Source organism: Phodopus roborovskii, unplaced genomic scaffold, assembly GCF_943737965.1.
Source record: "Phodopus roborovskii unplaced genomic scaffold, PHOROB, whole genome shotgun sequence".
NCBI lineage: Eukaryota > Metazoa > Chordata > Mammalia > Rodentia > Cricetidae > Phodopus > Phodopus roborovskii.
The window spans coordinates 309,584-381,030 of record NW_026126647.1 but is presented as its reverse complement, the minus strand read 5'-3'; the positions used below and the strand labels follow the sequence as shown (position 1 = coordinate 381,030).

The 71,447-nt window shown below is 44.4% G+C and overlaps 2 protein-coding genes across 4 annotated transcripts; one reads left to right on the top strand and one right to left on the bottom strand.

Annotated features, from left to right (window-relative positions):
• Positions 1 to 21,631: 21,631 nt before the first annotated feature.
• LOC127213582 (uncharacterized) lies at positions 21,632 to 23,747 on the bottom strand. Its single transcript, XM_051174026.1, has 4 exons — positions 23,729 to 23,747; positions 23,186 to 23,585; positions 22,774 to 23,137; positions 21,632 to 22,014 (listed from the first exon to the last, which is right to left on the bottom strand). Exons 1-4 carry the CDS (start codon positions 23,745 to 23,747, stop codon positions 21,700 to 21,702), a joined length of 1,098 nt encoding a protein of 365 aa, XP_051029983.1. The 3' UTR covers positions 21,632 to 21,699.
• On the top strand, positions 22,979 to 50,305 carry Klf3 (KLF transcription factor 3). 3 transcript variants are annotated; one of them, XM_051174024.1, is made up of 7 exons: positions 22,982 to 23,067; positions 29,961 to 30,040; positions 34,991 to 35,086; positions 39,671 to 40,154; positions 40,597 to 40,747; positions 44,847 to 45,007; positions 46,608 to 50,305. In XM_051174024.1, exons 3-7 carry the CDS (start codon positions 35,030 to 35,032, stop codon positions 46,787 to 46,789), a joined length of 1,035 nt encoding a protein of 344 aa, XP_051029981.1. In that variant the 5' UTR covers positions 22,982 to 23,067; positions 29,961 to 30,040; positions 34,991 to 35,029; the 3' UTR covers positions 46,790 to 50,305. The 3 variants fall into 3 exon arrangements, with proteins under 3 accessions (XP_051029980.1, XP_051029981.1, XP_051029982.1); XM_051174023.1 differs by lacking the exon at positions 29,961 to 30,040 and having other exon boundaries at positions 22,979 to 23,067; XM_051174025.1 differs by lacking the exons at positions 22,982 to 23,067; positions 29,961 to 30,040 and adding an exon at positions 31,503 to 31,580.
• Positions 50,306 to 71,447: the final 21,142 nt, after the last annotated feature.

Genomic DNA, 71,447 nt, shown 5'->3' with positions numbered 1-71,447 from the left:
ATGGCCTTCAAGAAGTGTGGCCTTGACCTTAACATCAGTGAGGTCAGTGAGGTGATGACACTTTAGGCTCTGCTTTTGAACGATGCCTATTTGATTCACACTGGGTGTATTTGTCACTTTTCTACTGCTGTGATAAACCACCATCACCAGGGCAACTTAGAGAACGGAGGGCTTACTTGGGTTACAGACGGATGAGAGTCCGTCACGGTCACGGCAGGGAAACATTACAGCAGGCAGGGATTCCCTGGATGCTGAGGGAAGAAGCGGAGGGCTCACCTCTCTGCACACAAGCAGGAAGCAGAGTGAGAAAACTGGAATTGCACATGGCCTTCACAACATCAAAGCCCTCCTCCAGTGACACACTTCATCCAGTAAAGCCACACCTCCCGACCTCCCCACCTCCCCACCTCCCGACCTCCCCACCTCCCCACCTCCCGACCTCCCCACCTCCCCACCTCCCGACCTCCCCCAACCTCCCTACCTCCCAACCTTCCGCAATACCAACCTCCGGACCTCCCCCAACCTCCCAACCTCCCGACCTCCGGCAATCCCAACCTCCCAAGTTCCCAACCATACAACCTCACAACCTCACAACCATACAACCTCACAACCTCCCGACCTCCCCCAACCTCCCGACCTCCCCCAACCTCCCAACCTCCCAACCTCCCGACCTCCCAACCTTCCGCAATCCCAACCTCCCAACCTCCCAACCATACAACCTCACAAACCTCCCAACCTCCAGACCTCCCCCACCCTCCCAACCTCTGGACCTCCCAACTTCCCAACCTCCCGACCATACAACCTCACAACCTCCAGACCTCACAACCTCAGCAGCAGCTAGGGACAATGCATTCAAATGTATGAGACTCTAGGGGCATCTTGTTCACTCCACCGTGTTCTGCTCCAGCCATATCATAAGGCAAACTGCATGTGTCAGCTTCTATAAGTCCCCATAGTTCTTCACACTCCCACAGTTCCAGGGTCCAAAGTCTTTTCTGATACTCAAGGCAATGTCTCAATTGCAACCCATGTAAAATCAAGAAATAACTGCACGCTTGCAACACATAATGGCACAGAATATATATTAGCACCTGAAAAGGGAGGGATGGTAACATAGTGAGGAAATATGGGGACAAAGCTAGACCAAAGTCACTAGCTCCATGTACTGTGTCAAAGGTCTTTAGTGTCTCTACCATGTTAATTTTGGAGCCCGAAACATCCTTCTTCTTCTTCTTCTTCTTCTTCTTCTTCTTCTTCTTCTTCTTCTTCTTCTTCTTCTCCTCCTCCTCTTAGTCTGGTCCCACTCCCAGTGCGCAGTTCTCTTGGGCAGCTATCCCATGGTTCTGGAATCTTCATCATCCTGTGGTCTCCAACATTGCTACACTTGGCTTCCATAGCGTCACACAGAGGTCTTTCAGGGCCTTCATGCAGGGACTACCTTGTCACCCGCCTGGTCTCAGCAGCTCTCTAAAACTGTGGGTGGAGATTCCATAACTCTTCACTTGTGCATCCCTTACAACTCTAAAGCTAGTAGCCTGTGGGTGCCAATGCCATTTTCGGCTGCCAGCTTGGGGTGGGCCCTGCCCCCTTCAATCACATTTTCAGCAGTTTTTATTTATTGTTGCTTTACAGGAGCAGAACGTGCCTTGAGTATTTTCCGTTCACAAGTTGGGAGCTTAATTGGGTGGGATATTGCCCTATTAGTACTCCTCCCTTCCTTCCGAGGTAAATCTGGCCCCTCCTTAATCGCCTCCTCTGTAGCACAACCTTGGCTGCAACCTTGGTGACCCCTTTCTCCTCTAACTGTGGATTTGCATTTCTTTCTGCCTCACTTGCTCTTTCACTACAGACCTGCTGAAGAGTGACTACTAATAACCATGCAGCAGAACCAATGCCAGGATGTCCTGAAGTCTCCCAAGCAAAGAAGTTAGGCCATTATTTTTCAGTTTGACCTCAGAAAAGTTCTTAGGACAAGGGCAGAAAGCAAACACATTTTTTTGCCAACATATCACCAAACAAAAAAAACAAAAAAACAAAAAACAAAAACAAACAAACAAAACAACAACAACAACAACAACAACAAAAAAAACATGCAGCCCAGTTGCTAATATTATTCCCTCTCCTAAGTGGGGCTTCCACAGTCTGCTCATCTATTGCGGTTAAATAAGGATCAGGATAAACAATTAGGCCGAATAGATGTTTATTCAGGGAGAAATAACTTACAACCTAGACAGATGAACACCATCTCTCTCCTCTCCCCTCTCCATGACCCGGCAGCGGCTCCTCCTCAGACCTCCTTCGACCGGTCACTTCGGCCCCTGAATCCACCCCCCAATGGGCGTGGTCAGTGCCACAGAAGGAAACAAAGTGAATATCCCACTACACTCATCTCTCAACATTACTGTCTTCCAGGCTCCTAGGATGGCCCATTAAGCTTTATTTAGAGCATTCAACCCCCTTTCTAGTCTAACAACACAAATCCTTCCACCTCCCCCCCCCCCAAAAAAAAAAAAACAAAGACAAAAAACACATAGTCAGGTCAGTCATAGCAGTAGCCTACTCCCTGGTACCAACTTCTGTATTAGTTGCTTTTCTGTTGCCGCAATAAAACACCCTGACCAAAGAAAGAAACTTCTAGAAGACTTATTTGAGTTTATGTTTGGGGAGGGATAAGAGTCTACCACATGTAAGTGTGACAGCAGACAGGCTTGGTGACTGAGAGAAGAATCTGAGGGCTCGGGTCTCTGACACACGGTGAACAGAAAGAGCAAACTGGGAATGGCACATGGCTTTATAACCTCCAAGTCGTCCTCCATGTCATAATTCTTCCAACAAGGCCACACCTCCTAACCTCTGCAACGAGCACCACTGCCTAGCAGGCACACTGGGAGTTCCCTACGAAGGCTTCCTATCATCCTTTCCTCTCATTTTCTGATTGAGTGGGCACTTGCCTCCCATAACCAGGTCTGCAGCAGGATGCAAACATGTGTATGATCTCGCTTCCCTGGCTTTGGCAATCATCTGCAGTATGTTTATGCACTATAAGTAGAAGACATACTGGAAGAAATTAATTCCTGTTCTGGTAGCCAGTCTTTTCTGGCTTCACTTTGTGTGGATGAAATAGCCCAGCATAAGAAAAGTCTCTTCTCCGGATTCAGGGCAGAGCTTTTAGGAAAAATTAGTGTGTTGTCTTTCCAGTTGCTTCCAGACAACCTGTTTTCACCTTCACATAATCTGGGTAAGACTTGGTGAATTTCTTTGCCCTGAATGGCATGCAAGCAATAATTAAAATTTCAGATAAGTGGGGCCAGTGAGGGGTTCCTAGCCTCGGAGGTGCAGACATCACCATCTGGCTTCTTCTTCAATCAATCCCCGTGTAACTTTGTCTCCCTTTTGGTTTGATATAACAGGACCTTTTGTGTGGGATTTTAATTATAGTTGAGATGAAGTATTTTGTTACATTACCTCTTTGGGAAATGAGGGTCTAAACAATACTATTGCTAACAAAGTTTGTATCTTCAGGAATGTAACTGAAAAATACCAAAGCAAGAGATATGTGACAATGTGTCAATATATACATAGAAACAAGCACTCTCCCAGTGGTAGCACAGACATTCTTTCTGTGGGTGCTGACAAGTAAATTTAAAAGACAATTTATATGTGATTCCTCTTCCAATCATATTACTCTTTTACCTTTTACTAAAAATTTCCAAGAAGAACAAACTGACTCTTAAGCTCCCCATACCACACCCCTCTACTTTTTGGGGCCTTGTGATAACAAGGCTACAAAAAAAAAAAAAAAAAAAAAAAAAAAAAAAAATCCATGCTAGAGGAAATAATATAGAACTGTCTGGAACTGTCTGTTAAATATAAAAGCTGTATCAAAAACCAAACAAAAGATAAGCCCTTGCTCTTATAAGAATATAAAAAATATAAATGGTGGCTACAGGTCTAGTTAGTTGAAAAACTTAAGTTGTAGGAGTATAACATAAAGTTTAAAAGCAAATTCTAAAATATTTTTGGAGTCATGCATTCAGTTTTGAGTTGGAAAAGAAAATTTGATCACCCTTTGAGAAACAATGACACAGGAAAGATTTTCTTCAAAATAGGTTAAGTAAACATTGCCTTCCTTCCCTGGTTTCCACAGACAGTGGAATAGAAAGATTGTTATCTGGAATTGAAATAACATAATCAGCCACATCGTCAGGGAGGGCCTCACACACTGCCTCCAATGCATCCAGGTTATACAACCAGCTTTGTCAGGTCATCTGGACCCTGGACTAGATTAAACCTACTCTCTGTATAGATAGAAGAAAAGAGCTGCCTTAAGAAATGTGGCTAATTATGTCCTTATCCACAGCACACCACTACTACTTAGTAATGGAAAAGCCCTAAAGCCACAGCAAAGGGGGAAAGAAAGTGAGGGGAGATGCTGCCAAAACTTTTTGTCCTGGGAAAAGGTGACAATCCTCAACAAGGCTTGCCCTGTCCCTTTCTGACAAGGAGGCTTCCTCACCATGCCTGGACTTCTTAGCACCGAGTGAAGGAACATGAACTATGTTGTAAAATGTATCCAGGAAGCACACAAACAAACATGGACATTCACTGAATGTGGGAGAAGTCTTTCTTTTATGAATATCCAGTAAGAGAAACCAAAGCTTCCAGTGGGATCTTAGGACTCTGCCATCAATAATTTCTGCACCTTTGGAAGTTTCCATTTGTGGATTAGACAAATTACTGTTTAGTTGTGCTCAGTGAGTTTTCAAACTATTTATTCCTTTTCAAAAGTAGAGACAAAGGGCTTCTAGATAGTTTAGTGGGTGAAGGCACTTGATGCCAAGCCTGATGACCTGAGTTCAATCCCTTGAACTCATACAGTAGAGAGAACTGACTCCCATAAATTACTGCATACCACACACACACACATACCACACACACACACATACACACACACACACACACACACACACACACACACACACAATGTTTTCAAAGACAACATTTTCTTTTTTTTTTTAAGTATATTTTACTGTGATAACATCGTGGTAACTGCGCAGAATTATATATTCATTTGTGCTGAAGAACTAATCGCTCCTTCAAGTCTGGTATTTCTAAAATGAATATTGCTCTCAAAGGCAAATATTCCTAACATTTGTCTTAGTCGGTGTCCTATTGCTGTGACGAGACACCATGACCACATTCTTACAAAGGAGAACATTTATCTGGGGCTGCCTCACAAACTCAGAGGTTTGGTCCATTACCATCATGATGGGAAGCATAGTGTCAAGTAGGTAGACAGTGCTTGCTGGAGGAGCCTGGAGTTCTACATCTGGACTGGCTGGAAGCAAGAAGAGAGAGAGACACTGGGCCTGGCTTGAGCATTTGAAACCTCAGAGCCCATCCCTAGTGACATACTTCCTCCAACAAGGCCACACCTACTCCAGCTAGGGCACACCTTCTCATAGTGCCATTCCCTATGAGCCTACGGGAACCATTTTCATACAAATGATCACAATACTTTTTATAAACCTGACAAATTTGAAGAGCTAGGTTCGATATACAATGCAAAAAGTAATTGAGCTAAAGTGCAGACAGTTCATGCTATAGTTTGAATCTTGAATTTCCCCCTCCCTCAGAGACCCATGTATCAAAGGCTTGGTGTCTAGGTAACAGTAATAGGATGTGGTGGCACCTTTAAAAGGCAGGGCCTAGTGGAAGGTTTTTCAAATTACTGAGATATACCTTTAAAGAGGACTATAGGTCACTCAGGCCCTCCTGGCTCTTTGGCTTCCTAATCCTGTGTAAACAATCCTGGTGTACCACCTTAAGAAAGGGCCCAACTGATATCAGGCTGGGACCTTCAAAACTGAGCAGAAATAAACATTTTTTCATTGTAAGGTGATCATTTCAGACATTTCATGACAGTTCAGAGAGCTAACTAATATAGCTCATGTAAGATTACTGGCGGTCTAAAATACCGATGGATGTCTGGTTTGGTTTTTTGAGAAAACGTCTCACAGTGTAGCACGGGATTGCCTTGGACTCACTGGCTGGGCTAGATAGAACTCACGGCTATCCTCCTGCACTAGCCTCTTAGTGCTGAGGTTACAGGTGTGTACCACTGTATTCTACCTATTAAAACATTCTTTAATAGCTAATAAACTGGAACTGTGAAAAGGCTCAGTACATATAGGCACTTGCTGCCAACCCTTATAGACTCAGATTGATTCCTGGAACCCACACACATAGTGGAGGGAGAAAACCAAGTCTCCAAAGTTGTAAAGTTATCCTTGACACCCCCCCCCACATAGCCACCATGGCATAACACGTGTGTGTGCACACACACACATACATATACATACATAATGCACACACATACATACACACATAACACTCTAAATAAACAATTTTTTTAAAATCTGATCAACTAAATATCATACATGATTATACAATGTATTATTACATAGTTCTAACCCTATCATAACCAGATAACTTTAAATAGACAAAGGCCACTAGAAAATATCCTGTGCCCGGTTCAGATTTATCCATGTTAGTCAGAGTCTTGTAACTGCAACAAATTCCTGAGAAAAACAATATACAGGGACAGATTTATGCTGGCCCACAGCTTCATAGGTTTCGATCCATACAGTTGTCCACTTTGGGTCTGGGTCAAGGCTGAGTCAAGGGTGAAGGAATGACAGAGTTGAGCTGGGTCCCTCAGAGACAGCAGAGGATGGAGAACAAGACAAAGCCCCGGAATGACACACCTCCAGTGACCTACTTCCTCTAACTAGGCCCGGCCTCCACCCAGACTATGCCATCAGATTAGAATTGACCTGTGGGTAAGACTATCCATTGAGTAGGTCAGTGTATCGATGATCCACTCATCTCTCAATGACTGGACTGACCAGCTGGACACTAAGCCTTCACAAAAGCCTTTTAGGGAGACTGCCTATCAAACCATAACTGTCCACATTTCCTTACTTCCAGTTTCCTCTTATTCCCCTTCATCTTCATGCTCCGTAAATACATTATCTCAAGGGACAAATATCAGATCTAACTACGCTGTAAGGGTTCTCATGAGGGAAAAACAAACGGTTCAGTGAATTAAAAATAGAATAAATTCAAAAACATTGAATAGATGCATGCACGGTGTGCTCAGTCTAAGTACACATAATAAAACGTAAAAAAAAAAAAAAAATGAAACGAATTAACTGGGGGAAGAAAAGCATGGCTCAGGGGACTGGCAGCTGGGTGGGGGTTAGGGGTGGGGCAGGGGAACCAAGTCAGGGAGACAAACAGGATGCTGGGAGGTGAGAAATAAGGGTGGGGAGTAGTGGGCAATCTTAAGAGGAACTAACAAGATCGGTTGCTTATAGTTACCCAGAAAACCTTCAGAACAATAACAGACAACAAGCGTAAAAGGAAAACACTGGAGGCTAGAGGCGCTGAAGCTGAGGAGATCCAAGGCAGGTACTCTGGTATACTAGGGGAGCATTGTCACATTCCCGTCCCCAACCACTGACTCCCCATTTGTTGGCCTTGGACTCGCGATTCTGGCAAAGGACCTTAGAGAAGAAGAGTGGACTCAGGAAGTACATGCCTTTAAAAATAGGAACTTGGGCTCTGTTCAGTCTAATTTGCTGGCTCCTCTGGTTTTCAGCTTTTTCTGCTTGGAGAGGTTTTCAAGTAGAAAGATATTTTGAGGAAGAATTCTAGTTTCAAGAAACCAAGCAGGCCCAACCACTCAAGCAGCCACTGAAAAGTGAAAGGTGTCTGCCTGCTCCCAGGGTTCCTCCCTCCCTCTTGCCCCTGTCCAGGTGCCTCTGAGTCCGGGGAGCTTCCCAGGGGCCAGTTTTCCATTTCATTAGACAAAAATGTACCCATTTCTTTCTAGCTATTTTTTTTTCTTTTTTGATAAACACACTTGTTTCTGAAAAGTGTGTTTATTAAAGAAAAACTACATCAGAGTACTGAAATGTAAAGAAAAAAAGTCACCCTCCTGTCAACCCTTCCAATCACTTTCATATTCTGCAGCAAATCTTTCTTTTCAAAGCTGATAAAGACCTCCGACACATGCTGTGTCTTTCCACAGACAAACCAGTAAAACTTCCAAAGCACTTGTTAATGTTCCAAGTTAGGAGACCCAGGTCTAAAAAGCTAAAATACTTCCAAGCACCCGGAAGCCTGTGCAATGTCACTTGCTTTAGATGCAAAGATTTGGGGAGGCCAGGGAGGTAGTCCTTTGGGAACAAAATAAAAAGGAGGAGATGACAAGATCACATGAATACATCAAGCTTATTTCACATTCTGCTGGCTGAATCACTGAGAGAGAAAAACATTTGTGTGAACCCTCAAAAACAAAAAAGATGCAATGTGTATGCATGCATGTACATACAGACAGCCCCTGGTTTATTGGTTTAACCTAATGATTTTATTTATTTACATTAACTACTAGCTTTCTGGACTTTCTGTTCACAATCAGTCATTGTTGGATTAGTTAAACCATAGCCTGTAAGTCATTCTAATAAACTCCCTTTATCATATACATATACATATACATATATGTATGTATACATATATATGTAGAGAGAGAGAGAGATTCATTCTATAAATTCTGTTGTTACTCTAGAGAATACTGACTAATACAGAAGTTGAACTAAAAGTGGTTTTAGAGCAACAGAAGTATAAACATAAACCGTCTAAGTATCTGGAATAGGCTTTTCAATTAGCCAACACCTACAGTGTTACTGAAGAATCTCCAGTTACTGAAGCCTTTCGTGGGAGCTCAGAGAGTACTGAAAGCCCACGGTGTGAACTATATTACAAACTTAAAGAGACAAATGCACGTGATTATCCATATTCAACAATTGTGAGTGATTTAGTGACCTTTTGACAATTTGGGGAAAAATAAGGAAAATGATGATGCTAGTCAGTTGCTCTGGATAAATTGACAAAGGATAGGGTTGAGCTCCATGATGAAATTAATCAACTTATAGCATCTCAGAACAGGGTGAAGGACAAAAACAAACTTGATGATAAAGTTGACCTGCGCCAGAGGAGCATAAACAGTCTAAAGCAGTGGTTCTCAAGCTGTGGGTTACAAGGAGCCTTTCATAGAGGCCGCATATCAGATATCCTGCATATCAGATATTTACATTATAATTTATAATAGTAGCAAAATTACAGTTATGAAGTAGCAACAAGATAATGTTATGGTTGGGGGTCACCACAACATGAGCAACTAACTGTATTAAAGGATCACAGCATTAGGAAGTGGAAAACCACTGGTCCAAAAGTTTCTAAGTGTGCCCTGGAAGGGAACCTTCTTTCCAGCAGCCACTAAGCTCAAGCTGCCAGAAGTCAAGCTGAAGCCCTCTTCATAAGGTTGGCTAAATTACAGCAAAAATTCAAATCCCAACCTTGGAGGGTGTCAGCATTTAAAGTAAGGGCATTCATTGGTAAAAAATGGTGATGGGAGGTGTCATTCTGTAAATATGTTTCTCTTATTGGTTAATGAATAAAGCACTGTTGACCAATAGGAAAGCAAAATAGGAGGGACAAGGAGACAAGGAGGATTCTGGGAGATGTAGGTGGAGAGTCAAGGTGTAGGGACTTGAGGGGAAAAAGATCCAGACCCTCTCTCCAGTAAGATAAGACCATGTGGAAATACTTAGATTGATAGAAATGGGTTTAATATTTAAGACAGAGCTAGCCAATAAGAAATACTAGTAACAAGCCAACAGCTTTATATCTAATATAATGTCTCTGTGTGTTATTTGGGGCTGACATGGCTGTGGGTCCAGGCTGGAGGGAAAAGTGCTAGTAACAGAATGGGATCCTATAACTTGGGGTGGGGTTGTGTGGGAGAACCCTAATGAAGCTGAGAACTTCAAGGGTTTATCATCACTCTGCCTTCAGCCCCACCTCTTTACATATTGCCCTTTCCACCTTTGACTGAGGAAAGTCACCAACAATGACTTTTTCTGAAGGACAGGCCAGGCAAGGCAACACTGTTGTCCAGCAAGGTCCACTAATAGTTGCCACCAGACAAATACCCAGACTTAAGACAAAGCAGGCTCCTAGAGGGGAGAAAGAAAGCGCAGTACATGAGGAGGTACACCACACTACTAAAGAACTTAATGAATTTGCTAATTTATTTGAGTAGAAGTCTAAAGAATATGTGTGGGAATGGATTTTAAGGGTGTGGGATAATAGTGGAAGGAACATAAAACTAATCAGGGTAAGTTTATTGATATGAGCCTACACAGCGGAGAATCTAGGTTTAATAAGGAATCCTGCGCAGTTTAAAAGGATGTCAATTTTGTTTGAAGCATTTGTCAAAAGATGGCCTACTGAAAAGGAATTGGAGATGCCTCATATGCCTTGGCTCAGCAGTGATGAGGGGATTTTAAGACTCTGAAATTGCAATGCTAGAATAGGTAAGCTGTGTAAAACCTAATTTTCCACAATGGGAAGGCCTAAAAGACATGCCCTTCACTCATCCTTTAAGATGTAAATGATGAAAAAAATGCCTTTAATTCCAGAAATCTAGAGGAAAAGGCAGGAGGATCTCTGTGAGTTCTCCAGGCAAGCCTGGTCTACAGAGTGAGTTCTTGGACACCAATGGCTACACAGAAAGACACTGTCTCAAAAAACCAACAAACAACAAGAACAAGATGCCAAATGGTGAGAGGGACACCAAACGCATTTGATGAGCTTTATTGTTGTCCTTTTTCTTGTGGCAGATCTTAGGAGTGGAGATGCTCTTGTTCAGTTGGATGAATTAAATGCAAGGGGTCTAATTGGGACCTGAGGTAGCAGGGGCCAGATGACAGACTTGAATCATAAAAGCAAGGCGATCATAGGTATCATGATGGGCAACACAAAGTATTGTCCATAATGACCTACCTTGTAATGCTCAGCACAGGTCAAGTGAATTTTATGGTGGCATGACTCATACGGACCTTTGTTACTGGCTAATCAATGATGGTATTTCTGGGCATAACATAGATTAAAAAGCTTACTGAATTTTTGTTTGATCTGTATAATTGGAAACATTCTCAAGCAAATGAAAGAAAGACTGCATTGGATCATGACAAAGGAGAATCTCGACCTGTGAGTCAATTTCCTGACTTGAGCCAGTTTGCAGACCCAGAACCCCTTGAATGAAGGCAGTCAGGTTCCCCTGAGGAAGGACCTTGATAAAGCACCTAAAAGTTTCACAGTTAGCCTTTCTCCAGTTCTTCCTCAGAGGGATCTATGGCCTTTTACAAGGGTAACTATGCTGGGGGAAAGGAAGAAATCAGACTTTCCAGGGTCTGTTGGATTGATGTTGATTCTGGAATATCCCAAGAAACATTGTGGTGCTTCAAATAAAACAGGGGCTTATGGGGGCAAGGCAATTAATAGAGTTTTGGCTGAAGGTTGACTTACAGTCAGTCCAGTGGGCCCTGAACTCATCCTCTAGTTATTTTCCCCAGCCCAAGAATATATAATTGGGATAGATATACTAAAAAGTTGCCAAATTCTCACATTGGTTCCATGACCTGTAGATTAAGGGCTATTATGGCTGGAAAGGTTATATAGAACCTTTAGAGTACCTCTGTCAAAGAAAATAGTGAATCAAAAACAGTATCACATCCCTGGAGGAATTGCAGAAATGAGTGCCACCATCAAGGACTTGAAAGATGCAGGAATAGTGGTTTCTACCACATCTCTATTTAACTCTCAAATCTGGCCAGTGCAGAAGACAGATGAATTGTGGAGAATGATAGTTAACCATTGAAAATTCAATCAGGTAGTGGTTTTAATTGCTGCTATACCAGATGTTGTGCCCTTACTTAATAAGCAAATTAATACATCTGGTACATGGTGTGCAGCCATTGATCTAGCAAATGCTTTATTATTCTCAGTACCTGTTTATAAGGACAAAGGGGAGAAATTTGCATTCAGTTGGCAAGGCCAGCAGTATACCTTTACAGTTTTATCTCAAGGATATATTATCTCTGCAGCCCTGTGTCATAACTTAGTTAGAAGAGATAGTTGATTTTCTGTCTCTTCTAGAAAACATCATATTGGATCACTATTCTAACGACATTATACTGACTGGACCAAGTCATCAGGAAGTAGTAACCATTTTGAAATCATTGATAACTCATATGCAAATCAGAGGATGGGAAATAAACCCAATCAAAATTCAAGGGCCTTCTACCTTAGTGGAATTCTTAGGAGTCCAGTGGTATGAGGCATGCAGAAATTATTCCTTCTGAGTTTTGCACCTGGCTCCTCCCACTAAGAAAGAAGCATAGCATTTAGTAGATCTATTTGGGTTCTGGACACAACACATTCCTCACTTGGTTGTGCTCCTCTGGCCCATATACCAAGTGACTTGGAAAGCTACTAGTTTTGTGTGGGCCTGGAACAGGAGAAGGCTATTGTTCAGACTGTTCCACCCCTTGAACCATACACTTTAGGAAATATACTGGTCCCTACTGGTACCCGACGTGTCAGGGGCAGATAGGGATGCTGTTCAGAGTCTCTGGAAGGCCCTTGTAGGTGATTCATAGAGATCCTTGGGATTTTGGAGCAATTCTTTACCATCACCTGTGGACATCTATTCTCCCTTTGACAGGCAGCTCTTAGCCTGCTATTGGGCCTTGGTGGGTACTGAACATTTGACAAAAAGGCTACCAAGTTTTATGCGACTTGAGCTGCCCATCATGAGCTGGGTGTTACCCAACACACCAAGTCATCAAGTAGGATGTGCACAGCCACCATCTATGATCAAATGCAAGTGGTATATAAGTGGTCAGGCCCATATATACAGGTCCCAGAAACACAAGCAAGTCACATGAAGAAGTTGCCAAATGCTATGGGCTTTATTCCCTTTACAATGCCATCTGCTGCCAAGCATCCACCTATAACCTCATGAGGTGTGCTCTATTCAGTTGACTGAGGAAGAGAAGACCAGGGCCTGGTTAACTGGTGGCTATGCCCGTCATGCAGGCACCACCCAGAAGTGAACAGCTACAGCATTACAACCCCTTTTTGGGACAACCCTGAAAGACACTGGTGAAGGGAAATCATCACGGTTTGTTTGGAAGGAGAAATGTTCAGATGTTCTCTGATTCATGGGCCGTAGCCAATGGATTGGCTGGATGGTCAGAGACTTGGAAACAGCACAGTTGGAAATAATGTGATAATGCTGTAATATCTCTGACTAGTACCTCAGCGCTACTTGAAATCTCAATGCTATAGGAACACTTAAGCTACTGACATACTTCATACGAGAAAGTAACCAATAGGCAACCAAACACAGATGATAATGTTCAGCTTGAGCTATCACGACTCAGGGAAAGCAGCTTTAAGGACAGCTCTGGCTAACTGTCACTAGTAGTGTCTTGCCAGGTTTTCCCCTGTAGAATGAGGGCTGGGTCCTCACAGGATCCCATGGCCATAGTTCTGAGTCTCATCATCTTGGTCCCTTACTCCTCATGTCACCGTACCCCATCCTAAGATTCCTACCCACTACCTCAACCCCATATAAGTTCCTGCTTGATACAATAAACAGAGATCCTGCTTTGACAACCTTCCAGCTCAGAGTGAGTCGTCGGCACCCACCATCCCACTCAGCCTTGGGATGAGACTGGCTGGACTAGCCCATCCCGAAGGCCCCCGTGGAGTCATGCTCCAACATCCATTGCTGTCCTCCCTCTGGAATCCTTAGGAGTGTCTCTGCTGCTCTCTAGTTTTCTCTTCCACAGGCATTCCCTGGATCATGCTGTCCTGAGGAGCTGCTTCACCTGTAGATGTTAAACTCACAGGTCTCCCCCCCCCCCAATCTCTGAGAGTTCCAGGTCACTCTCCCTTTCTAGATATTTGGGATATCCAGATGATAATCCCTTGGCTATCTCCCCACATCCTCTTTCGGTTTGAACTCTCCTACTTAGGTTCCAAGATCCAATGATTCAACCGTCTGTGCTATTGTTCTTGACTGAACATTTTCTCCCCTAATTTTGTTCTTTGTTTGTTTGTTTGTTTGATTGATTGTTTTGAGACAGAGCCTCAAGTAGTCCAGGAACTCAATATGTAGCCATTGTTAATCTTTTTGTTTATTTGGTTAGTTTGTTTTGTTTTTCAAAACAGAGTTTCTTTGTGTAGCCCTGACCATCCTGGAACTCACAGTGTAGATTAGGCTGACCTCAAACTCAAAGATCTGCCTGGTTCTGCCTCCCATTGCTGGGATCAAAGGTGCCATCAGCTTGACATGGTAAATCTTAAACTTATAATTTTTTTTTTTTTTTTTTTTTTTTTTTTTTTTTTTTTGCCTCAACACATTTACTTCCAGGAAAACAATTGTGTCCCACCACACCTGGTTGTTTCTGTGTCCCTGCCTTTGAATTGCATGTCCAGTGAAAAGATAATCCAGGGCAATTGTGTGCCCACACTAGAAAAGTTTGCATTCCTGGGTCAGGCAGTGTGAACTTCATCAGAACTCTTGGCCATCAAACCATGTGTAGTACGGCACACCCATAATCCAGGACACAGGAAGTACAGGCAGGAGGACTGAGGACTTGAAACCAGACTGGGATGTGTGCAGCAAGATTCTACCTAAAGCCAAACCAAGCCAAAGCAACTCTTAGCCACCTGATTCAACCTCAATACTTACAACACTTTCTTGGCAATTTTAAACTAGACAGACGGATGGATGGGCAGATGGATGAGTAGGGTATGGTAGAGATGTTTGAAATATTCTCTATGGCACTGCAGTGTTTTAGAGGTGGGTGGCCCTCGATACATTTCCAACTTTGCTTCAAAAAACAGTAGCTTTGTTCTCCTCTAAGGTATGTGGCCCTGTGTTGTTCACAATTCCGCAATCATGTGACACGCTTCTGCTCATGTCTCTTCTGTCATCAGGCGAGGAGGAGAGACTTTCCCGAGCAAGAAACCGAAAGCTTCTAAACTGTAACAGAAAAGAGGAAATCTCAGGGGCATTTATTTTTTGCATTAGAACAACTGCCTGAGATGCAACTGCATGTGATGATAGCACAAAAGAGAAAGCAGGGCTTTGCAGACACGGATCTACCAGCCCCAGAGTCACTTCCAACCTGGGTTATCATCTTGTGGTCATCTTGTTGAGCCTGGTTTATCTTGTGGTCATCTAAGTCATTCATTGATCCACAAATCCCCAAGGAATACCTTTCATTTGCTACACAGTTTTAGGAGCCCGCAAAAGAGGAATGAGTGAAGGTACCCATACCCTCTTCTAAAGAGAAAAAAAAAACATACATTTTTCTAAAAGAGTAAGACAGGGTGGGGGTTGATGGCTCAGTGGTTAGATCACTTGCCACTCAAATAAAAGGACCAGAGTTCAGGCTCCCAGAACCTGCATAAAAATAACTGGGTAGGCGTGGCTGCTTGCCTGCAATTCTAGCCATGGAAGGTAGAGACAGGAGTCGCCATAGCAAGCTGGTTAGTAAGACTGGTAATATAGGTGAGCTCTGGGTTTGTCTGAGATCCTGCCTCAAAAAAACAAGGTGAAAGACAATTGAAGAAGATTTCCCATATCAACACGGATATCTCTCTCTCTCTCTCTCTCTCTCTCTCTCTCTCTCTCTCTCTCTCTCACACACACACACACACACACACACGAAAAGAAGAGGCTGATTTTAGTCGATGACTGTGTTTAAATAGGGCAGTGAAGGGAGAAGAATGGAGTGAGGGAGACGGGGCAGTGGAGAAAGCTGTGGTGGCTGATCGTCACCGTCAGCTGGACTGCATGGAGAGTCACCCAGGAGATCACTGCAGGGCTGTCTACAAGGGTGTCTCCAGACAGGTTTCCCTGGGGAACGAAGACCCCTCAGAATATGGGCAGCAGCACCCCAAGACCTGGGGCCCCGCAGTAGAGAAGAAGGGGAAAGTGAGCTGAACACCAGCGTTTGTCTGTCTGCTTCCTGGCTGCGCATGCGCTGTGACCACACATTTCTGCCACCATAGCTGTAGCTCCTCTCAATGCCATGCTGTCCCTACGCTCAAAGTAGGAGCCAAGTAAACCTTTCCTTCTAGAGTTGCTTCTGTCACGGAAATGAGAAACATAGCTAGTAGGGAACTCATCCCTGAAGAGATAACAACTGAACTAAAAGCCAAATGGTGGAGAAATCAACCATCCACGTGGCGATTTTAAATCCTGGCTTTATCATGCAGACAAGATGGCTGCAGTATGTTTAAGTATCACATCCTCACGTCACAATTTCCGAAGTAGGTCTGGGGGTTTCCTGTTATGAGGAAGAAAAATATTTTCAACAAGGCCCTAGCATACTTGCCTTCCTGTCCCAATGGCCAGAACTAGGTCGCATACCTCCTCTCCAGCCAGGAGGGTGGAGTTGCAGTGAATGACTGGGAGCAATTGTGGCTTTGCACAAGGCAAAGAGGGGTGGCCTGTGCTGAGCCTGAGCTGAGCCTGAGCTACCTGAGCTGAACCAGACCAGCCTGCCGTCAGCAAGGGCTTCTTAGGTAAAGCAAGAGGATCCGGACATTGCATTCCATCCTCAGTGGCTACACAGCAAGTTTGAGGCCAGCTGGGACTACAAGAGACCCTGTCACAAACAAACAAATAACTAAATAAAAGGGGAAGAAAAGAAAAAGAAAGCCAACCCAAACCTTAGGTCTAGGGCTAGAAACAGCTCAGTATAGAGCTCTAAGTTGCCCAGCCAGCAGACAAAGGTTCATTTAGATTCCCCAGCACTGCAAAAAACAAAACAAAACAAAGCCAAGTGATAAACCCCACTCTAGTGCTTGAGAATATTCAGCAAGGGGCACTCCCTCTTGCTCCTCCTCCCACACTCCTCACTATTTCCAAGCACTTGGGTTTAGGGGCCCTTTCCTTTTTTTTCTCTGTGCAGAGGTAGACCCAGGTCCTGTGCATTCTGGGCCACCACTGTACCACAGAACTCAGCCTTGATTTCTTCAGCTCAGAAGATCTTCCCTCCCTCTCAATTCATAAAACAAATGTACTCACTGGACATGCTGTCCCTGCACAGACGGGCTGTGGACCTGTAACATTGCTCAAGAGGCAGTCCCTGTCCTCAGAGCTTCCATTGAGAAATCGTCTCAGTGCACTGACTGAAAGAATGGAAGTGTTACGAGAGGAGGAATGGGTGTGCAAAGCTCTCGCCTAGCACGCAGAAGGCCCTACACAAAACCAACCCTCAGAACCACAAAACAGTAAACAAAGGAAAAAATGATAGTCATCAACAAACCCGTTGATCAAATAATTACTGTTGGCTTAGAATAGAGCTTGATGATAAAGGGCTTCCATGCCCTGGAGTCATGGATCCAATCTCTAACACTGGGGTGGGGGTGGGAGGGTTTGTCCAGAGTAAAGCAGATGGCTCTGTTGGTGAAGTACCTGCAGCACACAAGAAAGGATCTGGGTTTGGATTCCCCAGCATCCATTCTAACATGGCAGCATGTCTACAATCCCAGCATTGAGGAAGTCGAATAGAAGAATGGGGGAGGGGCTTGTTGACCAGCTGGTGTAGGCAATCAACAAGCTGAAGTTGGGAAGCAGAGGCAGGAGGATCAGAGTTCAAAATCATCTCCAACCTTCCTCCTTTCAAAAGGAGGAATAGAGGGGCTGCAGAGCACCTAGCGGGAACACCTTCATTTGTCCAAAGAAGCATGGAAGATGGCAGTAGAAGAGATAGCTACCTCCCAGACACCATCACTTAAGTCTCATCTTATAAACAGTTTAGAGAAATAAGTATGGAGCTAAAAAGTTGGGAGAAAAGACAGGGAGAGTTCTCCACCTACAGCAGCGGTTCTCAACCTTTCCAATGCTGTGACCATTTAATACAGTCCCTCATGTTGTGGTGAACCCCAACCAGAAAACTTTCAATGCTACCTCATAACCGATGTTTGCTACTGTTATGAACTGTAATGTAAATATCTGATACGCAGGATATCTGATATGTGACCCCTGTGAAATGATTGTTCAACCCCCCCCCACCCCCAAAGTGGTCATGACCCACAGGTTGAGAACTACTGACCTAGAGACCCAAGCATGTGAAATGGCTGGGGAAGCAGGGTGAGTGGGATGAAATCAGGGTAGAGTGAGGAGAGAAAACAAGGAAAAGTAGTCTAAGTGGGAGCTAGAGAACTGAGTTGGTTTGAATGAGATACCCCCAGATTCTTGGGCATTTGAACACTTGGTCAGTCCTATGTTGGTGGACGATGTCTACACAGGCTTAGGATGTGCAGCTCTGATGGAGAAAGCCTTACTAGGGGCAGGCTTTCAGATACCAAAGCCTTCTACCGCTGTACTTGCTGCCTGCCATTAAAGATGTGCGCTCCCTGCTCTGCCTTGTAGCCCTGCCTGCCTGCTGATATGCTTCCCTGCTATGATGGTGATGGACTCTCATCCTTCTGGAACTATAACCCTACATAAACTCTTCCTTCTCTAAGTTGTGCTGGTCATGGCCTTTTATTACAGCAACAGAAAATGAACTAAGACTGGTTTATACCAGGGAGTGGGGTATTGAGGACTGGCTGATCATGTGGGGTTTTTTGTTTGTTGGTTTTGTTTTTTGGTTTTTTTTGTTTTTTGTTTTTGTTTTTTTTTTTTTGAAAAGCAGAGTTTACAGAAGGAGCTTGGAAGACAGCAATGCTGTAAGCTTTGGGGCCTGTGGACGACCAGCTCAAGAGGCTTCAGAGGGAAGCAACGACTTTAACCGCAACTGGGCTAGGAGCTGCTCTTGCACAGCCATGGCTGCTTTTTGCCCTTGCCCTAAGAATTTGTCTGAGATTAAATTCAAAACCACTGCTCTGATGGTGGAGGAGATTTCAAGGCAGACTAATATCAACTGTTGCATATTTAATCAGGTCTACAATAAAAAAGAGCAAGCCCTCCCCCCACACACACAAAAAAGAAAAGCTGTGTGCTGGTGGTGCACACCTTTAATCCCAGCACTCGGTGGGGGGGGGGGGGGCAGAGGTAGGCAGATCTCTGTGAGTTTGAGGACAGGCTCCAAAGCAATATAGAGAAAACCTGTCTCGAAAAACCAAAAAAAAAAAAAAAAAAAAAAAAAAAAAAAAAAGAGCAAGCCGGGCAGAAAGAAACACAAATGTAGTTTAAAAAGAAAAAGAGCACTGGGAACTTTAAAAAAATAAATTCTCTACTCCTAGAAAGGAGCAGCAAACAAAGGCTGCAGCATATGTGATTCAAGGGCCCATCACAAACTACTGGACAGTGTGATGCTTGTCCATGTGATGCTTGCAGATGAACTTTCTCATCAGGACCACCAGCTCAAAAATAATGACACAGAGACTTATTATTAATTATGAATGCTCGGTCTTAGCTTAGGCTTGTTCCTGGCTAGTTCTTAAAACTTACATGAACCCATTTCTTATTCATCTACGCGCGTGTGGCTTTTACCTCTCGTCTTGCACGTCGTGTTCCCTCTGTGTCTGGCTGGCGACTCTGCCTTTCTTCTTTCCCAAGACCTCTGTGTCCCCACAAGTCCTCTTCCTGCCTATCTATTGGCCATTCAGCTCTTTATTAAACGAATCACAGTGACGTATCTTCACACAGCGTAAAGGAATATTTTGCAACAGATGCTAGCTTCGTCACGAAGGATATGTAAGTAAAGGGGTTATAGATCTTCCTCCGTGGTTTCAGAGAGCCACTATGGCCAGGCATGTGGCAGAAGAGTTGGTCCTTTTGTGGGGGCCCTGAAGGACTATTGTGTGAAGCTGTGAAAATGAAGCCACAGTAGCAATGTAGACTCCAAGATGTTGGAGATGCCAGAGCTGTGGGAAATCTGCCAAAGAGAGCTGCCCATACTGAGTAGAAGAACCCAAGAGAGAAGCTTGTATTACAGGCAACAAAGCTGGACAGGCAGTGACATCTAACCCCTTTGACATCAGAAAAAGAGGTAGAGAATTTTGGAGTTTGCCCTGCTGGGCTTCACACTTTCTTTGCTCCAGTATTTCCTCCATTCCTCCTGTTTGAAATAGCATATATATTCTGTGCCACTGTCCATCAGCACTATGCAATTTACTTTTGGATTTTACAGGAGGTTACAAACTGAGAGATTGCATTGAGTCTCGGAAGAGAGTTTATTTTAGACTTTTAAAACAGAGTTGAGACTGAAGAACTATGGGGACATATGAATTTGAACTAAAGGCATTTTGCATTGTCGCATGGCCGCAGACTACAGATGCCAGAGAGTGGAATGTGGTAGTTCAAGCATTTGAATACTTAGCCCTCAGCTGCTTTTGCTGTTTTGGGAGGTTCAGGAGCTGCATTGCAATGGGCTTGAATTATAAAAGCCTTCCCCCAACCCCCAGTTAGTTCTCTGCTTGCTGTGTGCTGTTCAAATGTGAGTTCAGAGTTGTTCCAGCTGCCAACTTACCTACTGCCACTTTTCCAGCACGGTGTCGATAAAACGGCAAGCCCCAAATGAACCCTTCCAATCCTTCCTTCTCTAAGTTAGCTTAGAGAAGTAGAGACAGAAAGGTTGAGCTTCATGCTAAACTTGAGTTACCCAAGAAATGGACACATTTAGATTCGCATTTTTTTTGTAGAAAGAACTTTCTTACTCCATTGCTTCCAGTCTCTGCCCACGTGGCTAGCCATACTACGAATGGGAGAGACACTGTTGCATCAGGGAGGACCAGGTTAGTGGCCAAGGAGTAGGCAAGGATGGGATGGAAGAGGGTTTAGTGACTTGCTGGGGAGGGGCAAGAGTCCAGGATGACTTCGGGCATTTCTGACTTGCCCACCTAGAAAGGCTTCCATGTCCTTCACTGAGTTATTCAACAAATGCAAGTTGGATGCTTTTTAACACAGGTTTTGAATTGACCTTTCTGCTAGGAGCCACCCAATATAGAGTGCACACACACACACACACACACACACACACACACACACACACACACACACACACACACCCCAGGACCCATCAAAGCCACCACCTTCTTATCTTGGGTCACTTTTTTGCCCAAAAGATCTACTTTACCCTTCTTTGGTCCCATGTGAATAATGTAAGAGCACTATGGTTATGGGTTTTCAAGTTTTCATCATTCCATGTCCCCTTGAGTTAAAAGAGTTAAAATCTGTATATTTGGAGTGGAGGTGGCGCGGGGGGGGGGGGGGTACCTATCATGAGCCTCCCAAACAATTCCATAGTCATTGCATTGTGTTTCAGCTCATTCAGATCCAAGCCATTCAAGCAGACTGTTAACGGTTAGTGACCAATGAAAAGCAATTAAATGACACAAAAATCAACTTTTTCTTTGCTTATTTTACTCAAACAAACCATCATTTACAGTTTAAAGATTAGTAAAGGACATTTTGATGGTATATGAATCAGTGGACTCTGGGTCTTCTCAGGACACTCAATTTCAATGTTGGAGGTTACCGGGTTCTAGTTTTATTGTGCTGTGTATTTATATTAAAGAACAAGGCTCTATGTAGCACTAAGTTTTAAGTAGTGCCTTGCCTGGATGAGGCATCAAAGAGAGAATGGTGAACTTAAAGGGCCTTTAAAACATCTTGAAGCAATAACAAGCCATAGACTGAAGCCGGCTTGTTTTAAAACATTACACAAAACTAAAACAATTGAACCAATTTGTCCTTTGTTCTTTTTATTGCGTTCCTTATTACATTAATACTGTTTAAAAAGAAACTCAAAGGCATCAGGTTCTAACACTAAGCTGTGCAAAATCGTCCTCTGCACGGGTCTGGTTCAGCCAGAAAAGTGCCTTGAGGCTGCTAGCCTTCGAACATCGTGAAAGGAAAGGGAAAGGTCGCGGGGCAAGCCCCGGGTCAGATTGAGCTCTCGCCCGAGGTGGGAGATCTGCCCGAAGTTTGCTAAGTTTTCTGGCTCTCTGAATGAGCCGCAACTGCCTTAACGCTCCAAGGGCAGGCGGGGCCTTCAAGAGTTGCACGCCTCCGGGGGTCTCTACCTTTCCAAGAAAAGTCCCTCGGGGCTGCTCCGCCCCAGGCCTCCCCTGCAGGGTGGGCGAAAGAACAAGGGCCATCACAAAGTTCCGGAACCCAGAGCGGCAGCGCGCAGGCAGCAGCGCGAGCGCGATCCTGGGCAGCGATCGCGCACTCCGCCGCTGGGACTCGCGTCCTCCGTCGCGACACCCGCTCTCCCGCCCCCCCCCCCGCCCTGCTCTCCGCCCGGGAGGGGTCACCCTTCCCGCGGGAGCCGGTGATTGACAGCCCCGCTCCCCCTCCTCGGCTCGCCCGCGAACCGGGACTGTGTGTTTTGGAAGCCGTGCTGCAAGGGCCGTGAGCCGTGTGACGCCGCCAGCGGCCAGCGCCGCCCTTCCTTCCCCCCGGGGCTCGGGCGGCAGCGAGGCGGCCCGGGCGGGGCGCGGGCTCTGGGAGCAGGGCGCGGGGCGGAGCGCTCCGCCGGGTGGAGGCCTAGGGTGGAGAGCCGGGCGGGGGCTGCTCACGCCCAGCCCCGAGGCCGAGCCGCGCCTCGCGGGACAGGTCGAGCCGGCGGGGCGGCGCCCGGCTCCGGGGAATAATGAGTGTCTGTCAGGCCGGCCCCGGGTGACTGGGCGGGGCGCGGGCGGGGGCGGCGCGGGAGGCGGGGGCGGGGAAGGGCAGGGCGGGGTGCGTGTTTGCCAGTGACTCGCCGACCCCTCCGGCGGCTGCCTCCACCCAAGTGGGTGGGGACCCCTCCCAGCCCGGGCGGCTGCGGCGGCTCCTGCTGCCCCTCCCTGACCCTCCCACCCCGGCTCCCAGCCTCTACTTACCCCGCCAGCCCCGGGGAGGCTCGCAGAGCGAGCGGCGCCGGCGTCATGTGACTGCCCGGAGTTGGTGCCAAGGAGCCAGAGGGGAGCCCGGAGCCGAGCCGCGCAGAGCCGCGGCCCGAGCGCAGTGTGAGCGCCTGCTGAGCCGACCCCACCCGCGCGCCCGTGCGGTCGCTGTCCCTGTCCCCGACGCCGTTCGGCCCTGAGCACTTTGACCTGTCGGCCCGTGGGGTTCCGGGCGTCGGGGAACCGGGCCTGGGTTTCCCGGCCGCTGCGCTTGGCACCGCGCTTGGCAGAGTAAGTCCCCGCGCCCTCACCTTGCCCTCCTGCGACCCGCTCTGCGCCGCATCTGCATGCTTCTCTCTCCCTCCCTCCCTCCCTCTCTCTCTCTCTCTCTCTCTCTCTCTCTCTCTACCTCCCCCCTTTTTTCTCTTGGAGAAAGTGGGGCGCGGAGAATGGGTTCAGGGTGCAGCGAGGGCGCCCTCGGGCTTTTGGGAAAGTGCATCGGAGCCCGGGTGGAGGAACGAGGGGGAGGGGATGGCGGGTGGGATCGTGGGATGAGGGGACCCGGTGGAGCGGGAGCCCGCGGGCGGGGTTCACCTGTGTGGTCCCCGGCCTCCCGCGCTGGGGTCCTTTCCGAGCCCCCAGCTCACCCCGCGTGCGGCCGCGTTGGAGAGAGCCAGGTAGCTGCGAGGCCGCGCGCCTGCTCCTCCCCCTCCCGACCCGAGTCGGGGCTCCCGCCCCCCGCCCGCGCCCCCAGTTGCTGCCCGCCTCAGCAAACTTGGAGCTCAGCCTCCGGCGCCCCTGGCGAAGAACTTGGGGGGGCGATTGGGACTTAAGGAGCTTCTCCTCCTTGGTACCCGGAGCGGACTAGTGCCGGGTCATTTGGCTTGGAGGACCACGGAGGCTTAGAGAGTATAGTTTGCCTTGGATACTTGGGGAGAACCTGCCGCAGTACCTGAAGCAATGGATTGCATCCTGACTAGCTGTGGAGAACGCCTTCGGTGTTAGGAAACCGGAGCTGCGTAGGGACCACAGGACTGTTGTGTGGATCGGGACCCTTGGGATCTGTGTAACATTTCAGAGTGGCAGATAAGAGTTGGAATTGTCACATCCTTGTCTTCAGCAGATAACAGAAACACTTGTGTAAATTTTCCTGCAGGATACAATAGTATTAGTTGAATATGAATGAGACTTTGAATAATTCAGGTTAAATGGACACTAGAGATTATTAGCCTTGACTTTTTCAAAATCAACCCTACATGGAATCGTTCACATTTTAGCTAAGAATTTATTTTTCACTCTTACTGTCCTTGATACTTTATACTCAGGAGAGTCTGGTGAATGGGGGAAAAGTATGAATTGGCATGGGCCGTTTTTTTAAAATAAGAGGATTCTGCTTGTATGGTAATGTTTCTCATCCTAGGGAAGTCTTTGGGGAGGGGGAACTATGTAAGATAAACATTGTAATTTTTGCAAGTTCCGTTGTATTTTTTGAAGACCATCCTTCAGAGTTATTCCTTGGCTTAAACGCGTGTGCTCACCATAGGCTATTAGTAGAAACCTGAAAGATGTTTGATTAATTTAAGCTCCCTAGAGAAAAGCTCCTTTCTCATCAATGGGCCTTGGCTGTAGATCAACACCATTGGTTAAGTCCTGTGAAGGTGCACTGTAGAGATAGATGGTTTAACCGGCTAACAAGGAGAGTCCAAGTGTAAGAATTGAGATGTGAGAATAACAAAGGAAAGTAGCTGCTTGGGTCGCAAAGCCTTGTGCGATAGAAAACTACATAGCTGTGGAGAAAGCTATTGTCTCTTTCCTGTAAAGTTTCTATATTAAAATCCATTCTAGTTGCTATGGGTACAGCAATGCCTTCCCCCTCCCCCATTTTTCTTTTTAACCTGTAGTTATGTCTACATACCAATCCTTAAATCTCAGATAATGGAAACCTGAGTTGAGTTAAACCATCTTGGCTAACAAAGTATAAAGAAAAATACTGTGGATGGTACTTGTTGTAGACTTTGCTACCTTAAGACTACCTAAGGGAAAACAGACATTGATAATAGACTATCTGGTTAAAATTGGTGCTGCAGCTTATGGATTATATATCAGCTTTGGAGTAAATGAGCAGCCAGGAGTTAAAAAAAAATCTCACTCCCAAAAAGGTGATTTTCAGTAGGTTTATATGGAGAACCAGTGTGTAGCTGTGTTCTACATTTGAAAAAGAATAAAATTTTCAAGTGGCTACATAGCCAATGTTTGTGTCTTCCGACTTTAGCTGTGACTACAGGAGACATTAACTTGGTCCTGCTTCAGTTCTGAGGGGTAACCCAGTTGTAACCTGGATCCTTAAAGCAATGCTCTGTCTTGATTTTCCCCAACATGCATGGTGTCTGGCTCAAATTATTATTCCAATGGAGAGGGCTGGGGGCTACTAGCCCTTGGGACCTGGCTGAAAGGGACAAAAGAAATCAGGAGGGAGGCTGGCCCTGGATAATTTGGAAGGTCTCTGCTGTCTGAAGACGATAAAATCACATGTGCACTTGGGATGTTTACAGTGTGGCAGCTCCTATTTGTAAATAGGGCAGGTCCCCTGTATAAAGCTGGTGTTATTATTCACACCCATAGAACAAACACCTCCACCCCCCTGTTGTTGTCTTAAAAAACTCCAGCTGCTCATGAATATAGGGTCAGGGAGGGCCGGCTAAATGTTTCTCTGTGTTCGCTCTCCAGTACTGCCGGCCGGGCTGTTTCCTGTTCTTTGTTTCAAGGCTGGGGTTTGCGTCATACATTCCAAGTGGCATATGTGTGCTCTTTCCTGTTTCAGGCTGTTTTCTGGTCGATCAGTAGCCTAAACCAGGCCATGGTCCCTGCCCCTAAACGTCGTATCCCCACCCAGGAGTTATCATGTCTCTACACTGCAATTGCCTAAGATGCCTGTGTTATGTCATAATGAGAAGTCGGTTAACCTTTTTACATACGCCCCTTGCTCCACTGTTTATTGGGGCAAATCAATACTTTTACCTTTTAAAACATATTCCATCGTTGGATTACGATGTGAGGGAATCCGTGGGCATATTGACACATCTAAAGGAAGTTTTTGTAATTTTCCTGTGAAGATGGGTTTTAAGATAGGCACATTGCCCTGAAGCTGTCAAATTTAGACCAGTATTGACACCCAAGAGTTGAAGACTATGCCAAAGCTTTGGCCTACCCTTGTTCATTTTCACTTGGGCTGCCCAAGGTAGGCCCTGGGGATGGAGAATTTAAATATCTTGGCCACCTGGGCTGAGTTGGAAAGCTACTTATTTTGAAGGAGAAACCTCTAAAAAAAAAAAAAAAAAAAATTATTCAAGCAAAGCATGGCATGTATGGGGGGGAGGGGAGGAATCACAGGGTTATTTCTTTTAAGGATAAAGATTAAACCAGCAAAACTTTTTTTTTTTTTTTTTTTTTTTTTTTTTTAAAGGACAAAGAGTTTACTCTATCCTGGAGTTGATTTCTAGCCCATTTTTGAATAAAAATCTTAAGGAAGAAGAGAGCTAGGTACTGGTTGGTTTTCTTTAATGGTAGTTTGGGAAATTGTAACCAATTTTGAAAACATAAGGATGGTGATCTTTCATAACACCAGTTTTTCTGTCTTGCACTTATGGCTTCATCAGGCTGAATAAACTGTTTAAAACTTACTTTGACATTTTTTTTGCTGTGTTTTCAAACTTGGGGATTTTCTTTAAAACCTAAAGGAATGATCTGCAGGGATGGATGCCTAATGGAATTAATTCAAGAGACACTAACACAGATCAGGCCTGAGCTGCCAGTATTGAGAATAGGTAGAGAATAGGTAGTTCCCTTTAAACACCCCATCCTGATACAGTTACAAAAGGAAAATACAAAGTGATACAAAGTGAAATAATCCGTCTGCCTGCCTCATGTACAAAAGTAACTCTGGCCGAACAGTTGGCTAATGATACCTTAAAAAATCTTGGGAGTCGCAGAAATTCCCAGTACTGGTTTGGTTTCTTTTTCTTCCCCCTTGGAACAAGGCAACTTGAAATGTTAAGTTGATTTGTAGAACAAGAGACCTTTAAGCTGAAAGTTCATAAGTCATCCAAATTGAAGCAGCCTTTTTTTTTTTTTTTTTTTTTTTTTTTTTTTATTCCAAAGTTGCTAACAGCCCAAGTACATTGGGTAGAGAGTCTTGATGAAGTTTTCTCCAGATCATTCTGCTTGGGTGGAGCAGGGAGGTGGCTAATAGGATTGATTAGTGTCTAATGTACTCTACCAGAAGTGCTGCAAGCTTTTAAATGCTGTATTAAATTGTTGAGGGAATTGTAATTTTTTTTGGTAGTCACTATAATTATAAGACATGGGAACAATAGTTTTCATTTCTTCACCTTACAACTCACCATGCCTTATTTAACTTCATTATCTCTAGGTTCTTGCCTTTTCTTGTATTCAAATCTATACTTTTGCTATAAATTGGTAGCCTTCCTCAGCATTTCTTGCTGGTTTTACACACATTTGCATAATAAAAAAAGACATAAGCAACCTTGTCCTTTAAATAGTAGGAATTACATTATTCTGGACACTGGGCTTTCTGAAGTGACTAGTTATCATTGATCCTAGCTATTATGGGCAAAGAAATCCCTGGACTCTTAGAGCAATTAACACCTGGTTTGCTAAGTGATTATTTTCTCTGCCTCTGAGATTGAGTTGGGAGAGGAGGGGATGGTCTGCAGGGTTCTCATTTCAGGCCCCATCTGTCCAGACCCCACTTCTGAGCTTAGGCAGTCATGCCATAGCTTGGAGACAGGAAACCAGACAGAGTCTGCCCTGATAAGGGAGAGTATTGTCTAAAGGAGGTAGCACTGCTCTCCCACCCCACCCCAAAGACTCTTCCTTGAAAATTAGTACAAAAAAAGAGCATTGCTCTGTAGATGATTTGGAAATCGAGATCAGAGGTGTTTTCTCTCAAAGCAAAAAGGGAATATATATGCCTCTCAACTATGTCTACACCGACCGTGGACTGTGACCCTCTTCAGTGTACAAATAAAGAAACTGTGTCCTGCGTGCCTGGGTCTGCGTGTTTGTAGTAAAGTGCTGTGGCAAAACTGGTTACTGGAGGGTTTTGAAATTCATTTCCTTGTGTTGGCAGGCTGAATACATTATCATTTCCCCAGCTAACTATCAAGGGGTGGGGGTGGGGGTAAAGATGGGACAATGACTGACAAGCAGCAAGCTCCTGGCCTTCTGTGCACTCTGTTCAACCCCTGGCCTAGCTTTTCCCCTGATTGTCCAAGAGGGAAGCCCTCCCAGGAGTGCCATCTTGAGTCCAGCTTGTCTGGGACATATTCTAGTTGCCAATCTTTGGAAGGTTTAAGGGTCAGGCAGCTAGCTGATGGTTGGGATCATGAATCAGCCCCTATCCTCAGAGCACAGCTCGGTCTGCACAGGAGGGAATGAAGAGTGTTGAGGTTCAGGCTCACTACCCTGGAGAGCAGCCTGGGTTTGTCTCCCGTGGCCTCTGCCATTCTTTCCAAGAACTGCTTTCTGTTGGCATGAAATCGCGGCCATCCACTCCGTTTATCTGTGCTTGTACTTTATACCCTGGTGCCGTCAAAGCGTTGCACTCCCAAATAGCTTGATTAGGGAGATCGATTTCCTGTTCTGCTTTCCCTCTTCAAACATGGTTCTTTTGTCTTGCCTATCTCCTTAAATGGTTCACATTTTGCATTTTAGGAGATGCTGGCTTCACTGGCCTTGGACCCACGCTAATCCCAGGCTCTTGCCTTTCATGTCTATCCTACATGAGAAGTGTAGTTTGACATCCTTACATTTGTTCATCTCCCAGGCATTTATTGAGCACCTAGTCATTAGTGCTAATCTCACGTTGTGTGCAACCATTATTCTGAGTTATGCCACAGGATGGAAGGGAGCTGCCGTGAGTGATCTAACCTGAAACGGCATTTTGAAATCTTAATTGCTGTTGGAACCTCCCCACAGCAGCACTGCTCATCGTGGACCAGTGTGTGCACCACACCCTGTGTATTGGGGAGTGACCCCAGGGTGAGGTGATTCCACCCAAAAAATGGCTCCCTCCGCCCAGGCTCTGCATAACAGAAAGCCCTGGTCTGAAAACAGGCACACTTTGGTTCTTGGCTGTGGCTCCACAAATGTGGACAAGTCACTATACCTCTTCCTCAATTTCCTCATTTCTAAAATGGGGGCAAAGACCTGACCCCGCCACCTTTGTACAGTTACTGTGAGGATTTCCGTATTTACTTGGGTAAAGCTGCCAATTTTTCTCAGCAGTTTTATGGACCAATTGCAGGTGCATTGAATAGCAAGAATAATAACCTAATTCGGGACCTGCAGAATGTCTTTGATCTTGTGTCCAGATATGCTTGGAAAGAAGGGCAGGCATCCAGCGCCAGTTAGAAGGGGTTAAAAATGTTCCTTTAAGGTTGTCACAGAGTCCCCATTTTCTTAGAAGTCACTGTCCCACTCCGGTGAGTGGTGTGCCAAATTGCCAGCCTTGAAGTCAGTGAACTGGAGTTCGAGTCCTGGCTCTCCAGCGGTTCGAACTTGTCATTGGGTTTTTAATAAATCTCATCCTTTTAAGTATTTTCATCTGTGAAATGAGAGCAGTTCCCACTCAAGGCCTGAACTGACACAGATGAGTAAGGGACAGGACATTCGTCATGAAGGCAGTGGTGACCGGCGGGACAGACACATCCTTTGTTTTTATTGGTCAACAGAAATAATCCTCCGGTTTTGAGACAGGGTCTCTGTGTAGCCCAGGCTGGGGTCTAATTTGTAACAGTCCCGTGATTCCTCTTGAGAACTGGAACTGTCTGCGTGTGCCACCACACCAGGCAGAAGGTGGTAGTGGTAAGGTCTCCGGAGACTGGATAGCTATTCCAGACTTAGGTGAGGGTCAGCAACTTCTTAAGGAAGTTTTGATCATTAACTTCCTGTTGGGCTGGGCCTTCCCCCACCCTTGGAACAAGCTTAGGAACATTTCAAGTGTGCTCCGATGACTGCGGAAGTCCTATTCAGGGCTTGGTGGCTTGTAATTAATTATTATTATCACTGGGGGGGGGAGGGGTTGCTTGTTTTGTTGTTAGCGCCTTAGGCCTAGCACAGAGAGAAACATCTTTGTTTTTTTTCCGTTCTCCCTGGGGGATTAGGGACGGAGGCTCCTAAGGTGTGGAGAGACACCTGCCAGGACCCTTTTGGCTGTGCTAGGAGACACACCCTGCTTGTCTAGGTAGGAGGCGGCCAACCTAGATGTACTAGGGTGCAGTCAGCTGGCCACATAGGGAGGGCCTTGAGCAGGTCTTTGAAGAATTAGGAGGATTTAGATAAGCCGGAAGAGGAGGGGGCATTCCACACTGTTGCCCAGCGTCAGGGCCAAAAATGAACAAAAGCCTGGGGTTGAGGAGGGGGAGGCAGGGCCACTTGGAGAGCTTGGGCTGGTTAGGAAGCTGGTGACAAGCTCAGGCAGTATTGCCCCACCCCAGCAGCCCCAGGCTGCCCTGGAGGAGGGACTGGTGACTAGGGGGCTGGGCTGCATTACTGGGTCATGGACTCTGGGAGGCCTGAGGACCTGGCCCCCATGGCAGTGGTGGAAACCTAGTGAGAAAGGGTTGGGGCAGACTTCACAGATGACCTTAGGTTTCCATGGTGAAAGACCAGAAAATAAGGCAAATGGAAGGTAGGGAGGGGCAACCTCTTAGACAAGGGACTGGAAGGAAAAGAAGAGGGTTTGGGCTGGAGCCATGTTGCCCAGCAGTGGTTGCAAGCAATGTCTGGTTTGTGTTCACTTGTGAAGGAAAGGGCAGCTTCCCCCTGTACAGTTTTGCGTCTGAAGGTGCAGTCCTGCGAGGTCGATTTCAGTGGACACTGCACCAGGACAGTTTTCTCTGGTTATTTTTAAGGTCCTAGCCATCCTTGCTCAGGCTGGAATTTCCAGGAACTGGTGCAGCCTGGGGCCAGTCAGGTCCCTCCCAGCCTTCCCACTCCCTACAGGGTGGGGCTCCATGGGTGGAGGCCCAGCGGGGTGGAGTGAGGTGGGTCTCCAGTGATAGGGCACCTACTGAGCCGGGGAGATGAGAGACCTTGTGGCCTGGAGCAGCCCTTCTGGGTTTGATTATATAACACCTCACAGAGGAGAGCTGTGAGGGCTTAGGCAAGGCCTTTGGAGCTGTGTACACAGGCAGGATTAGACATTGTGGGTATTTTTCAATTTATCTTGGGTTGCTTGCCCTTAAAATTAAAACACAGAATTGCCAGGGAGCGTAAAGGAGGAAAGCAGTGAAACCCAAGTACTAGGCAGGTGCCCTTGCTTTGGGTCTCCCCTGTTGGGAGGGGCTGGTGTGGAAAGGTGGAAGGGACTCTGTTTTCTTGTCACCTTTGCACCTGTCCTCATCTACATGTAAAGTCAATTGCTTCACCCTCTTTCCGAAGTACAGGGTGTGGGCAGACTCTTATCTGAAGCCATGTCCTGTTTGGACAAGTTGGACTCGCCCTGGCAACTCTCCATGGGGTGGAGCAGATGGGTGGAGGCAGAAAGTAAAATTGGGTGGCCTGTTCACGGAGGAGAAGAGGAGGAGGAGGGCGGATTGTTTGCTCTCTGGATCATTATATTCCATCTGCAGCGAAATAATCCACTTCTCTCCCTTTTACAAAACACGGTAATGTAAACATAATTTACGAGAGGCAAAGATTTGGAACTATTCTTTCAAATCAACAGAAGACTGAGGTGGGTGAAAAGATTTGGGTGGTGTGAAAACTGGACACCCTTTCAGGTAGGTACCAGCACTAGCTCTCTCTCTCGCTCTCTCGCTCTCTCTCTCTCTCTCTCTCTCTCTCTCTCTCTCTCTCTCTCTCTCAAGCTAGCCTCCGACTTAGGTGTCTGCCCCTGTGTTTCTGGCCAGGCCATTGCATAGTACTCCCCATCCTTCTCACTGGGAGTGCTCAGAGTTTGCTAAAGAAAGGAAGATCACCTCTTGGGGCCGCGCTTGTCCTGGCCAAGATACACAGAGAGCTCAGATAGATTTTTACCCCAAGATTCTTTGGAGAGAGGGTGGAAACCACTGACATACTTCCTCATTTGAAAATTCAAAACACTTGGGAGTGAAAAGGGCACTTGCTGTTATTGCCTGTCGGGTTGTCTAATGGTGCTGTTCGCTGCACACCTGGCTGAGGTTCCCTTTGAGGGAAGAAGGTGATTGGGAGGCACCTTAGGGTCAGGCTGGGTGGGAAGATAATCACGCAGGGATCCTATGAGGACCTGGGGGTGGGGGGAGAGTGTCTGGCAAACCTTCCTTTGTCAAACTCAGCAAACTGAGACGTCTTGGGGCTTTCTTTCCCCTAACCCCAATCATTCCCTCTCTTAGGAAGTGGTGAGCCTAGACATAGCACCACGAGCTGTATCATTTCTAGAAGTCACCTAAATGACTCGACAGGCTTTTAATATGTAATTCTGCAGTTTTGTATGTTAACAGAAATCTGACCCTGGATCCCATTTGACCCTTCGAGTCAAAAACTAGAAGGGGTGGGGGATGGGATTCGGAGGGGGACATCACATAAAATTCAGTTTCATAGGCCCTGTCGTGAAAAATGATCCAGTTGCTCCAATTATGGAAAGTTGTTTGGGCAAAAGTGATTTTCCTGTATTGCTTTTTAAAGCATGAGTTTTAAAAACTTAGTTTTTAAAGAAGTAGGTTTTGCTGTTTTATCCTGCCATTGATTGCTTAATTCAGATTGAGAGTGTTTGCAAAACAGAACATGTAAATGTGTGTTTGATTGGAAAAACAGAAAGAAAGGATGAAAGAAAGAAAGACAACCACATTTGAGACTCATTGTCTCTTCGATACCCACATAAAGTGGTTTAATAGGATTCCTCAGCTTGGTAAAAACCCACAAGGTTTTAAAGACCCTGAGGCAGGCAGATGCCTATCTTCTGCCTGTGTCTTAAGGCTCCAATGCCTGTTTTAGTCTGCCACCTACTGGTTGTATTTAAAATTGCTGCCAGTATGGTAAAAGATGGTTTTTTGAAACAGGGTTTCTCAGTAGCCATGGAGTGGATCTAGGCCTGGAACTCACTCTGTAGACCAGACTGGCTTGGAACTCACAGAGATCCACCTGCCTCTGCATTCCAAGTGCTGGGATCAAAGGCGAGCGCCACCAGACTATATATACACATACATACATATACATACACACACAAGTTTGGTGGCTTCAGGATCCATTTTTTAAAATTTCATGAGGTGTGGTGATACACATCTCTCATTCCAGCACTTGGGAGACAGGCAGGTGTAGAGCTCTGAATTCTAAGCCAGCCTGGTTTACTAGTGAGCTCTAGGCTATGTAGTGAGACCCTGTCTCAGGTAGAGGGGGGAAAAAAGACCTTTTACAAAAGACAGATAAATAACTGCAGAGCACAGCCCTGTTTAAAGACCCTGCTTCTTACAGGTTGTGGCTTACATTTTAGTTATATGGAAGGCACTTTAGTCATTTAAATATTAACTTGAATTCGAGTATGAAGGGTTGACCTGGGTGCTAGGCAAGCATTCTGCACCCCGTCTTCCCAGGTTCTTTCAGTGAGGTGATCAGTACAGAGAAGCTGCTGCTGCTATTTTGAACAGGCAGCCCTATGTGTTCAATGCACATGGCTTTCTTTCTGTCCTGTCGTCTATTGTCTTTCCCCTTTGTATTTTTAAACTGGAAGTAACAAACTTAAACATCATCACACAGGTACGTGAAGCCAGCCTTTGCTCCCAGCTCTTATGAACCGATACTGGCCTTGAGCTTGTGGCATCCTCATGCCTCATACTTCATCCCAAGAGCTGAGATCTAGGTATATACCATTACACATGGCTCCCCCTAGAAGACCTTGTTAACAGATGCAGGTTCCAAACATTTATCCTGCTTTATCTATTGCTCCAGGGTTTGAAACCCACAAATCTAGTCTTGTGTGTATGTCCAAAAGGTGTTGAGGTAAGTGATTTAGAGGGAAAGGATAATAAAACTTGAGAAGGAGGAGCATTGTCTGTATCCTGCTTGTGAGAAGTATTGCCTCGGGGCTAAAAGTCTGAGGCCTCAGAGCCAGGTCTCTTTCCTTCTATACCTGGGAATGTGGGTGGCAAGATAACCATCTTGTGGAGTAGCATGAATTCCATTTAAAGGGCTGAGGTGTTGGTGGGGAACTCTCAGCGGAAGCAGAGGTGTCAACTAGCTTTGGTCCCTAACAATACCAAGAGATGCTCTACCTTCTCTAAGATGTGGGCTTGGACAGGTCTTAGAGCCCAGCCTCTCTCTCTCTCTCTCTCTCTCTCTCTCTCTCTCTCTCTCTCTCTCTCTCTCTCTCTCTCTGTGTGTGTGTGTGTGGGGGGGTATGTCTCAAGATCCAAGTAGACTTTTCTCAAGGAGAGAAATGTAAACGTTAGCTCAAAGTAAATGGTTTACCAAAATGGAAGCAAAGACTTCTCCTTTAGAAACTTTGTCTTAAAAATTAAACCGTGTGGGAATCAAGTACAGAGGGTGTCAATGCTATCTGTAATGGGGAGCATTTGGAAACTAAAGGTCCTTCCTTTGTGTATACATGGAGGTCAGAGGGCAACGTGCTCCTCTGTGTGGGCTCTGGGTGAGACCTGTGGTCATCAGGCCTAGCACAGACATGTTTGCCCGCCAAGCTATCTCATTGGCCCTTGTGTCTAATGAGAGGTAACAAATTAAAGCAACCTTCTCATGAAGCAGCATGGTGAGTGTGATGCTTTGAATCTATACCATTATAACAAAGGGGTGTTTTCAATGAAGCATTAAGTGGCCATAAAGGTACTTGAATTCAGGGTTTAGAGGGTTAACATAGGTGTCACTGATGGCTGCTTCTCGGTTTCTTTCTCCCTGTTTTTTTTCCTATGATGAGCATAGGGGTGGGATGGATCTTCTGCTGAGCTGCCTAGTAATGCCGAGCAAGGTTCCTGCCAGAAGAGGCTGTATATATACTGTTCAGAAATGCCAGGGCCTGTATAGTTGAATAAGAAATACCGCTTCATTTAGTCCTGCCTATGAGGCCTGGTTTTAATTATATGGACGGTTATCTTTCATAGTAGGTAAGGGAATGAAGATGGGAAGGGGCAAAGGGGGTGTTTTAGATTTCTTAGTTTTTATGTGACCTCAGTATTAAGACTAGGCATGTTGTTTTATTTTCCAGGCCAAACATCAGAACACCCTAGAAGGCTTAACTAAAAGAATGCTCATGTTTGACCCAGTCCCTGTCAAGCAGGAGGCCATGGACCCTGTCTCTGTGGTGAGTTTCCCGAGACTGAACAGCTTTAACTGATAACATTATGTGTTGTGTTGTTTACTAAAGTGCTCCTTGTTTGACAGGCATTTGGCAGGTGGCACTTGTCAGAGTCCCCAGTAATATACAAGGTGTCACTATCCATCCTTAGGACCCACTCCCCACACCTCTAGATAGGGTCAACCACAGGCCGATAGTACGTTCACAAATGCATGTGTAAAATACATCGAAAATAACGTAATTTTAAAAGAGTAAAAGAAAAAAAGCATTGAAAGAAGCCATATGGGGCTGTGGCTCTGTGAGGGATGGTTGAGAAGGAGCCAGCCAGAGAAGGGCCTTGGCAATGACACCAGAATCTTACTACATTTGGAATAGTCTGTGGATGACTGGGAATTACACCCATGTAGTTTTGTAAGCCGTAGTGCTAAACTGTCCCCTCTTGTGAACCAGGCCACAGTGCTGCTAGGCCACCAGGGGACTAAGACTCAGTCTAGGTGTTTAGGTCCAGTCCTAGTGCCGTGGAGATGAGACAAGGCAGTGCCGACTTTCAGAGCAGGAGCAGTTTAAACATGAGAGGATGTGGTTTAGTGGATACTGACTAACAAACAAGGCAACGCTCCCCATCTGTCTTGCTCTTTACTTCCATGGGATTGGAAAATATTCACAAGGGGAAAATATCTTGGCCTGGATGTGTATCTGAAGGCTGGGAATGACACGCTTGCAAAATTAGATCATCCGTGTGTACTGGCTGTGGAAGTTCCTGCCAGAGATGGCTTATACAAGACATGGGGTCACTCTGAGGCTCCATGGAACACAGTTACCATGGATATTAAAGCTAGTGATGTATTACAGTTGTCTGCAGTGAAAGGGGAAGTGAGAGCATCTTTGAGAAGATAGCACTTACATTCCAGCAGAGTGGATAAATGATGCAGTTATCACATGCCCAAATGGAATAATTGAACAGTAGGAATCACTTTCATCAAAGGAACAGACTTTTCTTCTGAAGCTTTGCTGTTCCTTTCTCTGGGTTATTGCAATGATCATCTTTCAGGAAAAGGACAGTTAAGAGATAGTGAAGTGTTTATAAATGGTACATGGTCATCATGGGTACACTTGACTGGTGTACATCCACAGTTCTTAATCAAGCATGAAAATATGGCTCAGGAGCCCAACTGTAACTAACTGGTGAAGATCCACATTACCAAATTGCTCTGAGATAACTAAGTCCAAGGAAAATGCAACTTAATTGTCAGTGGAAGGGGATACAGTGAATTTTCTTTTATGTGTTACAATGTTGTAATTTGTATCAGTTTGCTTTCTACTGTTGAGATAAACCCTGTGACCAAAAGCAACATGGGGAGCAAAGGGTTTATTTAAGCATACCACTCCAAGCCACACTCCATCACTGAGGAAAAATCAGGGCAGGAAGCAGAGACCTTGGAGGAGTATTGCCTTGACCTACTCAAGAGCTACCTTTCTGATATAACCGAGTACTGCTTGCCCAGGGATGGTACCTCCCGTAGTGGGCTGGGCCCTCTCTCATCAATCATTAAGTCAAGAACATGTCCCACAGGCCTGCCTGCAGGCCAGTCTGCTGGAGACATTTTTCCCAGTTGAAGTCCTTCTTGCCAGGTGCCCTGGTCTTTTGTCAGGTCAACAAAACAAAACAAACAAACAAACAAACAAAAAAAAAACAAAAAAAAAAAAAAAAAAAAAAAAAAACAGTAACAAAGTACACTTGTAAAGTTGAATGTGTACAAGCATTTTTGTAATTAATGATGCTTTACCGGACCAAGATTAATTTCATTCTGTCTCCAAAAGTTTATTTTAGTCCTTACAGTGAGTGAGGTGTACGCAGAGCTTCAGTCTGCTCTTGGGTCGGTTTCATCTCCCCTGCCTTCATAGGAAGAGGTGGAGAATCAAAAATCATGCCCTTTGTGAGGCTGCTTTTGTTTCCATTGATTCAAGATAGCCTTGCTATGTATCCCATACTGGCCTTAACTCCTGGCAGTCCTGCCTCAGTTTCCTGAGTGTTAGGATTGTAGGCATGCCCCATTGTGCCTTGCCTGTATTACAAAGATATTTTTATCCCGTACACTGGTATTTTAGTGCATGTAGTGTCTGAGGAGGCCAGAAGAGGACATTGGGTGCCTTGGAACTGCACTTGAAGACAGTTGTTATTAGCTGCCATGTGGGTGCCAGGAATAAAACCCTAGTCTTCTGTGAGTGTTGGGAACCACCAAGACACCTCTCTAGCCTCCAGAAATGTTTAAGTCCTAACACACACACACAAAAATCACTACGTTGTGTCTATGTCTGATGTTACTTCCCACCACCATCTTTCTTTTTTAAAGAAAATCCTGGCCAGAGCCATCTTGTTATATTTGTCATAGAGAAAGCGAGGAAACAGTATTCTTCTTTTCTACTGAACTATAAACCCTGTTAATAGTTACAGTCTCTGCACACGATGGAAAGGCCTTCTGAAAAAAGGCTGAAACTGGACGTTCCAACTCAGGCAGTCAGAAAGAAAACAAATTGAAGAAAGAACAAAATTTAAAAATAGTTTTAATCTTTTTAAATTCCCTTTGAGGTTCTCCTTTTCTTTTCTGTGACTCTGGTCACCCAGATGATCCCTTGTTCTGTGAGAGTACTTACAACCAGTAATTTCCCGAGCTCTGTCCCATCAGCAACCCGTGCTGGTTTTCCTGGGCCAGGTGGACAGAAAGCCTTTTCTGTTTGCCTCAGAACATTTGCTGAGCCCAGAGCAAGTGTTTATGAACATGCCACGCCTCCTGCCTCCCTGTCCCAGAGCCCCACCTGTGGTCTGAGGACTCCTGCATAGCCCTGTCACAGATGCTCCTTGTTTCATCAACAGTAGACTTCCTGATCCTGTCACTTGTCCCACCCACTTAAGCTGTTGCTAAAAAAACACAAAACTGGAATGGAAATTCTCACTGTATAGAGTAATAGTTAAGACCCCTGGCAGAGTGTCCAAGCCTCTGACTACGTATGGGCATTATCCCGAGCCTCAGCAGGAGTGAAGGCCTGCAGAGAGCTGATTAATTCATCCGAGACATTAAGGCAGGGAGTGCTGATGAAGCTCTTCCTCACATTCCAGTGACAAGCAGTAGTCAGCAACCACATACATGCAGCAGGGAACGAACATGGGCCTGGGGTGCAGATGGTAGACCCTTGTCTGTGTCTGGCCTTTGGATGGCTGTGCTGCAGAAGGACGGGGTAGGGAGGACACTGGGTTTCCATTCATGCCTGTCAGTGGCCAGAGAAGAATTTTCTGTTCTTCCAACGCGACCTTACTGTGTGTTTGGAGCCTGTTGAACCACACAGGAGGCATCTAGATCAGAAGGCAAGTGGCTTAGTGATGTTTACATCCCAAGCCACAATTAATGTGTATCAGTTTTTACACTGTGCATGCCAGATGGGTGTCAGCCACCGCAGTAAGCTGTGTGCTCCACCCAAGTAAAGTAAACCTGTAGAGAAGGTTCTGGAACTTGCCAGTGAGCCCTTTTGAAGGACCACATTTCTTTGCCCTTTTGTGAGTCATTTGAATTGGAAATAGTGGAAATAGTTAATTATGTACTCAGAGTTAAGTGTCTGGCCAAAAGTGCCTCCCTGTACTTAGGATCCTGGCGCTTTAAAGTAGACTTGCAGGCAGTACAAAGGACAGGGAGATTCATTTGTGTTGTGTATAAAAATGCAAAGAGTGTATTAAACTCAACCTGATGTGTGGTTTATTCTTCTTTGACAACTTTTCAAACCCTGAGGATGTTATTAAATTGGCAAATCCCCCAGGTTCGACCTGAATTCCCACGTGTCTTAAATTCATGCCACGGATAGAAAATCCACAGGGATGAAAGTATGTCCTCATTCTGTTCCCCGTTCAGCTGCCAGGGACTGCGGGCCTTAAAATCTAGGTCACTGGGAGGTCTCGGGGAAGAACAGGGCTGAAAATCAGGGAGAAACACATGGCTAACCCCCATTTCATGAAAATTTGCCTCCCACCAGAACTGTGTCCTTTGGAAAATTAAATAAAGCCTATGAAACTTCTTAATTACTGAGATCCTTGTGCATGATGTCTAATTTTTTTAAGGGAGCCTTTTGACAACACCTATTTTTAACTAAATTTAAGTATGCTTAAGATTTATGTTGCTGTATAATTTTCTTGTTTTATGCTTGGGTGTGGCCAGTTCTAAAGGAAGCCAGATAAAGACCAGTGATTAAAGTCTCATAGCCTGGTCCCCTGTTTTGGAGTGGTGCTTTATAATAAGGGCAAACAATTACAGTTCATAGACAGGCAGCAGGTCGTATAGTTTTCCTGTCTTTGGCATCAGTGTTGACTCGTAAAGAATGCCATAAGTCTTTGGTAATGCAGATCGCTTTAGAATGCAGCCAGGTAGGTACCAGCCTACACACTGAATGTGAAAATTGTAGTGTTCAGTTTTACTTGACCACCCCCCCCCCCGCCCTTTAATCTCTAGCTAAACCATCCCCCATAGTATTGGGGGGGGCTCACAAATCTCCATCTAAAGTATGTTTATTTACACTTTTCCTCTCTTTTCTCATTTGTGATAGTCCTACCCATCGAATTACATAGAATCGATGAAGCCCAACAAATATGGAGTCATTTACTCCACACCGATACCTGACAAGTTCTTCCAGACTCCAGAAGGCCTTACTCATGGGATACAGATGGAGCCAGTGGACCTCACTGTGAACAAGCGGGGCTCACCACCCTCGGCTGGCAGCTCTCCCTCCTCTCTCAAGTTTTCATCGCACCGGAGAGCATCCCCTGTTCTGAGCATGCCGCCCTCCAGCCCGCCCATTAAGAAATACTCGCCCCCTTCTCCTGGCATGCAACCCTTCAGTGTACCACTGTCCATGCCTCCGGTGATGGCAGCTGCACTGTCCAGACATGGAATCCGGAGCCCTGGCATCCTCCCTGTCATCCAGCCCGTCGTGGTGCAACCTGTCCCTTTTATGTACACCAGCCACCTCCAGCAGCCACTCATGGTGTCCTTGTCAGAAGACATGGACAGTTCAAACAGTAGCATGCAAGGTAAATTCTGCTGTGCCTCTACACCTGGGCACCTGCTTATTAGTAGACTGAGTCTCCTTCCACCGCCTGCCCCAATCCACTCCCCAGGAGTCTGGTGACTCTAGGCAGAGCTATTACATCTTCCAAAGGACTGTCTGGTCTGCCCCTTGGCAGTCCTCTCTGTTTTTGTTTTGAAGTGTTGATATTGGGAGAGTAATAATAATTAGTTACTTTTGCAGTATATTCCGTACTTTGATTTACTGAGTGCCAACATAGGTCTGGGCACAAAAGGGACTTTAAATACTTTCTGATCATGCTGTTAATGGCTCTTAAAATATAATGGCCCTTGCTAGAGGAGAAATATGCATATATAAGTGTAGTAGCTAAAAGCTGGGCAGTGAGATTTATAAGGTGTAATCCATACATTGTTTGTAGAATGATTTTTCTCTTTTTATTTTTTTAGTACCTGTAATTGAATCATACGAGAAGCCCATATTACAGAAAAAAATTAAAATAGAACCTGGAATTGAACCACAGAGGACAGACTATTACCCTGAAGAAATGTCACCCCCTTTAATGAACTCAGTGTCCCCCCCGCAAGCATTGTTGCAAGAGTAAGTATACTTAGGTGTACCTGGTGTGTTAGTAGTGCCATGAACCTGGGGACCTGGAATGGAATTGCAAACATGTGATGAGCTGTGGATGACCAGGGACACCCTGTGTTGTGTGGTGTCACTGGGCGGTACCTCAGTAACAGTGGGCAAGACAGTCTCCAAGAGCAACACAGACCACATCTACAGCAGTTCTGTCAACTTCAACGAATGGGTCCCCCAAGGTGGCCACGGGAATCTTTTTCCCCTTGTTTCCGTCCATCTGGGATACACATGTATAGTGTTCTCATGAAGACTGGATTTGGATTTGGTGTTCATCAGCTTGAATCCCAAAGTTTTCACGTGTCAAACAGAACCTGACCCCCTCACCACTGCTGTCATTTCAAATGTAGTTTAGTGTGCCTAGCATTAAAAATGGCCTTTATTAAAATCTCAAGGCCAACAACAATGTTGGGCCCACAAGGTTCGTGTACAGCTCCGAGAAGCTCAGCCCTGAAGGAAATCTTTGTGTTGCGTCTTTAGTCATAGTTTCCCATGGAGCCTCTCCTCACACAGAACTGCAATCCAGTAGGAAGGATGTCTGCCTTGACCAGTGTCTGAGCATGTCATGTCCTGGAGCAGGACCATACTGTACATGGTTAAGTCACAGCATTCATGAAGATGACCTTTGATCCTGGTGCCGTGCTCCAGCATGTGTGGGACCATCGGCTCAGTTGTCCTCACTCCCCAAACGCTCTGTTTTGTGTTTTTTTTTTTTTTTTTTTTTTTTATTGTAATTGCCCTCGGACTCTCCATCCTATAGTGTTTCTGCATTGGGTCCAGGGGTCGGCCTCAGCCACAGCCACCGTCCCTTCAGGGTCCCGCCCACCACCCTTCTCCCACACCACATTTTCTCTGGCTTCAGTAAATGCTTTGCCCACCTTTCCTGTCTTCCCTTCCCCCTTTTCCCCTCTGGTCACAAACTCAACAGAGCATGAGTTTTCTAGCTTTACATCAGCTGTTTCTGATGATGTCACATCCTGCAGTCACACCCATCTTTGGATTGTGTGGCTTTCATAGTGGCCACCACACTGAGCTCTCCATCCCTAACCGATGGAGAAGAATCCTCTCCAGTTGTAGCATCAGGCAAACGGGGTATCTTAGAAGCCTCATTTTTCACAGTTGTGTAGAGCTTTCCCATAAAAGTCCAGTTGTGAGTTTTTGTCCTTTTTTTAAAGATGGGGTCTCAAGTGTGTAACCCAGGCTGAACTCATTCATGGCCCACCTGCCTTGGCCTTCTGAGAGTGCCAGGGTTGCAGGCATGTCATCATGACCATCTGACCTGAAACATTTTTAAAAAAAAAAAAAAAATTAATTGTGGCACAGGGACAACTGGTCAACCTCCAGTCACCACACGACGGGTGTGTGGTGTGTGTGTGTGATAGATATATGTCCTAGTGTTTAAGTGAGCTCTTACATTCAGAGCAAGTGGTGGGCCAGGACACTACAACACTCCCACAGTCTCATTCAGCCCAGGGCACCTGCTTTGTGCTGCTGTTTCTCTCTGGGTAGTCTCCCTGCCATCTTATCTGAAGCAGAGGACCGCTCTAAAGTATCAAGTCACAAACTAAAAGGCAATACATGGCCAGGCAGTGGTGGCTCACATCTGTAATCCCAGCCGAAGGCAAGCAGATTTGAGTTTATGGCCAAGTGTGGTCTACAAAGTGAGTTCCAGGACATCCAGAGCTGAGATTAATCGTGCCTCGAAAAACCAAAAGAAACAAGTGATGCATGGCAGAAGAGTATTTGAAAACAGTCTCCTATTCTCTGGTTACTGCTTAACAGGAAGGAAATACTTTTTCTGGATAGGTGTGGGAGCACATGCCTGTGATCCCAGCATTTGGTAGGAAGAGGCAGGAGGATCAGGCATTTAAGCCAGCCTGGGGAACATGAGACTTTATCTCAAAATATACATGTATATTTTTTTTTCTTTCCTGTTTCAAGAAGTATTCCTTTAGTGATCTCACTGCTAGATGCTTTTAAATGCTTTCATTTAATGCTGACCTAATCCTCAGAAAAGAAAAGAAAAAAGAAAAACGTGTAGATTAGCCACAACAGAGCATGCACTGTTGGTGGTTCTGTCACAGGTGGGATTAATGTTTTGGAGTGGGCTCAGTAGCAGCCCACGTAGGACACATTAGCCAGGAAAGACTCACTTGAAGCCAGGTGTCTAGAAGGCAGAAGAGAGACCCATTTGCTCGATCTAGGATTACAGCGATAGGGTCATTCTGAATGCACTCGGAGGTATGTCACGTGTCATTCTGTGTGTTTGCCTTTTCGGAGCTGCATTTAGAACAGAAGGCTCTGAGGGGTGGGCATGGGAACGCAGACTTGAAGCAGATTTCTGGTACATGGTATCTATCATATGGTCGTGTGATCCCAGGTGATCTGTAATGAGTGGAAAGGCCAGAGAGTATGAACTTCCTAAGACCCTCTCAGCCAGTGCCGTCACCCCGTCACCTTTCGCAATAGACACGAGCTTGATATCCCTTAGAGTGGGTTTGACACACCTGGAAAACTCCGTGTGAAATTGGAGAACTGATGTACAAAGGGGAAGGGGGACTTGTGGCCTCTGGCACAAACGCTGTCCTGTGCTGCTCTGAGTGTTTGCTGACCGTATTTTCCCACAGCGCTCACGAGCAGCAGCCTTTTCCATTGGAGCATTAACACCCTCCTTTCACAGGAAATTGGGGTACAGAGATGTCTAAAGCCACTTGGCATGGGCTCTCCCTGTATCCCAGGCACAAAGGACACACTTCACCACCGAGTCTTCCCTAATGCTTTCCCAGAGTAAAAAAAGATAACTTGCGTTTTTACGAGTCTTCCCTAATGCTTTCCCAGAGTAAAAAAGATAACTTGCGTTTTTTACTGAAGGATTTTAAGTTCAACAAGGAAAACTCAAATAAATCCTGTCTTATTATCTGTCTCTCCTCTGCTCCCAGGCATCAGGGTTGGTCTTATAGTACCAACAGAAGTAAGGAAGCCATGTAAGAGGAACCCGCCTTTTTATTACTTACTAGTCTCCACTTAACACATCTCAGGCCTTGCCCCCCAAAAGTATGTTGAAATATTTTGAGCCTCAAAAATACTGTAGGCTCTTTATTTATTTATTTATTTTTTACTCGCTCCCCCACACAGAAACCATCCGCGAATCATTTAGAACTTTTTAGGACCCAGAGATGCAGTGTCTCCTCCCAGAGGCCAACTGCATATGCTTGCTTCAGTCAAGTAACTGCCCAGGAGAAAGTGGAATGGGCAGGTTAGTTGGCAGGCAACTGTTAGGAAAACCACATGGTTTTCCATCTTCCTCTGCTCTCTTCTGGCATGGAAATGCTTCCCAGTCCTGGTGAGCAGGTGTAGCTTAAGGACTCTTTGGACAAGTGTGAGAGCTGTTGAGGTATGGAGGACCTGAGGTGTTCGCATTTCACTAATGCAGGAACTGCCATGGCATTGAAACATTGTGCTTAAGACAGCTTTTGAAACTTACACACAGAGTCAGCAGCAATGTAAAAAGACATTAAGCGAAAGAAAGGCTAGGATGTGGCTCTTTCAAGTGGTGTGTTTTCCTAAGAAGCAGGGATTTGACTATTTTACATTTTTTCCTTCAAGAAATGAAAAGCCGGCAGGCAGCCTGTGGGAAAGCCAGTGCAGGGCTGAGAAGGGACACAGTCACACAAGCAGCTGCAGAGAGCCTCTCCCCACATGGGACGCCTCCTTCGAGCATAGCACCTAACCTTCTTGCTCTCATTACTTATCTCCATGTCTGTCTCCCCCTAGAGTGTGAGCTCCTCGAGGGCAGGAACCCTGTTTTTATTCATCTTTGTGTCCCGGTGCCAAGCACAGTGCCTGGCTTATGGTAGGTGCTCGCTACATGTTTGTTGAATGAATATAGCAGTGCTTTTTGGGTTGAACAGCTAATTCTTTTTTTTTTAATTATTATTATTAGTTTTTATTTGTTGGGGGGTTTGTTTGTTTTTGCCCAATGTTGTAAGTGCTTTTTGGTTTCTAATAGACTGAAGGAAACAGTTCACTCAGTGTTTTGCATTTACCCTTGACTTGGTAGGAACCACCCTTCAGTCATAGTGCAGCCTGGGAAGAGGCCTCTACCTGTGGAGTCCCCGGATACCCAAAGGAAGCGGAGGATACACAGATGTGACTATGACGGATGCAACAAAGTCTACACTAAGAGCTCGCACTTGAAAGCACACAGAAGAACGCATACAGGTAGGAGAAGCAGCATTATTCTTCCTGGCCCTGGGGGAGGGTAGGTGTGTATAGTTAAAAGTCAGCAGATCTGACCTTCAGAGCGTGGGAGAGTTTGGCTGCCCCAATCTGAAAACCTGACATTCCAAATGCTCTGAGACTATAAATAAGACTTTTACTTTATTATTATTATTACTATTACTGTTGTCCCTTTATGTGGTTTGGCTGGGCTCGGACCCATCAGTAGACAGTACAGCCTAACAGTGATTCACTGTGTGACCTTTGTGTGGAGCTCAGAATGTAGTTGTTTTTCTGAGTCTGCCAGGTCATTCAGAGAGAGGAATCTGGGATTTAGTCAGAAAAACAGCAGTGGTTTTCAGTGAATCAGGGGGAGGAGGAAGAAGAGGGTGAGAGGCAGAGTAAGCTGTATAAAGGGTGGCTCCCAAATAGCCATGACAGGTCATAGCATAAACCATCTGCTAGGTGTGTAGCTTCACACCTTCCTGTCTAAAATTATCGAGCCTTTGGCTTCAGATGTAGGTATGTATGGGCTGAGTAGCAAAATACAGCCCAGAAATCCCAACACTTAATGCCAAGGATTCTAGAAACAAGAGTCACTAAAAACAGGAACTAATTTGTTACCTGCTATATGTAGACTGGGTGACCATTGCTCTATATGTGGCCATACAACGTTTTCCTAACTCTGAGCATTGACGTGATTGCCACAGAAGAGAACATCTGCTACTAAGAAAGACTCACACAGTGTTTTGGATTTTAGAGCAGTGGTTCTCAACCTTCCTAATGCTGTGACCCTTGAATATAGTTCATCATGTGGTGACCCCTTCCCCCAACCATGAAGTTATTTCGTTGCTACTTTATAACTGTAATTTCAGTACTGCTATGAGTCATAATGTAAATATCTGTTTACTGAGAGTCTTAGGTGGCCCCTGGAAGGGTCGAGAGCCACAGTTGAGCACCACTGTTTTAGAGTGTTCTGAATTTTTTATTAGAGGTGGCTTTAATATAGTAAGACCACCAGTAAGCACTGTTTCTCTGTGAGGGTCTTCATACTGGCTGTCACTAGCATTTTCCCACAAGGGCCTTCTTTTCCTCACCTGTGAGTGACAGCCTACAGGAAGGGATATAGAAGGCAGAGGAAACTTAACCGTTACAGTACACTGTCAGGGACCACATAAGAAAATGGGCTGAAGTATTTTGGTCAATAGGAACTTTATATTTTTAGAAAATTAGGGGAAAGCATAAGAAAAATTCACAAGCTTTCGGTGGAATTATGAAGTGCATGGTACCATGTATCATTTGATCTCCCCAGAGTTTAAGGCTTGGAGGCCTAGACATGTAGAATCTTGCTCCATGTTGGTTCCCCGGAATGGCTTTTCCTGCCTTAAGAACTCTTTAGAACCCCCCCCCCCATTCTTTTCCTCTGCTTTTATGTAGAATCTTTGTTTCATGCTTTTCCTATAGTGACTATATTATGGAGAGTTGCGTGTATGACTTTATCTCGAAAGTTGTATTTGCCAAGGGTGTTAGTTCAAAAATCTTAGCTTCTCTTTTTAACAGCAACAAAAAACAATTCAGTTAAACTCCTTTCCCTTCCTTGCAGGAGAAAAGCCCTACAAATGCACTTGGGAAGGCTGCACATGGAAATTTGCTCGGTCTGATGAACTAACAAGACATTTCCGAAAACATACTGGAATCAAGCCTTTCCAATGTCCGGACTGTGACCGAAGCTTCTCTCGCTCTGATCATCTTGCCCTACATAGGAAACGCCACATGCTAGTCTGAAAGCCTGTCTCCACCTCTGTTGACGCCCCCTCTTCCTGGCGCTCTGTCTCTTACAGTATGTGTCTCTGTTCCTCTCCTCCTGCCCATTATCTAACTCATTTTTACATGTACATTTTAATTTTGATTCAGCTGGTCTGAATCTCTGAATTTATGTCATTGAAGACTTCCATATGGTCAGTAGTTGATTCTTTAACCCTCCCTTTCCTTACCACGGGTCAGACCTAAAGAATGTGAACATTTTTTTTTTTTCGGGGATGCTAAGCAAACCCTCCTTACAGATGCATTTAATGTAATAAGAACAAGGGAACATATAAACTAACAATCAATTTGTTGGTTTCTCCATGTGTTTCTCAAAAGAATGTCAGAGTAAATACATCAGAAATACAGTATCCAGCCTGCTAGTCTTCGCTAGGGAGACCTTCATACCTCTGCCACATTTTGTGTTTGACAACAAAAAGAATTCGGTTCCTTTCACCAGTTAGCAAGATCCACAGAGATGTCAAGCTGGTCCTGTCCCCTCTGCCATTGCCCTTCCCACTTGCTTGTTGGCCTGGATTCCCAACTCCGCTAAGTCAATTCCTTTGTCCTCTGGTACCTGAAGCTCACATGGATGCTTTGACACCCTGGGAGCTGAGCTTCTGCTGGAGGTGAGCCTTATGCTCCCATAGTTGGGGGGTGTGAAGCAGAAGACCCTGCAAGTGGAGGAATGTCAGCAATTCCCGGATAGGACTGTCTGGGCCTTTATCATTAGCTGTGCAGTGCATCTGTTAAATGCCCATCCCCAGACCTAACTCAACTAAGCAGACTCTTGCTGCAAAGCTGGATACCCATAGGGTTATTGGTGCCTCTGCCTCCATCCCTGCAGGATCCTTCATCGTGGATCATGAAGCATTGAGATTAAGGAATCCACAGAAATATTTGCCCAGTAATATATAATTTAAAACTTTTGAGACAGTATCAGATGATCTCTCCCCACCCCCAACCAACTAAGAGTGTTTTTGCAAACAGGAAAACATTGAGTGGTACTTATATTCCAATTAGTCATACAGCTTTCATATGGAGCTTTTTTGTGTGAGTTGTATGGTGCCAAACCAGCTGTCATTTGTGTCCGTGACACATAGCATACATGAGCATCCACTATGCTTGAGGGAAGTAATTGAGTTAAGACCTGAGTGACACTATTTGTAAATATACCTAGTGTAAAGCACATAGATCTTTATTTTGGTGACAGATTTTTGGAAAATAGAAAAAAAAAAACCACAATTCAGGGATTTATATATGTAGCTTGAAGATTCCCACAAGTTTCTGCCAGAGCTAGCAGTTTCCTGTCGCTACTATGTATCCTGTGAGGACAAACTAAAAAACAATGACTCGTGTTGATGTTGAAGATAAGTAACACCATTATTTGGGGGGGGGGGCACTTTTATTTTGTTTTTCAAAAGCAGGCTTTTGAACACCATAGTCCAAATGTCAACAATTCACAAGTAGAAATGCCATTGGTTAAAAATTTGAAGAAAATGGGCACAATGGTCAGATGGTTGCATGTGACCAACAACCCTTTCATCCCCACAAGGGATGGAGGAGAAGAGAGGAGAGATTCCTGGAAATTCGTCCCAGCCACAACTCAGGATCCAACACCACTGGGAGGAAAATGCTACTTGATTGTCCTTGAACGACAATGAATAAGTGATGCTGGTGACCTGCACACGAGCAGGGAGCTCTCTCTTTGATGGCACTATGTTGGGAGTTGCAGGGACTGCATGCAGGAGGTCCTGCTTAGCCCTGTGAACCAGCTGAAGGGAAAATGGGTGAAAACTGTAAAGAAATGTTATCTTAGCACTTGGGTTACTTTTCATTCCTTTTTAGAGCTGAAAAAAAAATTGTTCAGGTTATTAAAGCATGCTAATTAGAGTCTTGCTTTGCTCTTTTGTTTGCAACCTTGGCACGAATTGAGGAGTGAAATGTCTCTTGGAAAAGCAGGGTCTCTATTGTGGATATTGAGTTGTGCTCATGCCAACACCATCATGTCCGGAAGTGGTTCTTTGGCAGCACACCGGAAGTTTCAGTTTATATGTCCCAACCCAATGAGAAGGGGGAAGGATGCAAGGAAGGACAGAATTAGCTTTGCGCGGAAGTACAGTTAATAGCTGCGTGACACATTTAAATTGTTTTCAAAAGTCTATTATGTTACTCTTTAGCTTGCTTGGATCATGTTAACAGTTCCATTACATCCATTTTAACTCTGAAAAAAGGTAACCCAGAGAATCTGTTCTCTATTTCCATGCTGGTCTCATATACTTTGTTCATTGGCCCTTACCAAATTTTCTTTATGTGTATACGTATTTGTATTTTACTATGATAGTTGGGAAATCTAGTCTTAGTCTTTTAGCTGTTTTTGTGGAAGATACACAATAAGATGCCCTGGAAATGCGATTTTTTGATGACGTGGCTATGTGACTTGTCAGTGGCGGTTCAATTGCAGTATTTTAAATTGGTGAGAATGGGCTGTAAACATGAAGTCAGCACCATGTAAATTACTGCTAAAGTATCATCGTGGGGAAGTTAAAATTAAATCAGAATCTTGTGTTTTACAGTTTTCCAGTAGGAGTGTACATCATTAAATGGGCATTTAGTAGTCTAAAGTCACTTGGTTTGGATACTGCAGCATAGCTTTGTTTAACTAAGGAGATGTTAAATATGCAGATGTTTCCAGAGCCTTGGAACAGAACTACAGGGGAATGATGTATGTATATGTATTTTGTATTAAACACCCACCTGCACTATCAGTATTGCACTAATGTGGAATTTGAGAGACTTGCTGATACTGTAATCTGCGCATCACTCTTTAGATTGTTATAAAGACAATCTCAGAGATCAGAGGTTTTTAAAGTAATTTGGTTTGAAAGTAGAATTGTCTTGAAGGAATTGCTAACATACATGAAGTCACTTGAGTTTTCTTTATTCTCTTCTTGGTCAAGGTTAACAGTTTCTAAATGATTGCAAATTCACTTAAGTAATGCATTTACGAAGCCATTTTACATGCATTAAATGAGGGCTACAACGTGTTTTACAAATACTAGCACTTTTTATTTTCCTGTTATGTACTTAGTGTTAGAGGGTCAGAATAACCTTTCTGCTTAGCATCTCTTAAACCCTACCTGCAAGCATAGCAGGATTGTTGCATTTACAGTACTTTAATACTTGTATAAACTATGCAGAAATTTTTAATAAAGTGTAATATATTTTATAAGCTAATAAGACTGAATGGGTAAAGGTTTTTAGCATGCATTAGTATACTTGCAAATACTGAAACATTTTGGTAATCTTTCTTACTAAAGATGTGAATGTTTAAATGTACCTTCTCTGTTTCTACCCTGTAGTCCAATGGGAATTCAGTAATGACATTTTGTCATGTCAAACTGTGAACATAAAATTTGTACTGTACAGTCCTCATATACTATATACAGTATGCAATATATGTATTATATACTTGTTAATAAAACCATCCGAATATTACACATGATCCTGTGATTACTATAGGAACAAAGAAGAGAGTTGTAAAGTTTCAAAGTAAGTTGCTGATGAGCAATATTTTTAATGGTTAGGAAAGAAAGATCTCACCGGTAGGTACACCACAGGAGTGAAGAGCCTTAAAGGGATTACCTAGTAACTTCCTGGAGGAAGACTGAGCTTAAGCCATAAAACAGCAGACAAACCAGCATTCATCTGTAAATCCATCCAGTACATTTTAGAAGTGTGATGTTCCTCAGCCCTCTCCACAATGCCTCTAGGATTCTGCTTCCTTTTCTTAATCACAGTTGATAATCCACTCCACCAGACCAGCATCCCTTGTCCTAACAAAGTAGTTTTCACTCTAGTGGTGCTGGTCTCTTATTAATCACAGCCAGTTCTTAAGCTCCAGTTAACCAGAGACCACAGATTGTTAAGACATCATATAAAGGGCTCTGGTAGAATCGTTAAGAAATTTTGAAACTTCGCAGGCTCGACCTCCATTATCTGCTTTGCTCTTAATACCCTCTTCCAATCTCCCACACAATGGTTCACTGATACCTGAGTACTCAGTGTTTTGTTTTGTTTTTTTTTTCTTTCCAGCCCACAGTAAAAATGCAGCGTCAACATCTATATTATCAACACCCCACTCCTGGTACCAATTTCTGTCTTAGAGTTTCTAATGCTGTGATAAGACACCATGGCCATACACAATTTTATTTATACTTCCACGTCATAGTCCAACATTGAAGGAGATCAGGGTAAGAACTTATGCAGAGGACAGAGTGCTATACAAGCTTGTTCCTCATGGCTTGCTATGCAACATCCAGGATCATCTGCCCAGGGTTGGCTCCACCTACAGTGAGCTTAGGACCCTCGCAACAACCATAAAGCAAGAAAATGCCCTTAGATTTGCCTATAGGCCAATCTGGTGGGGGCCCATTTTCTCAGATGAGGTTCCCTCTTTCCAAATGACTACTTGTGTCAGTTGACATAAAACTGGTCAGCACGCTCTAATTTGAGTGTGTTTCCTAGAAGTTCTTGTGCTATCAAGCAGTTCTTTGATACAGCAGCTTTGTAGATGGGCTCTAGTGAGAAGCACTTGGGCCGCCCCCTCCTGTCCCCATGGATGCTTTTCTCATGTGTTTGGGTTAATTCCTGAAGGGCTGAGTTGATTGTCTTAACGGTTACAACCTGAAGCAATATCTGTGATTTTGTATTTTTGTTTTTTCCACGCACGCATGCTCACTTCCTGTTCTATCCTGGCACCGAGTTAAGAGGCTGCACAAGGCTTTCACTTGCTCTTGGACTTCCCAGCCTCCAGAGCTGTGAGACAAAGCTTTGTTTTTATAAACTGTAAACCCGGTCTCAGGGATTGTGTTACAGTAAGACTACAGCCTCCAAAAAATAAAATACTTCAAGTTTTTCCCTCTTTAAAAAAAAAAAAAAAAAAAAAATGTCGAGACTAAAGAGATAGCTTGGGTTAAGAGCACTGGATGTTCTTTTAGAGGATCCAAGTTCAATCCCCAGGACACTCATGGCAGATCACAGCTGTGTGTAACTCCAGTTCTGTGGGTTATATTATAATCTCAAAAGATAAAAAAGTTGCCAACTCCCAAAATTTGCTAATGTTTGTCTGTGTATGTATATAAACATGCCAGTACTCGTGTGTGTGTGTGTGTGTGTGTGTGTAAACGTGTCAATGCTCATATGTGTGTATGTAAAATTTGTTAACATTTATTTGTGTGTATAAACACACCAATGCTCATATGTGTGTATAACACACCAATGCTTGTGTGTGTGTGTGTGTGTGTGTGTGTGTGTGTGTGTGTGTGTGTGTATAAAGACACCAATGCTCATATGTAGAGGTGCAAAGACAACTTGTAGGAATTGATTTTCTCCTTCCACTCTGGCTATCCTGGAATTCTTTATGTAGACCAGGCTGGCCTTGAACTCACAAACATCTGCCTACCTCTGCCTCCCATGTGCTGGAATTAAAGATGTGCACCATCATATCTGGTTATGCCCTAGGGTTTTTAATCAAGGAATAAGCAGGATTCATACTTAAACAAGTCAGTTATAGACAAATAAGTGCTTCACACCAAGTAAGTCTGGATAAACATTTCAAGACTTTAGTGGCCATGCCATAAAAGCAACAGGTGGTTTCTGATTAGGATTTAGAGCTCTTTTTTTTTTTTTTAATTACAGTTCCTTATTGTGTGTGTACACACACTTGTGCCACTGAGTTCACATGGAGGCCAGTATTTGAGAGTCAGGTCTCCTTCAACCATGTGGGTCCAGGGGATAGGACTGGAGTCTTCAGGTTTGCCAGCACTGAGCCATCTTGCCAGCTCTTGAGTTTTTTTTATTTAAGACAACATAACCTCCCATCTTCTTCCATTCTCTTCACAACAAATTTAGCTCTTACTTTTATGTCATTGTAGGGGGTCAAAGTATCTGACAGAAGGGAAGTAAAGTTTCTTTTAGATCATACCTTCAAGGGTTTCAGTTCTTCATTGTAGGGAAGGCATGACAGTTCATGTAAGTGAAAGCATATGGCAGAAGCTCAGCACATAGTGAATGGGGGAAGGAAGCAGAGTAGCCTGGAGTAGGGACCAAAGTATAACCTCTGAAGGTCCATTCCCATAACTGAATCCTTCCAGCTGGGCTATACTTCTTGAAGATTCCACTGCCTCCCAAAAGAATGCTACCAAATGGGGAACATGTGTTGAAAACATGAACCTGTAGGTGACACTTCAGATTCAAAACATTCATCCTCAAAGGCTCATGGCCATCCCTTAATACATGAGGCATTTAATCCAACTTCTAAGAGGTCTTGAAATCCTAACAGTTCCAAAAGTTAGAAAAGTCCAAATTCTCTTCTGAAACTCAAGGGAAATTTTTAATTGTGAACTGCTGCAAAATGAAGAAATTATATACTTCCTCTATACAATGCCAGAGTAAACATTACCATTCCAAAAAGAGAAAAACAGGAGAATTGGAAGCAAATATGTAGACCAAAGCCTAGCAAAGTAAACATTAAATCCAACAGGTCTGTATATAGTACCCAGGGTAGATGGTGGCATCATTCACACTCCAACAGACTCAAGTACCATTGGCCCTTTGACCCTGTCCATGGTGCAGCACACATGGCCTCTATTGGGCCAGCCCCACTCAGTGCTTTGTAGTTTTCTTCAGTCATCCCATGTTCCTGGCATCTCAGCCTAGGGTCTCCATTGCTACTTCAGCTTCTCCCTCAGTGCTTCACACATAGTGTCTTGGTTAAGGTTTCTATTGCTGTGAAGAGCACCATCATCACAGCAACTCTTATAAAGGAAACATCTAATTGGGTGGATTACACTTCAAAGATTCAGTCCATTATTATCATGGTGGGACATGTCGGCATGCAGGCAGACATGGTGCTAGAGAAGGAGCTGAGAATTCTACATCTTGATCCATAGGCAACAAGAAATGAACTGAGATGCTGGCTGTAGCTTGAGCATAGGAGACCTCAAAGCCCACCCCACAATGACACACTTACTCCAACAACACCATACTTACTCCAACCCAGCCACACCTCCTAATAGTGCCACTCCCATTGAGCTTATGGGGGCCAATTACCTTCAAAGGATCACACATAGCTTGTTCTAGAACTCTGCATATGGAGTCCAACCCCACTATACATTGTCTAGCCACCCAGGCTTTTTTCAAAAAATCTTGGGGCAAGCCTCCATAAATAACCCTATAACTCTAGAGTTCTACATTCCTAAAGACCAGAACCACATGGAACATGAAGTTCTGCCAGCTCAGCTAGTAAATGGAGCCTATTGGATGATGGCTGCAGCACCTCCTGAGTGTCTACCTTGCTGAATGCGGGAAAGCATTCCTTTGGTGGCCCTTTCCCAGTAAGGCAATCTGAAGATTCTCTCTTTTCAGTCGCTAAAGGAAATTCTTTCAAATTAGTTCTATGTTCACACCCTAGAACCTTCAATGGATAGGATTTCTTGCTCAAGATACCTCTCCTGTTGTTCCACTATGTATGAAGTGAATTTATTTCTCCCCCCCCTTTTTTTTTTTTTTTTTTTTTTTTTTTTTTGTGGTGCTAGTCTCTTTAAACTGCCCCTACTTTGTCTTGTTCATAGCTGCAGCCACATTCCCACTTCTTGTCCTTGACAAATTGTATGGTTTTTTTCAAATCCTGCTCCCAATTCTCTTTGTAAACCTTTTTGTTCCCGATTCTAACTGTAAACCTTGCTGGAAGCAGCCAGCAGTAACCAGGCCACAGCCATAATATTGTGTTGTCTTGACATTTGCTCCACCAAAATGCCTAGTCCATTGCTTTTTGTTTTGTTTTTGGTTGGTTTGGTTTGGTTTGGTTTTTTTCATGACAGGCTTTCACCATGTAGCTCTGGCTGTCCTGGAACTCATTCTGTAAATCAGGATGACCTTGAACTCACAGAGATCCACCTGCCTCTGTCTCCCCAGTGCTGGGATAAATGCATGCACCACTACCTCTTGGCTTAGTCCATTACTCTTGAATTCAGCCTCACTCAAGTTCAAGTTCAGCACTTGAACAAAACATAGGCAAATCCTTGCCACATTTTCCACATTGTAACACCATGGTGTCTAATTCAGTTCTCAATAGAGTTTTTGTTTCCATCTGAAAACTTGTAGGGAGTCTTCATTGTCTGTATTTCTGTTGGTGTTCCAGTCTTTCAAACTCATTAAGCTAATTTACAGATTTTCTAGCCCATACCTCCAAAATCTTCTGTATTCATTTTGAAAACCAGTTTCTAAGAACCACATAGCCAGGCTTATCACAGCAATGACTCTCCACTCTGGTCCCATTTTCTTTATTGCTGACGCAATTACTTGGAAGAAAACAAACTTAAGGGGTGAACAATTTCTTTTGGCTCATGGTTGTTACGAACAGTTTTTCTACCAGCCTGGTCCCAGAGCTGTGTCAGCCCCAAATAAAACACAGAGACACTGTATTAGATATAAAGCTGATGGTCTGTTACTAGCATCTCTTATTGGCTAGCTCTGTCTTAAATATTAACCCATTTCTATCAATGTAAGTATTTCCATGTGGTCTTATCTTAACGGAGAGAGGGTCTGGACCTTTTCATCTCAAGTCCCTACATCTTGACTCTCCTTTGTACTACATCTCCCAGAATCCTCTTTGTCTTCTAGTCCCGCCTATCTTACCTTCCTATTTGCCAACAGCACTTTATTCATTAACCAATAAGAGAAACATATTTACAGAATGACATCTCCCATCAGTTGTGTCTAACCTTCAAAGCTTGCCTCTGGTGACTTCCTTCTTCCAGTTAGGTCCCACCTCCTAAAAGCTCAAGAGCTTCCCAAGGTAGAACAGTTGTTCAAAAATAAACTAAATAAAATGATGGTGCCACCTCATTAGATGCCAGCAGCTACCCCCAGCCTAGACGATGACATTTAGCTGCCATTTCTCAGGGGACTCCTTTAGGGGCTGGAGAGTTGGGGGTATTGGAAGTATGTTGAGTCCAGTCTTTAGAACTCTCTCCATTACTTTTTCCAGAGGATTGCTCTATCTTTTTAACTGGGGTAACTGACTTCAAGTTCACGGTGATTGGATGGAACTGTTAGATCCTAATGGAATGCTTGCTTAGGCTAGTCCAGAAGAAGGACTGAAGTATTAATGCTGTATTTACCATGGATGCCCTATCCTTATAGGAAGGATTTGTACTGCAAGCTGCTTTCTTCCCTACTGAATGATATGGGGTTGGGGAGTGGGGGAGTGGGAGAGTGGGAGAGGTGGAGAACCTAAATCCTAAATTCTGGTCTTTCGATCTTTTTACAATCCAGGAATCCAGGTTGGCTTTGTACTTACATGGAATTCTCCCAGCTGAAGAACTAAATTGTTAGGGGAATGGTTCTATAAATTGAGGATGTTTGTCACCAGAAATGGGCATTCCTATTCTCACCCAATAGTTTCAGTGCTACCATGTTAAGGAGGGAAAAAAATTAACAGGGTCGTGGTGACACACATTTAATCCCAGCAGTTAGGAGGCAGAGGCAGGCAGATCTTTGAGTTGGGGGCTAGCCCATTCTACAAAGTGAGTCTCAGGACATCCAAAGCCACATAGAGAAACCATTTCTCAAAAAAATTTTAAAAATCAGTATTAGGGGTTCTTGCCAGGAAGAACTTACCAAACCCCATGTGGATTATAAGAGTACTTCTATCCAGGGAAGTTAAATTTATTAAAAGATATTATTATTAAAAGATAATCTTGGGTGCCTTAAAATCTTAGCATTTACTTGTGCAGTCTATGGTTTGAGGATCCAGCAGCAGCAGATCCCAGGTGGTTGGTTACACGAAGAGGAAACTTATAACATGTTCTCAGAGGAACGCTAAGAAAACAGTTGACTAGTTAAAATGGAAAGTCCATAGTTAGAGCTAGTTGGTGAACTCTGATTGCTGAGTGTTTAGTTAGAGGATAATGGGTTAAAAACAAGCTTCATTCTCCTAGACTATAACAGTCAACTGAATTATTTTCATTTTACTTCACCCAAGGTGCTGGGATTTTCTCAGCCTAATGACCTCTGTCAGTTATTTTTAAGAATGGACTAAAAAGGAAGTAAAATAGATACATTATTTATGTATATGGTGAATAATTAGAGAGCAGAATGACCAATGTGTCTGACAAATCTAAATTCTTCAAGGGTGTATCCATATATACATATACATGTATATACATATATAGACATACATATACATACACACATATATATACATATATACATACACACACATTTGTACATATATACTATATATGGGTGTTTTGTCCAGGCATCAGATCCCCTGGGACTGGACTTACAGACAGTTATGACCCACCGTGTGGGTACCAGGAATTGAAATCCAGTCCTCTGCAAGAGCAGCCAGTGCTCTTAACCACTGAGTCATCCCTCTGGCTCCACGGGTACATCCATTTTAAGATAGATAAAACAACCCATTTACAGAGGACACTCACAGCTGATAGTTACATGCTGTAACTGAGAGCTATTTTAAAATGTATAACCTTTGGTGGATGGAGTCTCACTAAGCCTGGAGACAATGGCTTTGAGGAATCCTGTTTTTCCCTTAGGGAGCCCTGAACCATCATGATTAAGAACATACGACAGAGGCTGATGAGATGGCAACTGAAGCCAAGTGAAAGTCCCAGAATCCACAGGGCTTGGTGGGGCATGTCTCTAATGCTAGTATTCCTGGGGCAAGATGGGAGGAGGAAAAAACAGTTCCCAGAAGGCCACACGCCAGCTAGACTGCATCTGTGACAGCCAACAGCAGAAGAGAAACCCTGGCTCTAATCGGAAGGTGAGAACCAGAACCTATTTGGGATGGTGTGCATGTGTGCACAGGAGTAGTCCCAGATCGTGTCCTTGGCAACGTACATATTCACTGTGTTAATGTTCCTTTCTTCTCTGAAAACTCAGAACCTCCATCAGCTCAGGGCCTCGCATACAGAGTGCTTGCAAGTTTTGCTAGTCTGCTGCCCAGAAGACAGATCCACTTCCTGCTCCAAAAGCCGACAGCTGTCCCTAAAGAACAAGCTTAGGGAGAGGGCACTGTGCCTATGTGGGCCATCAGCTTGACCCACCCTCCCAAAGGTCACTCAAGCCAGCTTCTTTTACATCACCATTGGTACCTGCTTCAAGCTGTTTGTTATGCATATGAGTATTTTACCTACATGTTTGTGTACCACATGCATGCCTATTACCTGGAGCATTCAGAAAAGTGGCTTGTCCCTTTTGGCCTGCTCAGCCTGCTTTGTTACAGAACCGAGGACCAATAGTTCCGGGGTGATAGCACCCACAATGGACCAAACAAGTTGTTTATATTCTGAGGAAGTGGGGCAAACGTGCTTGCACCAATCAGAGCAGTTTTTCTTGAAGCAGTCATGTCACAAGTTCTCCTGAGAATGGGGGCCTTTTGTGTCAGTTACAGGATTAATGTTGGGTCCCTTTAGTCAGTGTCCCCCACTCTGTCCAGGATAAAAATGGCTGAGGGTCATCCAAAGTTCACCAAGGCCCTCAACTCCACGAGTGTAGGTTGTCTGGGGTATTCTTCAGCTGTGGCTGTAGTAGTCCCCTGCAGCTGCTGGCGTGTCCTCAGGGTGATTGTAAAGTGTCCAAAAGATCTGGCTAGCAATGAGGGCAGTTTGTCTGGCCACTTGCCTAAGAGTCATTTAGTTAAAGCAGCTGGGGCAGCAGGGACAGGGTCTAACAGCTGTTAGGGAGTCTCATCACTCCAGTCCCCAATGTGTTAGCCTATTTAAAGGGGAAGAAAATAAACATTAAAAGGAGTAGTTGTACTAAAAGCTTACCGCTAAAGTTAATGGAGACTTAACACTATTTAGTGGCTTTCCCAACTCATTTCATTCTGCTAGCATTACTGTGTCACCAAACTGAAGTAAGTAGAGTACAACAGAAGAAAGCTATAAACCAATATGCCTGATGAACACAAGAGCAGAATTTCTCAGCAAAACGTCACCAAGTTAAGCTGAATAGCTTATTAAAAAGATAATTTACCACGGTCAAGGTGGCAGAGTCTGAAGGATGCGGGGATAGTTCAATATACGTGTCTTAGCTTTGTTTTGTTGCTATGACAAAGACCATAAGCAAAGCCAACCTGGGAAGCATATTAGTTACTTTTCTATTGCTGTGATAATACACAATGACCAAGGCAACTAACAGAAGAAAGTGTTTACTTAAGCTTATGATCCCAGAGGAATTAGAGTCCATCACCGTTATAGCTGAGAATCATAGCAGCAGACAGGCATGGATACTGGAGGAGTGATAGGAGATGTCATTCTGTAAATATGTTTCTCATACTAGTTAATGAATAAAGCACTGTTGGCCAATAGGAAAGGAAGATAGGAGGGACTAGGAGACAAGGAGGAAAGAGGAAGTAGTAAGGAGGGTCAAGATGGAGAGACTGGGGAGACCAGACGCTGACCCCTTTCCCCGGTAAGAAGACCACGTGGAAATACACAGAAATGGGTTAATTTTAAGACAGAGCTAGCCGATAAGAAACTAGTACCGGGCCAATAGCATTGTACCTAATACAGACTCTCTTTGTGTTATTTGGGACTGGCACGGCAGCGGGACAAGACCAGGCGGTGGGCGGAAAAAACCCGTAGTCCCTACAGAGGAGCAAGTTGAGTTCACATCTTAAACCACAAGCCAGAAGCAAAGAGAGGAGAGCAGCCCCAAAGCTCCCACCCCTGGTGACATACTTCCTCCAGCAAGGCCATCCCTCATCAGTCTCCTTAAACATTGTCACCAAATGGGGGCCAAGTATTCAAACGGCCAAGAATAGGCAAGGCATCTCATTGAAGCCAGCACGCTCTACTTCCTGGGCCTATAACCTTTAGACAATAGCATTGTGCAAAACGTATTTGGTCTAACTTTGGAAGAGACCCCCCCATATGCTTTCACAGTCATATCACTGTTTAAAAGTCCACCCCAGACTCTTCTGAGACTCAAGGCAATCTCTTAATTTGTGACTCCTTGTAAAACCCAAAAGGAAATTGCATACTTTCTACATAGAATGGCACAGAATATACACATTCCAGAGGGGAGGGTGTGGGGATACAGTGAGGAAATACTGGACCAAAACAAGACTAATTCCCAGCAGAGCAAACATATCTGATGTTAAAGGGCTTCGAAGGATCCACGCCTCCAGTTTGGCTGCCTACAGCATACCTCTCCTTTGGGGCCAGTTCCCTGTGTGTCCCTCTCCTTGGGAGAAGCCTTGCGGCCTGGCATCTCTAGTATCTTGTCATCTATAACACACCAAGGCTTCATTGCCATAGTTTCATGCAATGGTATGTTGGGCTCTCTTGCCCTCTCAGGACCTTCAAATGTGGACTCCTGTGGCCTCAGTGGCTCTCTGAAACCTTGAAGGAAGATTTCACAACCGCTTAACTCTCCAGTCCTTTATGACCCTAAAGCCAACACCATGATCAAGTTCTACTGCTTGGGACAGGCCCTAGCCCACTCAAGTCACATCTTCAGAAGCTTTTGTTTGCTGTTCCTCTTGAGTAACAGAGAAGTCCTTGTGTCTTTTCCTTTCACAAGTTGGAAGTTTATCTGCAGATCAGACTACTCCTTAATTTCTTTATCTTTTTCAACACAAGCCTTGGCTACAACACTGAATTTCCTGTTGCTTTTTTTTTTTATTATTCTCTTCAACTTGTACATTTTGAGTTTCTTTCTGTCTTACTTCCTTTATTTCACTGTAAGTCTGCATGAGAATGGTTACTAATAACCATGTAACGGAATCAATTTTATACTGTCTTGAAGTCTCCCCCTCCAAAGAAATTTGTCACCTACTTTTAAATGCAGCCTCAAGCACACTTTTAGAATTGGGTCAGAAAACACCCACATTCTTTGCCAAAATATGGAAGAAAGGCCTCTAGCACAATCGCTAATATTATTCCACTCTGACATCTCTTGAGATGGACCTCTGCCCTCCAGCCAATAAAGTTCTCAGCACTACTATCTCCCAAGCTTCTACTAGCATGAATATACCTTTAAGTTCCCCTTGTAGCCTTCAGTCACTTTCCTAGTCTAAAGTCACGAAGTCTTCTACATTCCTCCCCCAAACCACATAATCAGGTTCTTCAAATAAGTATTCCCCTTGCCAGTACCAAATTCTGTCTTAGCTTTCTATTGCTGAGGAAGTACACATTGTGTTTATTTAGGCTTACTATTCCAGAGGAGTAAGAGTCCCTCAGCATCACAGCTGGGAAGTGGGACAGGCATGGAACCTGGAGCACCAAGCTGGGAGTTCACATCTTAAACCACAAGTAGAAAGCAAAGAGAGTATATTTGTGCAAGGTGAGGTGCTTTTAACTCCAAAACCCACCCCCAATGAAGCAGCGATGATGACCGTGGCTCTCTCAGTCTGCTTTCTTATGCAACCCAGGGCCACCTGTCCAGTGATGACGTTGTCAACAGCAGACTGGTTCCTCCCACAACAACCATTTATCAAGAAAATGCTCCACAGACTTGCCTACAGGCCAATCTGATGGAGGCATTTTCTCCATTGAAGTTTCCTTTTTCCAGATGACCCTGGCCTGTGTCAAGTTGACAAAAAATTAATCAGCGTAATGTGACAGCTTACATCAATAGAAAGATGGACAAAAACCATATACTCATCTCAATAGAGCAGAAAAACCACTTGCTAAAATTCAACTTATCTCTGTAATAAAAGCCTTGAAAAATATTACATATAGGAGGATTGTATCACAACAGAGAGAAATCCATTAAAAACATAGCTAGCTATAACAGAATGGGGTGAATATGAATGTATTTTCTCTAAGATTGGAAGCAAAACAAGGGTGTATATATACCCAACACTCTAATTTATGAATAATAGAACTGCATGGGAAAACAACTAGTATAAGGGTCCCAGGAAATGCTGAAGGAAGACCCCAGGTGCAAATAGTGGCAAAAGCAAAGAGTGTTTATTAATATCCCAGCATGCAGGGGTTGACATCTGCACAAAGTGGAGACAATCCCAAGAGGAACATGCAGGCTTCTTTAAAGCACAATTAAGGGGAGTTTCAGGGACAGTTAGATCACCTCATACATAATTGGTTAAGCAAGCAGCAGCTACATTAGTATACCTTTCATTGGCTGACATTTAGTCTTATCATTTTTGCACATGCTTGTATAAACTTGGGCAAGTTTGGGCTTGACTCAGAAGGGGCTGCTTGATTTTTCCTTGAGACTTAGGGCCTGTATTTGTCCTCTCCCTTTTCCTAAATGTAAGGATATTGTGGGTAAATGGCCCTTTATGGGAGAGACAACTGTTTGGCCTTTCTTGGAAAACTGAAACCTGAGTTCCTTTATGAGAATGGGAGAGTTTAACCTCTTCACTAGGTCATGAGAAAGAAATGAAAAAAACATTCTTTTCTTTTCTTTTTTCTTTTTTTCTTTCTTTCTTTGAGACAGGGTTTCTCTATGTACCACAGGCTGTTCTGGAACTCAATCTGTAGACCAGGCTGACCTCGAATTCATAGAAATCTGCTTGCCTCTGCCTCCCAAATGCCAGGATTAAAGATGCGCATAACCAGTTAGGAAAGTGTGGTGGCTTGAAAGGAAATGGCACACACTCCTAGCTAGCCCTCTCTCTGCTTTGTGGCTGTTGTCTCAGTACAGCTGCAGTGCTATGTCTGCCTGTCTGTCATCATGAATGTCATGATGGTCAAGGACTCACCTTCCGAAACAGTTAGCCCAGTAACTCTTTCTTCTATAAGTCGCCTTGATCATCTTAGACAGCAATAGGGAAGTAACTGATCTACCCTCATAAACAAATCTTTGCTCTCTCTCTCTCTCTCTCTCTCTCTCTCTCTCTCTCTCTCTCTCTCTCTCTGTGTGTGTGTGTGTGTGTGTGTGTGTTCCGATTTTCTGTGAAGTCCTAGCTGGCCTGGAACTTACTCAGTAAACCAGACTGGCCTCAAGCCAGGAGAGCCAGGAAATCCGCTGCTTCTGCCTCCTAAGTGCTGGGATTAAAGGTGTGTACCACCACTACCCAGCAAACAAATACTTTAATAAATTAAAAACACACACCCGCAAGGGTGTGGTGTGCATGCATTCAATTACCAGCACTTGGGAGACAGAGGCAGGAGGATCTCTATGTGGTCTAGGCCAGCTGGGTCTATATACTGAGTTCCCAGCCAGCCAGGGTACATCATGAATCTAGAAGGAAGATGAGGTGGAGGAGGGAGAGGTGAAGAAGGAAAAGGAAGAGGAGTAAGAGGAGGAAGGAAAAAACATTCAAAGCTACATATTCTATTTTTTGTAACACGTGTATTATCAAAGTCACAGCTTAAGCTTCCAATTTCAAAGTGGGCATCAGTGCAAACAGGAGAAACAAAGAGAAGGGAAGAAAAACAGAAGCCCTGTAATTCAGCTTGGGGCTTCATTAGTCCATCGCTGCACAACTCAGTTCTATGAAGAAAAAAATTAGCTCAGAGGACATTCACAAGAGATCTACTGGTCCTGTTTCACGCCGGCTCTCTGATTTGGTCGGACACTTTCCTCTACCACCCAGAAATTTTGTGACATCTTCAGCTAGTCTATGTTCTCTGTTTTCTCTTTAAATAAACAAAAACTTTCAACCTGACTCATCAGAACTCCCTTTTTATGAACATCAACTGGTTGAGCAGTGAATGTGCGTGCGTGCGTGTGTGTTTGAGTGTGTGTGTGTGTGTGTGTGTGTGTTTGTTGAGATAGGGTTTCTCTATATAGCCCTGGCTGTCTTGGAACTCACTGTGCACACCAGGCTTGTCTTTGAACTCATAGAGATATACCTGCCTCTGCCTCCCAAATTTGGGGGTCAAAGGCATGTGCTACCACACCCAGCTTTACCACATTTTATTTTTGTCTGTATAGTCTTTGTATCTCAAGGAGATAATTTTGTCACACTGGTTTTTTGAGTAGCAGTGAGAGGTAACACAGGGTCTTGTTATGAAGCTCAGGCTGGCTTCGAACTTGCAGCCATTCTCCTAATTTATCTTCTAGAGTGCTGGGATGTGTGGTGTGAGCCATCACTCCTGGCTGATTATAATATTTCTTGGAGAACGTAAAGACAAGTCTGCCTTCCCCTTAGTTTTGGTAATTAACATTTTAAATACTTTACTATATTTATGTATTGTGCTAGGGTCTGTTGCATCTGCCACTGCCAGATGTGGAGAGGTCAGCAGACAACTTTACAGAGTCGGTTCTCTCTGTCTACCGTGAGAGTCCAGGGTATTGAACTCAGTCACCCGGCTTAGCAGCAGGTGCCTTTACCTGCTGGGCCTAAACTTTCTTTTTTTATTAATAATCATTAGATAATTAAATGTTTGACATCATATATGAGTAAATGCTGTGTATAGCTACTGTAAATTTATACTTTGTTTCTGTAGAAATTCTGATAAAATCTAGTTCTTGTGACTCTGTCTAAAAGAAATGTATAGAGGCAGAAAGACGGCTCATCCTAGCAAGGGCTCTTGCCACCAAGCCTGACAACCTGACATCAATCCCAGGGACCCACACAGTTGAAGAAGAGAACCAACTCTTGCAAGTTGTCCTTTGACCCCCACATGAACACACACTTACAAAATAAATGAATAAATAAACATTAAACATTTTAAAGAAAAACCATAAATGAATCACACACTATTGCACTTGCTGCATCACTTCTCTGGATATATTCTTAACAGGAAAGGACTTCCACTCGGAGCACAGCTGACAAGTGCCCTGCTTACGATTTTATGTATCTGATGTCTGCCAGTTCTATGCATGGGCTAGCCTCTGACCCAGCATACTTCCAACCTTGTTTCTTTTTTATTGGTATGCCTAGGCCAGGTGACACAGGACATTTGTTAATGTGTTTCTTTTTAAATTGATTAGTTAATTAATTAAAACATTCATTTATTTTTAAAAAGTGTGTGTGTGTGTGTGTGTGTGTGTGTGTGTGTGAGAGAGAGAGAGAGAGAGAGAGAGAGAGAGAGAGAGAGAGAGAGAGTCAGCTTGAGTTATATGTACCACCAGCAGGCAGAAGTCCTTACAGGTCAGAGAGCATTGTATCCCCTGAGATTAGAGTCATAGGAGGTAGTTAGTGAGCTGCCTGATGAGGGTGCTGGGAACCGAACTCCATCTTCTTCAAAAGCTCTTAACCCGAGCCATCTCTCCAGCCCCTTCATTTATTTTTAATGAAAAGTTTGTTTGTTAGCTAGTCTATCCTCCCCACCCTCACCCCCCAAAAAACCCAGTAGTAAAAAGAGAAAAGTGATAAAAGGAAGGAAAACATATCAAACAAGTGTGCACCACAGATCAGTTACTTCTGTGGGTGATGAATTGGAAACAGATTTAAATAAACAAGGCAAGGAATTCCAATAGTGGCTCCTGGTGGACAGTCGCTAATTACCTGAGATGGTTATTAGGACTTTTGGGGGACTTTTATTTGAAATTTCATCCTTGCAAGGCAGACTCTTATTGCAACACAAGCCCAGGTCCATCAGCTTCCTCTCTAGTCAGGTGCAGGCAGCAGCAGAGCGGGATAAAAGGGTTCTTGGCGGTGTTCCCACACTGCGATGAACTGACAAAACAAGCCCTGGAAATGACATAAAACATGTGACTTGAGCCTACTTAGCCCAAACTAAATGACAGATCCTAGTTAATTTTCCTCTCGGTGAACCCCCCGCAAAAGTGCCCACAGCTGCTCCGGGCCCATTACCAGGAAGGGAAGTCAGAGAGGAAGAAGCGGGTAGTTAAAACATCATTAAATGTTCATGCTCAATACGAAGCCCCTCCCGGGGTTTGGAAAGGCCCACGAAGCTGCAGCCTCCTCGCAGGAAATGCACCTCTGACCCCATGTGGCTGCGCACCTGGCTGCTAACCAAATGCATCCGCAGCCCATCAGAGAAATCCCGTCCCAGAGGCTTCCCCACCATGGTTCTGCTCCCACCATGGTTCTGCTCCCACCATGGAAAGGGAAGAGGTGGTAAGCGTCTGGGGAAAGGGTCATAGAAGAGGAAGGGAGGAAACAGAGGGGACATCCCAGGTCTCTGAATTCATTGTCTCCAGAGCTGTCCTGGTGACCTGTGAGCTGTCATATGTTAAGGTCTTTTGGCATTTCTCAGAAATGGCAGCAGCCAAGGCCACTTTCCCCAAATCGTTGTCCCTGCCTTCTCTAGTCAAAACAGACTGCTTCTCAATCTGCATTCTCAGTTCTGACCAGTCTTAAATACTGATGCACAATGCTCTCTCTCTCTCTCTCTCTCTCTCTCTCTCTCTCTCTCTCTCTCTCTCTCTCTCTCTCTCACACACACACACACACACACACACACACACACACACACCTTGTTTTGTGAATCAGGAGGCCAAAACATTAGCCCAGGAGTGGTGCCTGCCTGCTAGGACCTAAGACTGAAGAAGATCTAGAAGATCATCATTTTTCCCAGAGTTTCAGGGGCCAGTTCTCTCCTTTCACCATGCATTCCTGGGATCAAACCCTGATCCCAGGCCTGTGTGTTGAGTACTTTTACTTGCTGACTCCTCTTACTGGCCCTCGCATAGTTGTTTGTTTCATTTTTAGATAGGGTCTCACCATGGAGCCCTGGCTGGACTGGAATTCAATACATAGTCTATGCTAGTCTCAAATTCACATAGATCTGCCTTCCTCCGCCTTCCAATTGCTAGAATTAAAAATACGAGTCACCATGCCCTGTTATGCGTGGCATTCCTAAAACAGTATGGGACTGGAGAGATGGCTTCACAGTTAAGAGCAACTGCTGCTCTTGCAAAGGACCTGTGTTCAGTTCCTGGTACCCGGGGCATCTGACTGCCTCTTCTGAACTTCAGGGGAACTTGTGCCTATGTGCACAAACCCACCTACACACACTCATGGAAACAATTAAAAAAAAAAATCTTACACAAGCCAGGTGGCACATTCCTGTAATTCTAGCACTCGGGAGGCAGAGGCAAGCAGAGCTCTGTGAGTTCGAGGCCAGCCTGGTCTACAGAGTGAGTTCCAAGGACAGGCTCCAAAGCTACAGAGAAATCATGTCTCAAAAAAACTACACCCCTCTGTAAGTGACATCTCCTATCACCCCTCAAAAAAAAAATCAAAACAAACAACAAAACAAAAACAATAGCAGACCTTTTCATGAAGTCTGCCCCTGATGCTTCTCCTCTTTGGGACAGAACAAGATGTCTTTGTGTCCATGCTGTTTGTCCCTGGACCTAGTGGTTCAACCTCTCTCAGCTTGTCTTGCCTGGATTGGCTCATAGTTAGCTGATAGAATTTTAGGATTACGTGAAGCAATGTTTGGACAATGCCACACAGTGCATTGCACAGTACATTAGTTATTTTCATATTTTTCCACCTATGGTTTCAGAATGGGTAAAGACATGCAAATGATAAAAATCAAAGAGACAAGGTGTGGGTGGCTGGGGCGACCATTCAGTTGTTAAGAGTGTTTCCTGCTCTTCCACAGGACCTGAGTTTCCCAGCATCCTTGTGGAGCAGCTCTCAACTATCTGCTCCTCCAGCACCCGGTGATCTGCTGCCTCTGGCCTCTGCAGGCTCGTGCACTCATGTGCACAAACACCCACACAGATGCACACATATACATAACTAAAGATAAGAGTTAAGTCTTTATTTTATTTTTTAAATAAAGTGACCCATGAGAGTGGCTATAAGAAAAGACAATCTCAAACACTTGTAATAGAAAGACCTTTCAGAGAGTGTTGACAGTGTTTATAAAAATTTAATATGTACATCTCTCCTTCCTAGGGACTTGCTGCACACTGGGCTAAACTAATTGACTAGGCAGTAACCACCAGGTTCTGCTGATGAAATCCAGTGCACTGCAGCAAGGAAAGGTAGATGAGCCAGCCTTAGAGGCTAAAGTCAATCCTTCCCTTGGTAGAGATAGATACAACACAAGCTTTGTACACATTGTTAAGGGTGTGGTAGATATGGTGATGTGTAGATTAGGCCCTCTAGGTTCACTCTTTCTTTCTCCCTCCCTCCCTCCTTTTCTCCCTCCCTCCCTCCCTCTCTTCTTCTCTCCCTCCCTTTCTCCCTCCCTCCCTCCCTCTCTTCTTCTCTCCCTCCCTTTCTCCCTCCCTCCCTCCCTCCTTCCTTACCGCTTTTCCTCTTTCTCCATCCTTCCTTCCCTCCCTTCCTTTATAGATAGGGTTTTGCTATGTAGTTTTGGCTGTCCTGGAACTTGCTATGTAGAGAGATCTGCCTGCCTCTGCACCAGCCCAACCTGGCCCTCCTAACTTCTTTCTAATACATTTTTATAAAGCAGTCAAAAATATCTTCCCTTCTGCCCTTTTAGGTTCTTGTTGGCATTTGTGGTGGTTTGAATGAGCATGGCCCCACAGATTCATATGTTTGAATAATTGGTCCCCGATTGGTGGAACTGTTTGGGAATGATTAAGGGGTGTGGCTTTGTTGGAGGAATTGTGTCCCTGGGTGATTGGCTTTGAGTTTTCAGAAGCTCACACCATTCCAACTTATCTCTCTCTGCCTTGTGCTTGTGGATTAAGATGTGAGCTCTCAGCTGCTACTCCAGCACCCTGCCTGCCTGCCTGCCTGCCTGCCATGACAGTCTTGAACTCTAATATTCTCAAACAGTAAGCCCCAAAGTAAGTACTTTCTTTTATAAGTCACCTTGGTCATACTGTTTTATCACAGCAACTGAAAAGTAACTAAAATAGAAGTTGGTACCAACAAGTGAGTTGTTCCCGTGATAGATCTGGAGTCAACAGGCTTGCTGGCAAACAGTTTACCTAATGAACCATCTTGCTGGTTCTGTCTTGTGTAAGATGCATGTGTTTTTAAAGATACAGGTATCTTTTAAAAGATATTAGATCTGGAACATAACTCAGTTGGTAGAATGGTGACCAACATATTCAATGATGGGGTTCAAGCCTCAGCATTATGAGGAGGGGAAAACAGGAATAAATTCCAGAGAAGGGAAAGGACAAGACTTTGGTCTCTAGGGCAGCAAACTGTGGGGAGACAACTAAAAAGATTAATGGGTAGGATGAGCAAGTCAGGAAAATTCATCAGACAGTATTCCGGTGTTATCTCTCATAAGTGTCTATGGCCGTTGGTGATCCCAGAACGGACATCATGGTGTTAGCCAAACAAGTAGAGAGGGTGGCTTGCTTCGTATCTGCCTTTTCTTTCCTTCCTTCCTTCCTTCCTTCCTTCCTTCCTTCCTTCCTTCCTTCCCTTTTTCTTCTCCTCCTCCTTCTCCTTTTCCTCCTTCTTTTTTTTTTTTTTTTTTTTCTGATACAGGATTTCTCTGTGTAGCCCTGGCTGTTTTGGAACTCACTCTGTAGACCAGGCTGGCCTCGAACTCACAGAGGTCCACCCTCCTTGGCCTCCCTAATGCTGGATGGAATTAAAAGCATGGGTCACCGCCTCCCAGCAATCTGTCCTCCTTTTTAAACATGGGAGCAGCTACGAATTCTGCTGAGTTAAAAGGCGTGTTCCACCACCCACTGGCTGCATCTGCTTTTTCAATTAAGCATTCGCTCCAGAAATCCTTGTATCAAAGCTGCACATTCTAGGTGGTTCATTCTCCTATCCTTTACCTTTTCACACTCTGAACATTTCCAAAACGTCCCCATTTTTATTGGGAAAACGTAAGTAGTGAACATGTTTAGTGGAAAGTCCAGCACCATCCTAATTCACAGCTTCTTGAACTGTAGTGTGATCCCATGTGGTGATGTGTGGCCAAATGTGGGGGCTGTGAATAGTTTAGCAACAATAAAGGGCTTCTGAATGTTCAAGGATTTAAAATCAAGCACACAGCGAACCTGACCTGTTTCTGGCAGTCCTTGCCTTTGTTGCCTTCCATGAGTTCACTGCAGCCTCAGCTCTGAACAATATATATATATATGTGTGTGTGTGTGTGTGTGTGTGTGTGTGTGTGTGTGTGTGTACTGTGCACTGTTTCTACCATGTGGCCATATATGGCTGGTGAGCAATGACTGAAACAACTTGGCTCAGACTGGAGACTACTTTATGATATATATATCATATACATATATTATATGTGTGTGTGTCAGGAACTGCACTGTTTTTTAACTGTATATATGGAAACATTAAAGTTTAATTACAGAAGGCAAAGACTTTAAAAATATTTTTACTATCATTCCTCAGTAAGTATCAAGTTAGCATTTTTTATTGCATTAGAATGTTTTACTTTGAATACGTATCTGGGTCTGGCATGGTAGTACATACATACCTTTAAACCCCAGGACTTGAAAAGTGGAAGAAGCAGGAGAATCTCTGTGAGTTTAAGGCCAGCTTGGCCTACGCAGTGAGTTTCAGGTCAGCTAGGGACTATACAGTGAGATCCTGTCTGCAAAAAGCCACTTTTGATCTTGGTGTGAGGGTGGTTGGTGTTTGTGGGTGTGCATGTATGGGTGGGTGGTGGATGAACATGCTTGAGCCACTAGCACATTCTGGGTCAAACTTACAGACATCAGTTCTCTTCTTCTGCCGTGTGAGTCCAGCGGATTCAACTCAGGTAGTCAGTCACTGAGCCATCGCCCTGGCCCAAATGTTTGATTTTCAAAATTGCTATTCAAGTTGCTGACGGGTTTTATTTAAAAAGCATTAACTGAATTTTGGTTTGAGGTTAGGGAAGGTTGGGAACATTTTTTTTTTTTTTAACAGTTTCTAAAATGACCCTAAACATGTTTCCTCCACTTTTATACTATATATGCATGTGAAGGGGGAATCCTTAGCATTGATAGTAATACATCAAACTATCAATCAACTAAAAGAATGCTGAAGACTCCTTACATCCTACTCAACCAAGATTTAACTACTTAGGTAAAATTAAGTGAGTACATGCATCTTGCTAATATGAAAATCACACACATCTTTAATCAGTGGTAAAATTACACATAGACCAAATAATTGTTTTAAAATACGTTTCTTTATGGTTCATTCTCAGTCAATGCTTAAATTGTATACTTATTTTATATATTTGTAAATCTAGGGTTGCATAAAAGTTTCTCCAGCTTAAAGGAGTTGTTAGGGGACAAGGCTAAAGAAGCCCTGTACTAACTCAAGCCCAGGAATGACTCAGGGAGTAGCAGCGGTCTGATAATGGTCTTTGCCTGGCAGAGTGAGGCAGAGTGGAGGAGGGCACATATGCACAGAGGATAATTAGTGTTTCTTACAGATTATTTCCCAGGAAGAAGGGGAAAAGCTCAAGCTGACCTTGCCCCAGGTTGTTGCCACATTCACCAACCAAGTTAAGCCACCTCCTTTCTCTCCTAGCCACCAAAGAAAGCAAGAGGAACAGAGAGGCCACCAATGTGGCCTGAGGGATAATTACCACGAAGAGGAAGACGGGAACCCTGTGTGAAAGGGCAAAAAGAACTCTCTGTCATGGTCTCAAATATTTCTTTTAAATTTTGTGTGAATGTATAACATTCACGGGTAATTTGTGTCTTTAAACAGAAACAACACACACACACACACACACACACACACACACACACACACACACACACACACACACACACACCCCAACTAAACAAGAAAGAAATGCACAGAAGTGAAAGAGAT

Excerpts from the sequence above, each read along its gene's own strand:
- Klf3 (XM_051174023.1), top strand. The coding sequence starts at position 35,030 with ATGCTCATGTTTGACCCAGTCCCTGTCAAGCAGGAGGCCATGGACCCT. Across the intron at positions 40,155-40,596 it reads TTCAAACAGTAGCATGCAAG|TACCTGTAATTGAATCATAC; the intron begins GTAAATTCTGCT and ends TTATTTTTTTAG. Across the intron at positions 45,008-46,607 it reads ACACAGAAGAACGCATACAG|GAGAAAAGCCCTACAAATGC; the intron begins GTAGGAGAAGCA and ends CCTTCCTTGCAG.
- LOC127213582 (XM_051174026.1), bottom strand. Across the intron at positions 23,138-23,185 it reads CAAGAGAAAAAAGGGGGGAG|GGAGAGAGAAGCATGCAGAT; the intron begins GTAGAGAGAGAG and ends GGAGGGAGGGAG. Across the intron at positions 22,015-22,773 it reads GCCTCCCCGGGGCTGGCGGG|GGGAGGCCTGGGGCGGAGCA; the intron begins GTAAGTAGAGGC and ends CCCACCCTGCAG.